Source organism: Papaver somniferum, chromosome 2 (assembly GCF_003573695.1).
Source record: "Papaver somniferum cultivar HN1 chromosome 2, ASM357369v1, whole genome shotgun sequence".
In the NCBI taxonomy this organism is placed as follows: domain Eukaryota; kingdom Viridiplantae; phylum Streptophyta; class Magnoliopsida; order Ranunculales; family Papaveraceae; genus Papaver; species Papaver somniferum.
The window spans coordinates 176693840-176765928 of NC_039359.1; the positions used below are offsets into that span (position 1 = coordinate 176693840).

Consider the following 72089-nt stretch of genomic DNA (forward strand, 5'->3'; position numbering starts at 1 on the left):
TCAAAAATAAAAGAAGGATTTCTTTGGACATAACAAATTGCATACAAGTATGAATTTCAATCCAAAAAACTCAATTAAATTAATCATAAGAGAACCCATGATTTATTTAATTGGAAATGCTCAACACAAGTAAACTTATGGAGACTTAAAAACACTCAATTACATTAATCACAAGAAACCCACAATTAATCTAATTGAAAAACACAACTAAACTAATCATAAAAGTAATCAATTTAATTGGTCATACTCGACATAAGAGAATCTATGGAGCAATGACTAAGTTAATCATGAAAATAATCAACCCAGTCAAAAACGCTTAAACATAAGAAAACTTACGGAGTCATAACTAAATAACCAAACAAGATGATTAATTTAGTTCAAAATGCTCGATATAAAGTATCTCCCGGAACAACAACAAAGCTAATCATAAAAATAATCAACTTGGTTGTTTATTTATCAACATAAGACACATTACGGAGCCTCACAGTAATACATAAAATATGGATCGGGAATATCAATTACTGTGGAATACACAAGGATTCATTCTATTTTTCCATCACTATTTGCACAATGACATCCAATAGACATAATCCTTGAAAACAAAATATTTTAAACTATCTTCCATCAAAAATTGACATAATAGGCTTAACTTTTTTATTTGTCAAAAGTGAATTCATTCTTTAATCAATACATACATATCAACTCGCGAACGACTTTACTTTTGACAAAGTACGGGACAATCAAGTTCGCGGACGTAAACACACATATCCCATAACAATATTGCAATATATAAAACCATAAAGACTAATACTGCAAAAATCATCATCCAAACAAATTTAGAATTTAAACCAATAAATCTAAAAACATGAAGATGAAAACGTTGGACATAGCTATGTGTAATCACAATAATGGCTGTTCCAAACTCTAGTTATTCTTCTAAGAAAAACAATAAAAATAGAAGATTTACTAGGAAATAGTGAAATCACCAAACTAAGAAAAAACGGACTCCAGTTCCATAGCCGAACACGAACTACAATCACATAGACGGTTCAAAATCTTCACGAGTCTTGAGATATTTGAGCTTGTGACTGACAGCATCCCTTGCACCTTCAGAGAAGAAATTCTCTTTGTGAAGATCATTTATGTGAGATTTTATGAGACCAAGGTGATAGGTAACCTTTTCCAACTCAGTTTTCAACACATCAAGACTTTCCAAGGTATCAACGAGCTGCAGTTTAGATTCCTTAAAGTATTTAAGAAAATCATGAACCACTTCGGCAGAGATCATCTCCTCTTTCTCAACATCCTAATGTGTGTAGGCAAAGTAACATGATGCATTGGGATGATCATCTTCAACAAGAGTTCTTTTCTTCCTCCCGTTGGACTCAAAACCAATACCTTTATCAAGAAAACCTTTAGCAAAACCCCAAGCATGTGAAGAGGAAGACATTCTTGACAACCCAAAATAACCACGAATATGCAAACGTGACTCAAAGTTTTGGTATTTAAGGGTTTCTTAGGGAAGAAGGTTGTTAGGGTTTACAAACTGTTGACCCATGATGATAACCGTGTACACATACGAACACAACATGACCCTCAAAGAAAAAACAACAAAATTTTTTTGCTACATGAGAGACTCATACATGGATCAATAAATTTCATGACCTTGATGAAGAAGTTTAGAGCACAAGTGTAGCAGGCAATAAGAGTTGCAAAGAGAGAAACAATACTAGACACACAAATACTTTTTTAGGCAATATTGTCTGCAGACACTAGTTTAGCTATAGACGATAAGAAGATAGCTCAACTAATCAGAATACAAAATTTCCATAGTATACCTGATTTTTACACATCTTGCTCAACATGATTTTTATGAGCAAGTTCTTATCCCTTGTGATTAATTAGCACAAGTATGAGCTTTAGGCTCATTAAAAGAATTGTGTTTATGATCGAGTCTCTTTTTCTTTCTGAATTTAGGGAGAGATCCCTTTTGATGTGAGAAATTATCATAAAACTTAGTGTCATCAAAATACGAGACATAGTTTGAGTTCTTACCCGAAGAATTTTGATTTGAGGAGGATGACAACCTGTTTGACAATATCTTTATACCCTTCAATTATCTTTATCAGGTTATTTCTCATATCTTCAATTTTTCTTCTTTCTCCTGGAATTTCTTTCGCATAAAGGGTAACGTTGTTTCTAGAGGAAACAACTTGATCTTTCCTTAGATGATTCTTGTTAAGACTTCTATTCTGCTTTAGAACATTTGAGGAACTCCTTGAACTGACTTTCCTGGTAACATACACAGGGTAAGTATGAAAACCAACTGGTGTAGACATACGAATGTCAGTTACACCTTTTATAATTAAATCCAGGGTGGGTTGAAGTTGAACAAGAGAATTTTTATTCAACTTAGACATTCCTTTTTGTTTAGCAGAACCTTTTGTTTCACAAAAGAGACATACTTTCTGATCACAAGTGTGATTAGACAAGGTAGTCTTAACAACCTCGTTAGGAGATTTCTTCCTTCCATGTGATGTGGAACAACCTTGATTAATGGGGATTTCAAACACATTTTTCCTGGATGGAAGGGATTCCGGCTTTACTTCTGGAGCTGTAACAATTTCAGTCGTAGCAGAAGTACTTGGTATATTAGACTGCTTAGAGCATTCTTGAATAGAGAGTTTACTCAAGCGATGTTCAATTTACAAGGCATCCTTTTTAAGGATAGCCTCAAGAGTCATACATGAAGAATGATCTTCAGTATTTTCCTTGAATTTGCAGTCTCTTAATACACCAAGAAGAACATTGACATGGTGTTTAACCGATTAAGTATATCATCTTGGATTCTAACAAGATTTATAATCAATTCACTCTCTTCAGCTGTTTCCCGTTCATTAATAGAGATAGACTCTTTTGAAGGGTAATCGGAATGACACATGTCAGTGTTTGTCAGTCTTGTCAGAACACAAGGTTCGTCTATATTCAGGATTGACGAATCTTTCTCTTTAATAAAATTAGACAATAGGGAACTTTTATTTCCAGTGACGCGTTTATCAGAGATAGTACTCTTGTCCATAGAGTCAGATCGCTACAAACACAGACTTGTAAGGTCTTAAACGTGTTTCCCTGCTCTTATACATATTGAAAAAGCGGGGGTCTAACAACCACACCCAATATTTCGCTTAACAATATGTATGGATAAACTCCAATATACTTTCTAGAGAATCAACTAGACAGTTAGACTCAATCAATAGAAAAGTATATCAAAGAGTTTATATCTCAATCTCTCGATTTGATATATACTCAAGGAAATAGAAATCTACGAGACTTTATCAAAGAGAGATAACTTGGATGGTACCAAAGACCAATATCCAAGTGTCAATCAATTTAAATCAACAACCGAAAGGTCGGATATTCTAATTGATTGAAAAACTCATAAACTGTATTATTTCAATTATATAAACAAATATAATGCGGAAAAGAAATAACACAGACACCAGAATTTTGTTAACGAGGAAACCGCAAATGCAGAAAAACCCCGGGACCTAGTACAGATTGAACACACACTGTATTAAGCCGCTACAGACACTAGCCTACTCCAAACTAACTTCGGTCTGGACTGTAGTTGAACCCCAACCAATATCACACTGATCCAAGGTACAGTTATGCTCCTACGTCTCTGATCCTAGCAGGATGCTACATACTTGATTCCCTTAGATGATCTCACCCACAACTAAGAGTTTCTACGACCCAAATTCGAAGACTTTAATAAACAAATTTGTATCACACAGAAAAGTCTATGATAATAGATAAATCCGTATCCCACGAATATGCCTATGAGTTTTGTTCCGTCATTTGATAAAGCAAGGTGAATAGGAACTAATTGATAAACTGGTCTTGTATTCCCGAAGAACAGCCTAGTATTATCAATCACCTCACAATAGTCTTAATCGACGCAGCGAAAAAAGATATTGTGGAATCACAAACGATAAGACGAAGATGTTTGTGATTAATTTTTATCTTGCCTATCGTAGATAGAAATCTTAAGCCAATTATTACAATTGTACTCGTACGATAGAAACAGCAAGATCAGATCACACAACTACAAGAAAAGTAGTATCGGTCTGGCTTGACAATCCCAATGAAGTCTTTAAGTCGTTAACCTGGTTTAGAAGAAGAAACCAAAGGTTAAAGGAGAATCGACTCTAGCTTAGCACAACTAGTATCACACAGAATGTGTGGGGATTAGGTTTCCCAGTTGCTAGAGTTCTCCCTTACATAGACTTTCAAATCAGGATTTGCAATCAATGTTAGCTTAGTAACAAAGCATTCAATACCGTTAGATGAAAACCTGATTAGATTCAAGCTAATATTTATCAACTGTTAAATCGAAAACATAGCTTGTTATACACAAATGAAATGCACGTTCCTGGGATTGTGTAACCGCACCCAAACTTGTACATTAGTTGTTTCAAAAATAATTAACCAAATGGTTAGCCATATGATCACTTTCATATCAACCATATTCTTTTTCACCATAACTAGTTCAAATGACTCAAATGAACTAGTTAGAGAGTTGTTCAATTGCAAGGAAATCTTATGTACTACACAAGACACAATTGAATCAAAAACGATTTGATTCACATGAATCGGTTCATGAAATCTATTGCCACGGTTTGCAATTGCATTCCTTAGTTTATAAAGATAAGTTCACTAAACATCGTTTTTAGACATAACCTACTCAAGTTCACAAACTCCAGCAGAAATTTTCGGGTTTGAGAACTTCACCAGTTCGCGGATTGGGCTCGCAGACTTAGCTCATGCACTTCCCCGGTTCACTTGATCAATAAAGTTCGCAAACTTCGGTTCAAGCAATAAGAACTTATACATATATGTGTTTCCATAATAATGCTTATATCCTCCAAATGGTTATATAGTCTAAACTCTCATTTCAATCATTGAAACATTCTCAGAGGACGTTATATAGTTGTTCTTCACAAACCATTTTTCGTCAGAGCAATTCTCAAAGTGATTGAAACATATCATGACTTTTGTCACTAGGTAAAGATGAACTTGGCTAAAGCGAAAGCTTTACCAACACATATTTCAAGAAATAGATAGGCGAGGTTAACTCTGCTCGAAATACCAAATATGTATAATCTAAGTCTATATAGCAAGACGACTTTTGTCTCAAGATAGGAGATAAATAAACTTTTGAGTGATAGATAAGTTCAAGTATCCACATACCTTTTAGTCGATGAATATCCACCAGTTCCTTGAGTAGTCCTTCATCTTGTATGATGATTTCCATGGATTTCTTGAGCTCAACTACACTTTCTATCCTAGTCCGAGACCTTAGCTATAGTAGACTATAAATGAAGACTTATAGTTTTGATCACTAACATTTACAAACATGCTTGAGATAGCATCGCAAGCGAGTTAGACCGAGCAATGCTCTAACAGGTAGGCTCAGGTTACCTTAAGCAGAATATACCTACAGTCAAAGACTGGTCAACGGTACGAGGCTAAAGCTTGTGGTGTTTCGAATGATAACGCCCAGAGGGTTCACCGTACTAAACCACGAGTTTTACTAAAATCGATGTCGGAAGATGCAATTGGTGTATGCACGTGTATATATATTTTTTTAATGTATAAATAAAATAAAATAATACACTAAAAATATTTACAAAATTAAAAAGAATCCAAAACTAAATATGAACAAAGAGAATAAAATCAAAAGAATCAAAACATTTCCTAAAATAAATATTTACAAAAAGAAACAAAAACAAAAACTGGGATACTTACCTGTTTGGGGCGTAAATTTTATTTCCAATTTGAATCTCAAATATCCTACACACCAAAAATAAAATATACCCAAAGAGTAAAATCTAATAAAAAAATAAACTAACAAAATATTTATAAAACAAAATCTAAAACCTAACCAAAAGGCAAGTTCCCGTCGGTGGCGCCAAAAACTGATGCAGTTTTAACAGTGATAAGTAAAAGGTTCGTCGCTTGGACTTTGTTTTAAAGGTTTGGTTTAAAACAAATAAAATAAAAACTAATAAACTTTGATTTTTGTTACCAAGGAGAGACGAATCTAGGGTTTGGATTCCACTATTCTTACGATGTAAACTCAATAAATATACTTGGACATAATACTCCTAATTATCTCAAAGCATTTTCGAACCCAATCTCATGCTCTCTTTTATCACTTTCGTCGTTACTCTAAAGCCTAATTTTCCTTCGTTTATAAAAGATCGGCCGCTGAAGACAATCCAGAATAATTATTATGAAGCATACGATAAGAGAAAATTTTATGCAATTAAAAACATTAAATGCAGTAAATATGGTAAAGAAAATAATTATTAAAAATTACTCATAGAGAAATAGCTTCTTCCAGAACCCTAGAAAATGATTTAGCTACTCATGTAAAGAAAATTGGAAGAAATCTGATTAATCATTGTATTAAAAATAATAGAAATTGCTTACAACGGTTTTCAGTTGCTAATGACCTCCAGTGACCAAAGCAGTACAGTTACCAAAAGTCTATTGCAAGTGGAATTGTAAACGATAAATAATACTTATTATTGAATATAAGACTGCTTTATGCGACTGTTTCTGTGGGTATAATGTTCTTCGTTCTTCTTTTTCAATGGCAGCATCAGAGAGGTTTGGTTACTCTCGATTCACTGCTCCCGAGCCTCTCCTAACTCTCCGTTTTCCTTATACAACTCCTAACACCTCTTTATATACGCAAAAACATCTTCAAATCTCGGAAAATATTTTGTAATAAATTACTTTTCATTCCCGGGATAATATTCTATTATTATCTTCTTCACGTTCTCTGCAGCAGCTGAACTTTTCTTTTTTATCTCCTCCACACTCCTAACATGCTTCCAACTCATTTAGGATTAAATCAAACCCACGCCAAGCTCAGTTGAACTCGGGATAGAAAAAGAAAAGCCCGTGAACTATTCTCCTCTGTTTTTCATTGATTCGATGACTCAGCTTCATTTTCTCGAATTTAAGAGACTTACCATCTATGTTTTGATGTAACATGACAATATATATTTATTGCAGGGATTGAGTCTCACCGGGAACTCTTTAGAGGTCCAACAGAACTTCCGGAGATAAACCCGAGAAGAATATCTTCCCTGATTTGCTTCAAATTGATTATCCATCCCAACTGGATCGAAGTTATCCACTATGTCATTCCTGTTTAGCTCATACCTGTCAGGCCAAACGATCTCATCCGTTGAATCTCTCTCAAACAATTTCAAATCCCTAACCCCATCTCTAGCGGAACTGATTCACTTTATACCCACGATTCTAGACAGTTACAATCGAAGCAGAACCCATTTCCAATCCTGTCAGGAAGAAAGGAAGATACCCAAATGATTACACTCATTTTGTCTCACTATAAGACCTCCAAAGTCCAAACCCTAATTTCGCCTGCTGAAAACCAATTCATCCCGCCAAAACATAAATTCAAAAGGTTGAAGATGAGGTTGCCCCTTATCCATTCTGATGGGGTGCCGATAGTAATTAGGGTGCCCTTAGTAATTTTTGGGTTTCTTTTAGTAAATTCCTTGGGCGTTTTTTTGTCATGATTTCTGGGGCATTTTTAACACAATTCTGGGGGTTCCCTAAGCTAAAGTTGGGGTGCCTTTAACCCTTTTTGATCCAATTTCTCCGCAAAAGCTTATTTCTCCAAAAATATATGCAAAGTCATTAAATACCAAAATAAATACAAAAATGGGAACTAACAACATAGAAAATCGATAGCAGAATAGTCATATAAATGCGTCTATCAAGGAAGCCATGGATTGAAGTGGGTAATGAAGGAATTAAAGAGAAGATTAGAGGTCATAATAGGAGGGAATGTCAATTAGAGTAAATAAAGAGGCTTTGGAGAATGTGGCATGAGGTTATGAAAAGGAGAAGTTTTGGGAACATCAATAAATAAGGAAAAGAAATACAACAGAAGGGACTCTTTTCTCTCTCTCTCAACAGATATATATCATAAGATTTCAACATGACTATAAGATGCAGAGGGTCTTAAACTAGGCTACCAGAAGAGTATTTGGAGATTTATTTAGCATCAAAAAATGGGAAGCTACTGATAACTTGCAGGACTGGTACCCAATGATAGACACATTTTTGTGTCTGAATTGTCCTCAGTGTCTCTATTGCTAGTGCTTGATTTTGTACTTATTATGGTGTTTTTATGTTTGTGTATGTGTTTTTGGAGAAATACACTTGTGTGGAAAAAGTTGCTCAAAAAGTGCTATTTGGACCCCCTGAGGACATTTGCTATACGGACCCCAGATTTGGCTAAGGGGCACCCAAGGTTATGCGTAGCCGAAATTCATCCTCAACACCCAATTACTAAGGGGCACACTACCTGCTATTTGCACCCCCAGAGCGCCACCTGCTATTTGCACCCCTGGTTTGGTTAGGGGGACACCATCTTCATCATTTCAAAAAATCGTTTTGGCGGGAAAAGCTCACAGGCTGTAGCAGATTTTGGATTCGCATTTTGGACGGGAATCAAAGAGACTAAATGGCTGAAACTCTTTGGGATGATGTGATTGGGATTATCAGGCTTGGTAAAGGCCTTTGGTTCGATCCTGTTTGGCTGGATATTCCGCGAGAAGAAAACAGGGTAACATGTTCAGGCGAGAAGTTTTCACGAGATTTCTTGTTGTTTTGGTAGGATTATATGTGTCTGAGGCGTGTTGAATCAATCTTACAGCGTGTAAGATCATGTTTGGAGTGTTTATACATCATTTTAGCGCGTGAAATATGAATTCAGGAAAGAAAATATTTTCTTTACTGCCTGAAGTATGAAGATATTATTTGGAGTAATGAGGAGATATTGGAAGACCTATGTAGTATATATAGAGTGTTGGAGTATCAGAGAAGGGTTACTGAGAGTTTGGGGAGATTATAGAGCATCACAGAGTCGAAAAAATCAAGCACCAGGAATACTTTTCTGCTGCTGCTCATATGAAGAACGCGAAGAACATACCATCCAGGACAATAATTTTTCAACAGAGGAAACGACACACAGCCGAGGGTCGAGAACCAGCGACAGTACTCTTCTATCGTTCTTTTCAGTTTGTAACACTTATAACTGTTGCAAACCCTATTTTTAATAGTTTTTCTCCATTTTATCTTTGTAAACACCCTTTGAGTAATAAAAATGAATCTTGAGTGTGTATCCAACATGATGATGAGCTAATTCTCCCACAACCAAGGCAATGAGGAAGCTATTCACGCATGAATAATGGGTTACTATTTCATTCTCTCTAATTTCTAATTATAATTTACTCAATCACTGCTCTTGCAGAGTTTTTGAATGTTTACATAATTTTCTTAATTAATTGTGATTCAATTTGATAGATTATACTTTGTTTAATCAATTGATAGTCTATGCTTGGGGAATACAATTAATATTTGAGAATATGTTTGATTAATTGTGAATTAAGAAATAAGGGACTTAAAAGATAATTAGAGTTTTGGATTATTTGCCATAATTTATTCATGTGTGATAGTGGAATCAATGTCTTGGTTATTCCTAATAATCTTGAATTAAGTTTTGTTTGTTTTTAAATTTCATTAAATCTAAAATCTTTTGTTTTCACAAGTCTCAATGAACTTTTTACTACAACTCAATTTGAAATCACATCATTTTTTGGCGCCGCCGACGCGGACTTGTCTTTAGGCTAGAGTTTTTAGATTTTTTTTTAGGTTTTTATTTGTTTTTCATTTTTATTTTATTTGTTCTTCTTTACGTTTCTGGGTTTTTGTCTTTTCCTTACAGATTTTGGAATTTGGAGCGAAAGAAAAATTTGCCAAAGCTTTTGGTGAATACTTAAAGATTTGGAGTAAAAGCAAAGCGAAAGGAGCGAAAGAAAAGGAGAATAAAAATTAATTAAAAAAGAGAGAGAGAGAGAGAGACAATTTTTTTTTTTAGAATTTCTTTTAGATTATCTTTTCTTTTGCACTTTATTTTGGACTTTGGACTGTGGACTTTGGGACTTTATTTTTTTAAACCCTACGGAAGGGTAGTTTAAATATAAATGTTTGCAGAGAAGGACGGCGATTACGATATCGCCTCGGCCCCTCGGGTTCGTACATGACATAGGAGTCGTGGCCCGAGTCGACTTCAGCGGTTCATCCCCCGTCTGGTACGGGAGGTAAGTTTGTCGAAACACTCGCGAATCTCCTGTCAGCGAGTTACTGTATTCCTTCGTTTGCATATATGCTGAGGATTTGAAAACGGCTGCTTTAATTTCCTAGTAAAGGGCAAGGACTGGCCATACAAGATAAGGGTTATTTCATCACCGTTCCCTTTGCCCGCCTTAGGAAAACGAAACCAAACGCGAACCTAAGCCTAAAATTTGACTAGAACGAGATATAGGGTAACGAGCTTAATAGGAAAGTCATTCGAAAAATATTGGTTACTCTTTTAAGCATGCTTCAAAGTTCATGATGGTTTCTGTGAGTTGAATACGCCGCCTTGTAACGCCGGTGAGGCCTTGGGTATCAAAGCTCCATTGAGCTTCCCTCGTCTCGATTCAACTTACTTAAACTCGGATTGATTCCAGAGGGTTTGCTTAAATTGTAACGAATTCCCTTTCGAAGGATTAGAAGCTGGTCTAGAAACAATCTAAGTGGAGCCATCATGCTTTTTGTTTGCTAGAAATCAGTAGGTTTGTTTGGTGGAGTCAGCCTTGTTTGTGTTTGCATAGAACTTCCCTTTTTTAGGATTTCTTTTTTTTTTTGTTTTTCTAGTGTATGCCCAAGGTTATTAAAGAGCGGGCTTGGAAAAGAAACACTCTAGGTCGTTTGATTAGTGATAACCTAGTAGTTCTTCTTGTGAAGGGGGAGCTCGAAGACTCTTCTTTTGAGAGCCCTGTTTTTGGAAACTTCAGTTTTGAGAATCTGTCTCTTCGTGAGGAAAATACCCCTAGTACTTCAGCTGTGCCAGCGATGGCAACTTTGAAAGATTACATGTTCCCAACTAGGTCCACCCGAGCTTCGTGCATTAAATTGCCAGCCACTACGGCTAATTTCGAGATAAAACCTAGTATTCTTCAGATGATCCCTATATTCTTAGGGAAAGATGATGAGAACCCTTATTTTCATATTAGGGACTTTGAGGAAATTTGTGGGACAATTAGAATAAAAGACCTTACTGATGAAGTCTTGAAACTTAAGATGTTTCCCTTTTCCTTGAGAGATAAAGCCAAGACCTGGCTGAACAACCTACCTCTGAATCCATTGAAACATGGCAGGAACTTATTGCTGCTTTCTATATGAAATTCTACCCTAAGCATAAAACTGCGTCTGTTAGGCAGAAAATTAGTGCTAGTGTGCAACAAGAGGGAGAGTCTCTTTATAGGTTCTTAGAGAGATTCAATGATCTCCTATCCCAGTGTCCTCACCATGGATTTGATAAGATGAAACTCGTAGAGATTATTTATGATGGTTTAGACTATTCAACCAAAGCCATGGTTGAGTCTATGTGCGCTGGTGAGTTCACTAGTAAAAGTGTGATGATGCTTTTACCTTCTTAGGAGCTGTCGCTGAAAAATCCCAACAGTGGGAGTCTTGTGTTGAACCCCCAAAAGACTCTTGGTCAATAGAAGTAGCACCAATGTGGTAGATACAAGCTTCGGGTCTGATGCTAAGTTTGCTGCTTTGTCTAGAAGGTTAGAAGCTTTGGAATTGAATCATCCTAAACATAGGTCTCTTGTTGAACCTGATGATAGGTTTAGAGCCTCTCAAGTGTCTAGTTGTGGAGTAGAACCCAATAACTCGTTTTGGGAAGGTCAGGTTAGTGAAGAGCAAGCCCATGCTGTCTATAACAATGCTAGGTTTGAGAACCGTCAGAAGTTTGACCCATACTCAGAGACTTACAACCCTGGTTGGAGAAACCATCCTAATTTTTCTTGGTCTAAGGGTCAGAATCAAGGACAGTCTAGTAATTCTCAGCCTCCCCCAGGTTTTGGTTATGCTAAGAACTCTTCAGGTCAACCCCAGTTTCAGAATGAGAAAAAGATCTCCACCTTAGAAGAAACCCTTACTATGTTAGCAAAGAACCATGAGATGTTATCAAAGAACCACTATGGTTTTCAAGAAGAAACCAGGCAGAATTTTAAGAATAATTCCCAGTCTCTTGCTAACTTAGAACTTCAAGTCGGCCAAATAGCTAAGTTTCTTAGTGAAAGAGAAGATGGAAGATTCCCTAGTCAAACTGATCCTAACCCTAAAGGAGAGAAATCGTACAATCATGTGAATTCTATAACAACCCTTAGGAGTGGAAAGAAAGTTGACAATAAGGTTGCCATGCCTGATAGTGAACATGTTGTAGTTCACCCTTCTGAGCCAGAAAATGAGGAGACTGATAGAGTCTCCAAAGAGACCAATGAGGGTCATGCTGAGCCCGGCTTTGTTCCCAGAGCCCCGTTCCCCCAGCTGCTAGTTCCAACTAAGAGGGAGTCCAACTTTAATGATATATTGGAGGTTTTTAAGCAGGTTACTATCAACCTCCCATTGTTAGATGCGATTAAGCAGATTCCCGCTTATGCCAAGTTTCTTAAGGATATGTGTACGCGAAAGCGAAAACTTAGTGTCCAGAAGAAAGCCTTCCTAGCTAGTCATGTGAGTTCTATTATTCAGAATACCACTACTCCTAAGTATAAAGACCCAGGGTCCCCTACTATTTCTTGCACAATAGGTAAATACCGTGTCGAGAAAGCTTTGCTTGACTTAGGAGCCAGTGTGAACTTACTGCCATACCATGTGTACCTTAAGCTAGGACTTGGTGAGATGAAACCTACCCAGATGACACTTCAGTTAGCTGATAGGTCCGTTAAAATTCCTCGTGGTGTGATCGAGGACGTTCTTATTGAGGTCGACAAGTTTATTTATCCAGTGGATTTTGTTATCCTAGATACCCAACCTGTCCCTGACCCAGAGAACCAAATACCAGTGATTTTAGGTCGCCCGTTTTTAGCTACATCCAATGCGATCATTAACTGTCGAAATGGTATTATGAATTTGTCTTTTGGTAATATGACTATTGAGCTGAACATTTTTAATATTAGTAAGCTACCCTCTGAACTAGATGACTCGACATAGAAGAGGTGAACATGATAGGAACATTAGTCGAGGAGTCATTACCAAACACTTTGTTAGAAGATCCATTAGAGAAATGCCTAGCCCACTTTGGGATTGATTTTGATGATGACGATGTGATTAATGAGGTGAATGCTTTGTTAGATTCAACCCCTTTGATAGACACTAGTAATGGCTGGAAACCTAAGTTCGAACCTCTACCCGTTTCTGAGTCTACCCTAGTTCCTTCGTTAGAAAAGCCTCCTAAGTTGGACCTTAAACCATTACCAGATTCCCTGAAGTATGTGTTTTTAGGCCCATCTGAAACTTTACCTGTGATTATAGCATCCGACTTGGATAGTGATCAGGAAAGTAGGCTAGTGACGTCCTTCAGAATAACAAGGAAGCTTTAGGGTGGACCATAGCAGACATTAAGGGTATAAGTCTACTGATTGTATGCATCATATCTATTTAGAGAGTGACACCAAACCTTCTAGGGAGATGCAACGTCGACTGAACCCTAATATGAAAGAAGTAGTTCGAACCGAGGTTCTTAAGCTGTTAGATGCAGGCATTATCTACCCCATTTCAGACAGTAAGTGGGTCAGCCCCGTTCAGGTTGTTCCCAAGAAATCCGGTATTACTGTAGTCCAGAATGATAACAATGAGTTAATCCCAACCCGGGTGACCACGGGTTGGCGTGTCTGTATTGACTATAGGAAATTGAACAAGGTCACTAGGAAGGACCACTTTCCCCTTCCCTTCATCGACCAAATGCTAGAGAGATTAGCTGGACGTAGCCATTATTTTTTTAGATGGATACTGCGGTTATAATCAGGTTGTTATTCCCCAGAAGACCAAGAGAAAACCACTTTTACCTGTCCCTTTGGTACCTTTGCGTATAGACGCATGCCTTTCGGGCTATGTAATGCCCCTGCGACCTTTCAGCGTTGTATGTGAGCATATTTTCTGACATGGTAGAACGGTTCTTAGAGGTCTTTATGGATGATTTTTCAGTGTTTGGTTCGTCTTTCGATGAGTGCTTGCATCATTTGTCATTAGTTTTGACTAGGTGTAAGGAAAAGAATTTAGTGCTTAATTGGGAGAAATGTCACTTCATGGTTCGTTCAGGAATTGTTCTAGGGCATATCATATCTTCGAAGGGTATATAGGTAGATAGAGCCAAAGTTGACCTCATTAAAACTTTACAGGTCCCAAAAACCGTAAGTGATATTAGGTCATTCTTATGGCATGCAGGTTTTTATCGTCGATTCATTAAGGATTTTAGCTTAATTTCTAGATCTCTTTGCAATTTGCTTGCAAAAGACGTTAAGTTTGTCTTTGATGATGCTTGTTTAAAGGCTTTTGAGAAGATTAAGAATTTTCTCACTACCGCCCCCATAGTCCAGGCACCCAACTGGAACTTACCCTTTGAGATCATGTGTGATGCTTCAGATTATGCCATTAGTGTTGTTCTAGGTCAGCGAGAAAATAAGTTACTTCATGTGATTTACTATGCTAGAAAAACTCTAAATGATGCCCAGTTAAACTATACCACTACGGAGAAGGAACTATTAGCTATTGTGTTTACCTTAGACAAGTTTAGATCCTACCTCTTAGGTTCTAAGGTCATAATGTTTACTGATCATGCTGCTTTGAAGTATCTTCTTTCCAAGAAGGATACTAAACCTAGATTGATTAGATGGATCATATTGTTGCAGGAATTTTCCTTAGACATTAGAGATAAAAAAAGGTGCAGAAAATGTAGTAGCAGACCACTTGTCTAGGATTGTTGTGGATACCCTTAATGATTCTCCACATGTTAGGGATAGTTTTCCTGATGAACAACTGTTCTTTGTTACCCAAGCACCTTGGTATGCGAATATAGTAAATTATCTTGTTACTGGTCGAATGCCCCAACATTGGGGTAAACAAGATCGTTCTAGGTTTTTAGCCGAGGTGAAGCACTTCTTTTGGGATGATCCTTATCTGTTTAAGTATTGTCCAGACCAGATTATTAGGAGATGTATACTTGAGAGTGACCAGTCTAGTATTATTTCCTTTTGTCATGATCATGCTTGTGGGGATTAATTTAGTGCTAAGAAGACTGATGCTAAGATATTACAGTGTGGATTTTATTGGCCTTCATTGTTTAAAGACTCCCATAGTCACTTTGTTACTTGTGAGCGTTGCCAGAAGTTAGGAATCATTTCCCGTAGGAACATGATGCCCTTGAACCCTATTTTAGTTGTTGAGGTCTTTGATGTGTGGGGTATTGACTTTATGGGTACGCTTCCTAATTCTTTTAGTAACTTATACATCCTTGTCGTTGTAGACTATGTCTTCTAAGTGGATTGATGCGGTTTCGTGTAAGACTAATGACCATAGGGTTGTGACTGAGTTCTTGAAAAATAATATACTTACACGTTTTGGTACACCGCGAGCTATAATTAGTGATGGAGGGTCGCACTTTTGTAATGGACCTTTTAGGCTTTTGATGACGAAATATGGTATTACATATAAGATAGCTACCCCATATCATCCACAGACTAGTGGTCAGGTAGAGGTTTCCAATAGGGAGATAAAGCGTATATTAGAGAAAACAGTTAATCCTAATCGGAAAGACTGGTTGTCTAGGCTTACTGATGCCTTATGGGCTTACCGTACTGCGTTTAAGACCCCCATTGTAATGTCGCCTTATCGGCTTGTGTATGGAAAGGCATGTCATTTACCTGTTGAGTTAGAACATAGAGCTTATTGGGATGTTAAGTAGCTAAAGTTTTCACTTGACAAGGCAGGAGCCCATAGGAAACTCTAGCTCAATGAGTTGGAAGAGATTTGTATAGATGCTTACGATAGTGCGAAGGAGTATAAGAACAAAATGAAACTTGTGCATGATAAGAATATTCTAAGAAAGTCATTTTCTCCAGGTCAAAAAGTTCTTCTATATGATACCGGCTTGCATCTTTTCCGTGGGAAGTTACGTTCTCGGTGGACGGGTCCTTTTATTGTTCTCACTGTCTTTCCTCATGGAGCTGTTGAGATCGAGACACCAGATGGTAGTATTTCTTTGAAGGTTAATGGTCAGAGATTGAAACCCTTTTTAGAGCCCTTTCCTACAGGTGATGTTGAGGAGGTCCCTCTAGAGGATCCTGTTTACCCTTGATTGACCATCGAGGCGATTGTATGTTGTATATTAGTTTTTTATTTCTCTCTTCACCCATGTATTATCTTTCTGACTTCTCTTTACTGATTCCTCATGTTACTTTGCTTTTTGGTATTGCTCTTTCATTAGAAACATTGAGGACAATGTTAGATTTAAGTTTGGGGGTGGGGAAGAAACTTTTTGTTAGCTTTTAGTTGCAATAAATAACTCCAGAGCCTAGAAATTTATGCTTATTAAGGTTTGCACTAACCAATCTAAGTGGATGAGAACATCTTGGTTGTAGGAGTTGAGGAACCAATCTGATTAGATGGAAAATATAAAGAGTCTATTCATAAAAGCACAGAGCTCAGGTGTTAGAATTTAAAAAAAAAAACATGGTAGTTTCGCTATAACTCGTTGAATCCTAATCCCTTCTGTTTTTATTTTTTTAAGTGACTTGGTGGGGCACACGATTCAAGTTGTTACCTTTGCTATGGTGAAATAGGGTGATTGAGATACCAAGAAAAAAAAGACCAGACCATCAGACCAACCGGAATAAATTCAATAAAGTCGACCACTGGTGCCCTTATATATGCCAGTTGTGTTGACCTAGAGTTAGGTTTATCGACCACTGGTTCCCTTGTACACGCCAGTTGTGTTGATATTAGTCAGACCGGTATCTCAGTCCATTAGGATAGGTTCATCTTGGCAGAGGCCTTCAGACAGATATGGGAAACACCGTTCACTTTGAACCATCTATTTTTCTCTTTATCCATCTTCTTAATCTTTCCATGTGATTGGTTGACTCCAGTTATGATGTCTAGAAACTATCTGAGTAGAGCTCCGTCACTTATATATGAATTTTAGTATGATGAGTGCAAACTCGTGTACAACAATTGGAATTTCGCATCAGGGTACTTCCTCCTATAGTCAATGATTGTATGCCAACCAAGGAGATTCTTTAGTGCCTTCCAAAGTTCTGCGTAGATAGCTAGGATCTGGAGTAAAGGATTTGTGGGTACACCTCTGGTAAACCCTCCGAAGACAACACTCCACCGCTAGGGCCACCTAGCGGTTTAACGGCTTGCTGCACGTGCTAACTGTAGTCATTTTATATTATATTTGCTCGAGGACTAGCAAATAATAAGTTTGGGGGTATTTGACAGACACATTTTTGTGTCTGAATTGTCCTCAGTGTCTCTATTGCTAGTGCTTGATTTTGTACTTATTATGGTGTTTTTATGTTTGTGTAGGTGTTTTTGGAGAAATACACTTGTGTGGAAAAAGTTGCTCAAAAAGTGCTATTTGGATCCCTTGAGGACATTTGCTATACGGAACCCAGATTTGGCTAAGGGGCACCCAAGGTTATGTGTAACCCAATTTCATCCTCAGCACTCAATTACTAAGGGGAACACTACCTGCTATTTTCACCCTTAGAGTGCCACCTGCTATTTGCACCCTTGGTTTGGTTAGGGGGACACCATCTTTATCATTTCAAAAAATCGTTTTGGCGGGAATAGCTCACAGGCTGTAGCAGATTTTGGATTCGCATTTTGGACGGGAATCAAAGAGACCAAATGGCTGAAACTCTTTGGGATGAAGTGATTGGGCTTATCATGCTTGGTAAAGGCCTTTGGTTCGATCCAGTTTGGCTGGATATTCCGCGAGAAGAAAACAGGGTAACACGTTCAGGCGAGAAGTTTTCACGAGATTTCTTGTTGTTTTGGAAAGATTATATGTGTCTGAGGCGTGTTGAATCAATCTTACAGCGTGTAAGATCATGTTTGGAGTGTTTATACATCATTTTAGCGCGTGAAATGTTAATTCAGGAAAGAAAATATTTTCTTTACTGCCTGAAGTATGAAGAGATTATTCGGGGTAATGAGGAGATATTCGAAGGCCTGTGTAGTATATATAGAGTGTTGGAGTATCAAAAAAGGGTTACTGAGAGTTTGGGGAGATTATAGAGCATCACAGAGTCGAAAAAATCAAGCACTAGGAATACTTTTCTACTGCTTCTCATATGAAGAACGCGAAGAACAAACCATCCAGGACAGTCGTTTTTCAACAATGGAAACGACACACAGCCGAGGGTCGAGAACCAGCGACATTACTCTTCTATCGTTCTTTTCAGTTTGTAACACTTATAACTGTTGCAAACCCTATTTTTAATAGTTTTTCTCCATTTCAGCTTTGTAAACACCCTTTGAGCAATAAAAATGAATCTTGAGTGTGTTTCCAACATGATGATGAGCTAATTCTCCCACAACCAAGGCAATGAGGAAGCTATTCACGCATGAATAATGGGTAACTATTTCATTCTCTCTAATTTTTTATTATAATTTACTCAATCACTACTCTTGCAGAGTTTTTAAATGTTTACATAATTTTCTTAATTAATTGTGATTCAATTTGATAGATTATACTTTGTTTAATCAATTGATGGTCTATGCTTGGGGAATACAACTAATATTTGAGAATATGTTTGATTAATTGTGAATTAAGAAATAAGGGACTTAAAAGATAATTAGAGTTTTGGATTATTTGCCATAATTTATTCATGTGTGATAGTGGAATCATTTTCTTGGTTATTCCTAATAACCTTGAATTAAGTTTTGTTTGTTTTTAAATTTCATTAAATCTAAAATCTTTTGTTTTCACAAGTCTCAACGAACTTTTTACTACAACTCAATTTGAAATCACATCACCCAACAGTAGAGATGTTCTTCATAACTATAAGTAATTTAACACCAGCACAGGTTATAAGTGATAATCTCAGGAGGTACTTAGCTTGCATGGGGGAGATTTTGTCTTTTTCATATCCAGCGAGGAAAAGAAGTGTGAAATTTTCAATCACAGTTAGGTCAAGCATTCGGTTCAGACATAGGCTCAAGTTTAGTGTTAATGCATAAAATGAGTTGGGCTTTGTTAACACAGTGTTTTTTGAATTCTATAACTTCCCATGCAACTTCTGTGAATACTGTGATATCATTGCGCCATGTGCAACTCTCAGGAAGTGGAAACGAAAAATCATCTATTCAGGACATGTATGTTTGCTAGGTCCATCTGTTTGGCTGATCGTTGGATGTAGTTAATACTCAGATTTGTACCGACTCTATTCACACATGGGTGGAAAAATGGATCTCAGAACCAAATATCGTAAGAATCAAGGAAGAGATTGCAATAATAAATTGGCTTATTTGGAAATATTGATGTGAGGTTGTCTTCGATAAGGTCAACCCTAACCAATTTTCCTAATTGAAAAAATAAAGAGATTAATACAAGAATCGGTTACAATACAGATAATCCCTTCAAAGTGCATTTAGAGAGCAAAAAATACAAAAGCGTCGTAGTCTAACATTAAGACGGATTATATAATATTTATAGATACTCATGATATGTTGTGATAGTGGTGAGAAAGTTTTCGTTCACTCAGAATTGTTGAGATTGGTTTTAAGGCTTAAAAAGAGAAAACACTAAAAACCAAGATAATATTTACACAAGATTGTCACCATATCAATAGTTTACTGAGAGTCTGAGACTTAGGATTTCACCATTAATCACAATGTATTTTTTCAAATAAATGATTTATAACAGTTCTATCTCTTTGGTAGACTCTTATTCTTCGCCAAGGTAGATTTCTAAAATATTAGATGTAAATCACAAGCATGGTGTATCAAAAGCTCTTATGTCTAAGCATACACCATCAGACGAAATCACAACCAATTAGTGAAAATCATAAATCAATTAAAATAAGTGCAACAAGTCATAAGGAATCAATTATAGTTACCAAACAATTATAAAATAAGGCTTCCTCCGTCGTCCCAATGATGGGGTTTAGCTCATCATGCTCAAAACACACTCATAAGATAGAAACATGGCTCAAAGGGTGTTTTTATTGAAGAGAAATAATCATAAAGCGAATCCGCAACACTTAATGGTCGTTATAGAAATCACCGTTACAATTTGTATTGCATAATGAAGATAAACGTGGCTAACGGACTATTACGAAACAGTTTGAATAATACTACACTATCTGCGACTGTTCTCTGCAGTTATATGTTCTTCAACTTAGGGTTCTTGAGAAAGACACTTCTGATATGTCGTCTGCAACTTCTTCTTCCTCTTCTCTGCTACTACTGCAGAATCGCTCTGCAATGATTTTTATTGCTCTAAAACTACCCCTAGCTCTCGACCACCCTTTCTGGCTTCACTCCTCTCCTATTTATACACACAGAAACCTTCTGGGACAAGAAATATCGATGAAATATTCTCTTTTCTTTCTCCGGAAGCCACGGGATTTCTTCCCTCTTTTACTTCTTTTACCCGTCAGTGGGTGGCTTCAAAATCTCTCTATCATAGAAAAAAATCTTGCATAGGATATTCTAGCCTCATCTTCACACCCTATTTCCAAAAATAAAATCAAATATACCCGAGAAAACTTTACCTTCCTGTTTTATCGAAATCACACAAAAATCTTCTATTTTCTCGAAACCAAACTCTTTACAATTTCTGTTTAGATAAACAATGCCCAAACCAACCAATATTTGTGAGAAAGTCCGAGTAAATCTCACCCAAGTCCAATCCCGCAATTCCGCAGGTGGTGAAGAATTCTGCCCTGTTTCTCGTAAATAAAACCATTTTTTCCTTTTTAATCGAGTCTGAAGCAAGCACCGATCCTGTTTAGTCCTAACAGGATCATCCTAATCCAAAATAGAGACCAAATCCGATTAAAATTATTCACAACTTCTTCAGGAAACGTGAAACTCCCACACCCCTGTTTTGATTAAACTCGGTGATCCATCCCAATCTAATTGATCTAAACTACCATACCATCTCTGTTATGCTCTAAAAGGTCCAACCAAGCCAAAATCCGCGATTGAATCTCTCTCAAAAACCTTCAAAAATCCAACCCTAATTTTTCCATGAAATAATAAAATTTCCCGCCAAAAATAAATTTAAAAGGTAGGGGATGAAGTGTCCTTATCTAAAATCCAAGTGCCTTTATCACCGTGGACGCCCTGCGGTGCCCTTCTCCAAATGAAGGGTGCTTTTAGTAATTCCTCCGGGTGCCTTTAACACTTTCCCGAGCCGATTTTTCCAAAAAAATTATTGGCCAAAAATACCTACAAAGACATAAAAACCATAATAACTACAAAATCAAGGACCAATAATACATGTAATTGAGATTAAATCAGACACAAAAATGTGTCTATTAAATACCCCAAAACTTATTATTTTCTAGTTCTCGAGCACATCTAATCCAGAAAATAAAATCCTAACTCACTGTCGCGGGCATCGCGATTGCACTTAGCGTCTGCAACAAACCTTTAAACCCCTAGGTGGCCCTAGTGGCCGAGTTATAGTCTCGAGAGGGTTTACTAGAGATATACCCACAAAATCTTTACTCCAAACCCTGCTACCCATGCAGAACCTTGGAAAGCACTAAAGAATCTCCTTGGTTGGCATACTCTCATTGACTACAGGAGGAGATACCTTTATGTGAGTGACAGATCTCTACTTAGATAGTTGCACTATGGACATCAATATCTAGAGGCAACAAACCATAATCACATATGAATAGATTAAGAAGATGGATATGTAGATAATATATGGTTTGCAATGATGTTGACTAAGGTTAACGGTGTTTTCCATATCTGTCTGAAGGCCACTGCCAAGATGAACCTATCCTAATGGACTGAGATACTAGTCTGTACTAATATCAACCCAACTGGCATATACAAGGGAACCAGTGATCGATAATCCTAATTCTAGATCAACTCAGTTGGCATATACAAGGAAACCAGTGATCAATTTATTAATTGAACATCAACAAACATTTTTTTTAAAGAACTAACAACATGATTATATCTTGCGGATCCAAGCACATGCTTCTTGTCAGCAGATTACATGGTAATTCCCATGGATCCTGCATTCCACGCTTGGTTAGGCGACGGAGACAGGGTAAACACATACATATTGTTATCCGAGTGTTAATCTATTATCTTTTTATATATATATATTTTTAATTATTCTGTTTGGTCTGGTCTTTGTTTTCTTCTTTTTCTTAATGTAACTCAATCACTCTACTTCATACCAGCGGTGGTAACAACTCAATGCGCGTGCCCCACCAAATCACTTAGAGAAACATATAGGTTTTCAAAAAAATAAAATAAAAACAGAAAGTGATAGGTGACGACTATGAGACACGGCGAAACTACCATGTTATTTATAACTCCTAAACTCTGTGCTTTTATGAATAAACTCTATTGTTAGGTTCTTCAACTCTTACAACCAAGATGTTTCCATCCACTTAGATTGGTTAGTCATATCCTTAATTGGCAAAAATTTCTAGGCTCTGGAGTTTAATAATGCAACTAAGAAGTTTCTCCCATAACCTCAAACTCAAATCTAATATTGTCTTCAATGTTCTAAAAATGAAATTAAAAGCATGAACAAGGAGAAACTGTTACCACTTGAATCAAAAGAGTTAAGGAAGGATCTTACCTTGTTGCATGTGCATGGTTACTTCGCAAGAAGTGCTAAGCTTAACGTCTTCATCCGTACATAAGTAAGAATTAATCACCTTGAATCATTGGTAGGCTTGGAAACCTATTATAAAATATCGTAAGCGCACGGTGTCTAGAAGATAGATAATGGCAGATGCGGGTCGATCCTACGGGGATTTGGATTGGTGAAACTAAATTTCTAAGTTCTACTAATACTAATTATGTAATGAAATGGGTAGTCGAAAGACTAGAGATTTATGGTTATCCTAAAGAAACAATATTGAAAGAAAATACAAAGATAACTATGGTATCAAATCCATTGCCTAAATTCTTAGAACTCCCTAATTTAATATACTAGTTCTCTTTTCAATCAAAGAGCTATAGAGGTTCTATCCTCAAACTACCTTGAAGATGTGATAAATCACTTGCACAAATGGATAATTTAATCTCAATAAAATATGTCAATCCCTAGCATTATCTATCCGTTTAAGGCATAGATAATCACAAATTGAACTAATCAGTTTACATAAAGCTTGAATACATAACAAAGGATTGCTCAAACTACCATAGATGCATGACATAAAAGGTGAAAGTAATTTGCTATGAATTCAGAGATTAAATCATGCTTTTTAATATATATTCATGGAGAACAAGTAAATCAAACCAAAGGATTCCAATTAATTAGGGGTTTCATCTCAACCACAGTGAGAGACTAAAACATGGAGAAACTGAAAATATAAAACCTAAATTATAGCTAAAGCTTAGTACACCGTCTACTCCGGGCTTTCCTTTCCATTCACAATTTCCTACTTTATTTATACAAGTTTCCCCTAATTCTAATCCAACCCATTTACCAATAAAATACAAATAATAAATTACAACTTACAAGAAATTCTGACAACCGTTTTCTTCAATTTCTTGCTTCCATGCTCAGAGATGTGATTTGTCTCAAGATTTCGAAAATTGATTTTCAAACCATACTTCTATCAGTAGGCACATTAGACCCATACTCTAGAAACTAGGTCTAGCAATTTAGATGATGGTTAGGGTGATTACATGACAGAAAGATGAAGAGATAGAAATAAAGTGGTGAGGTCGTACGAATTTGGAGAACAGATATGGCGTAACAGTAGAATGGTGGTGTTTTTGGTTGAGATAGGGAGATGGTGTCAGTGTGAAGTAAGGAGAATGGGAGAGCTTCTGATCTTGGAAATGAAAATGGAAAAAGTGATAAAGGGTTTGTTTGGTTGTTGAGCAATAATACCTAGCTTAGGTATATGAGGATAAATTGTTTGGTTTCTTTTCTTCAATCGTGAACAACACTTGGATTTTCACTTTGTTCCATTGATTTTCCTTCCACTTCGTCTTAGCCATCCACTTCTTGGCCACCATTTGGCACGAACGTTTCCACTTTCCATAATACTCTGCCGCACTAGTCTTCAGAGTTCATTCACCTGCTTCCTCTATAAACCTCCCCATAATTATTAATCCTACAAATATAAAACACACACAAAATATCAATATTTACAACAAAATTATTATTGGTTCCCCGAGACGCTAAATGCATAATTTGGCATAAAATAAGATATTAAAGCACTTGAGATGTGACAAAAGAAAACTGTTGAGGGGTGATTTTAGTTTAGGTTCTACCCGTCCTAGATCCACCAAGTGACCTCACTTTACTAGGAATGGTAAGAGAGAGAGTTGTTTTTCCTTTGTACCTTGTCCTTCCTTATATGGACTTTCCTAAAAGTCCCTCCTTTTATGACATCATGACACATGTCTTAAACCTCCTTAATTATTTCTAGCGTCGTTTCCTTAATATAAACTCCTCTTTATTTGTTAATCCCTTCCTTATCCTTCTTATCTCATGGGTATTTTTTCATTGGACTTGGTCTTAGTCCCCAAGTCCCCATGTCTTATACTAGCTTACCTCCCTCTTAGGGGGCACCCCGAACCTATTAAGTGGTATTATTTTTCATGTATCAACATTAGTCCCCTGACTATTGGGTCAATTATCAATTGACCCAGTAGTCAAATCACTTCACATCCTTGATTACCACGTGTCATTGGAAACGGGGCGGTCACTACATCATTTATGGCGATGTTTTCCTTATATAAGAGCATCGTGATTTGAATCCGGTCATCGGTTTCGAACTTTTATTTCTGTTTTCCTATTTCCTGTCGGATACCTTGCTCAGATGGCTCACTCCCTTCACGGATACGTATTAACTTTAGTGCCAGTCCCTGTGCTGGTTTCGATGTTCAAGGAGCTGGAATTGACGCGTTTATCATTGGTAAAGGCTCAGATTGAGGCGCTCCGTGAGCACAGACTGGAAAATAGGGACTCTATGCGCGCTCGGTTCACGGAGCGTTATGAAGCACATCAAGCTGATCAAAAGGCTGAACCTTCTGGACACGTAACATCCGGGATCCAGCATGCCTTAGACGATGCTGTCACTACTCGGTATGCCGCTAATTCGCTACTCATGAAGTCTTCGGTAATGAGGGAAACTATAGAGCGCCATCGCTGATTGTCGTTAACATACCTCCGGTCAAATGACCCTGCGACTTTTTGGCTGCACTCTGTCTCTGCGGCCGTTTCCACGTTTGTAAGTATTTCCTACCCTAATGATGAACTCGCACGCTTATTGGTGTTGAGAGAAGAAATAAATGTACTATGGACACTCAGGCGAATTCGTCAAGACAAGGCGCGTAGAGATCGTAGCGAACATGAATGTACTCTTACACTCGCTCGTAGGGCAAGAGATAAAGGAAAAGTCATGCAAGACATCCATAGGTTGATAAGTGATGCCGATTGGGAATTGTCTCAAGCCAGCATTCAGTGTGACGAAGGGCATCTCATGGCGGAAACCGTGGACATGGACATTGCCCGCTGTCGCGCATCGATAATCGATTAGTTTGCATGTTGTTTTGGGATAGCTTACTTTGTTTTTTGCTTCTGTTGTTTCCTTTTGTGCATCTTCTCTGGGGTTTTTCCCCTTTCGTGTTTGTGTTTTTCGCTATTTTTTGCTAGACTTTCTTTTTCTTGTCGATTCTTTCCTTATCCCTCTTCTCTCGTGGATGTTGCCACACTGATTTTGGGTCTTGGTTCCCAAGTCCCCAGGGCTCATGTCAAGTTTTCCTTTTCTCTTGGGGTACCCTATACCCGTTTAGGGAGCATCGTCTTTCGCGTGTCAACATTAATGTGGGTTGACACGTATCCTAACATGCAAGGGGAGACATAAATGATTATTGCATCGTAAAATGTGTCATCCCCCTTTATATATGGTTCTCATTTCTTAGTTTGGTCACTAGTTTTTCTTTTAATTCCCTCCTCATTCTGTTTTGGTCAACATATCGCCTGCATGGCTAATTCCCTTCACGGATACGTGTTGCCCCTGACGCCTTTTTCCTGTGTTGGTCTCGGTGATGTTCAAACATTATGAGTTGAAGCGACTGTCGCTCGTGAAGGCTGAAATCGAAGTGCTTCGGGAGCAAAGAATGTATAATAGAAATACCATTCGTGCCAATTTTAGGGAGCGACACGAGGTGTACCAAGCTGCTCAGCGGGCTGAATCATCAGGTCGCATGTCATTACAGATCCAGCATGCGTTGGATGAGGCTGTCACTGCCCGTGACGCGGCTGATCAATTATTCACGGATTCCTTGATAGTGATGACTACTATAGATCGCACCATTTCGGATTGCCGTCTCTGGATTTCCGACCAGGCGGCTCCACCACTTCTTGGGGACATTCTGACCTTAGCGGCCGTAGCTTCACTTGTATCTCATCTCTACCTTGAGGATGAGTTGGCGCATTTGTTGGTTCCAAGAGAGGAGGTGGGCCTACCATGGAAACTTAGTTTGATTCATCAGGATAAGGCACGTAAAGAGTACGATGAGCATGAGGACACTCTATCGCTTTCTCGTGGGGCCGAGGCTAAGGATAAGATTATTCAAGATATCCACAAATTGGTGAATGAGGCTGATCAGGACCTTCGTTTAGCTACTGCGCAATGTGATGACGAGCGTTTAATGGTGGAGGATTTTGACGCGGATATTGCTCGTTGTAGGGCATTGATAGCTAATTAGGTTGCGTGTACCTATACTAGGATTGTATTTTTATTTGTTTTGATGTCTCATTCGTGGATCCGTTGTTGTTCTTCTTATGCATCTGTTCTGAACAAAGTGTGAATAAAGTTTTGCTTTAAGTTAGGATATTATTGTTTTTCTCTCTTTGGATGCGGATGTATACATATATATATATATATACATTTCAGGGGAATATAGTGGGTCTGGTGAGCATTGATAGGATGCGGCGGATGGGGTGGGCGTTGATAGAACGCGCCTACTCCCCCTTTTTTATCAGGAGGATGTAACGGTGGGATGGGCGTTAGTAAAACACGCCTTCTCCACCTTTTTATTTATCAAAATGAGGTGGTGGGTGGGAGGACGTTGATAGAACGCGCCTATTCCCCTTTTTATTTATCAGAAGGATGCGGCGGGTGGGATGACATTGATAAAATGCGCCTACTCCCTCCTTTGTTTTTATCAGAAGGATGCGGCGGGTGGAAGGATGTTGATAGAACACGACTACTCCCCTTTTCTTTTTATCAGAAGGATGCGGCGGGTGGAGGACGTTGATAGAACGCGCCTACTCCCCCTTTTTTATCAGAAGGATGTAACAGTGGAGTGGGCGTTAGTAAAACGTGCCTACTCCCACTTTATTTTTTATCAAAAGGAGACGGTGGGTGGGAGGACGTTGATAGAATGCGCCTAATCACCCTTTCTTTTTATCAGAAGGATGCGGCGGGTGGCAGGACGTTGATAAAACACGCCTACTCCTCCTTTCTTTTTATCAGAAGGATATGACGGGTGGGAGGACGTTGATAGAACGCGCCTACTCCCATTTTTTTATCAGAAGGATGTAACGGTGGGGTAGGAGTTAGTAAAATGCGCCTACTCCCCCTTTCTTTTTTATCAAAAGGAGACGGCAGGTGGGAGGATGTTGATAGAACGCGCTTACTCCCCCTTTCTTTTTATCAGAAGGATACGGAGGGTGGGAGGACGTTGATAGAAAGCGCCTACTCCTTCTTTTTTATCAGAAGGATGTAACGGTGGGGTGGGCGTTAGTAAGACGCGCCTACTCCCCCTTTCGTTTTATCAAAGGAGGAGGTCGGGTGTGTGTGTAGGGGGGGGGGGGGGGGGAGTTGATAGAGCGCGCCTAATTCCCTTTTCTTTTTTATCAGAAGGATGTAACTGTTAGGTGGGCGTTAGTAAAACGCGCCTACTCCCCCTTTTGGCATTCCCATGGTCTTTTGTAGATTTGTCAGCCGACCGGGCGCCTTTGGCACTCTTGTATCCTTTTGAAAATTTATCAGCCGATTGGGCGCCTTTGGCATTCCCGTAGCCTTTTGTAAATTTTTCAGCCGACCGGGTGATGTGATTTGTATATAGTGGTAAAAGTGGTTCGATTCTCAGACTTGTGAAGGATATTAATTAGACTTAAATTCTAATATTAAAATAGAAAAGTCACTAAAAATTATAGCAAACTCAATCAAAGATGATATCAATATTAAAAGAAACACTGAGGCTAAGATTCCACTATTTTACAAGTTCAAAGTGATTAAACCAATACTTATATTTATGCAATTTTCTCGTTTAATTTGATTCTAAAATATTGCAACAAGTAGATTTTCAAAACTAGTAATTGTAAATACCAAGTATGTAGCATCAAAAGTCTTAAAACTAAGCATACTCCATAAAAATAGATCACAACCACTCAAATAAAAATCATATTCAATAATAGTTCAAGGAAAATAATCATATAATTATTGCAAATAAAAAGATAAAATAGAATATAACACTTTTTGCTGGAAAAATAGCTTCCTCTATCGCCTCAGCAATGGGGTTTAGCTCCTCATATTAATCATGGTCTCAAAATATGTGTTTGTTGCTCAAAATATGTACAAGGAGGTGAAAAAATGATAACACAGCCGATTCTCAACAGTGTGAAGGTCTTGCAGAATCTCTGTTACAAAGAGGAAACAATAGCTAAAGACCTAATGCAATTACTTTGATAAACGATAGATGGGTTCTGTTGTTGAATAACGATAGTGTTCTGCGACAGATACTTTTGCGTCAATGTTCTTCGTGTTCTTCCTCTTCAGCAGCAGCAACAGAATATTGCATTTTTCTGCAACTCGATCTCTAGAGATCTGTGGTGTTCTAAACTTCTATGAAAGGCTTCGTCCCCCTTCTATGAATTATCCCAACTCCTTTTATAGCTCAAAGGTCGATTTAATCTCCAAGAAATCTCCTTTTTCTTTTTGCCAAAGTTACGGGTTTTATCTATTCTTTCCATATCCTCATACGCGGCTTCAAACACTCCCTATTTTGCTTCTCACGTGTCTTCCAAGTATAATCCAACGTCCCAGACTCTCTCAAAGATAGTCTTAACTTCAACAGAGAATCCTATTTCCTTATCAACCTGATAGTTTCCATATATCAACCAAAATCCCGTGAAAAAAATCACCTCCCTGTTTTAGACAACTCGATGATTTTCCTCCTCTATTTTCGAATCTAGAGGGATTACCATCCCTGTTTTGATGAATCTAGTGAATCCCAACAAATATCCACGTCAAACTCTGACTAAATCTGCTCCTAGTCATCAACAGAACTTCGATAAACTTCCACCTCCTTTGTTTCGCTCCAACACGGTTGTCCAGCCCAAAATACTCGATCCAAACATACACACCAACCCTGTCAGGCTCTAACAAGTTCATTCCAACGAATATAAGCCATTGACTCTCCGTAGAAATCGCTCAAAACTCCAACCCTAAATCTGCCTGCGTCTGCACTATTTTCCCGCCAATTTGAAATTTGAGTTTGGGAAGAAAGGTGGTCGCCCCCTATCCAGAGTGGGGTTGCGAATAACAGCTGCCTTGGGGGTGTCTTGGGGGTGCCCCTTATCCAAACCGTGGGTCCGAATAACAAGTGTCCTTCGGGTGCTTTCCGACAACTTTTCGAGCCAATTTTTTCCAAAAATGTTTATTGGCCAAAAAATACCTACAAATAAATAAAACACCATAATAAGTACAAAAATGAGCCCTAACAATATATAGAATCGAGACAAATCGGACACAAAAATGTGTCTATCAAATACCCCCAAACCTATTATTTGCTAGTCCTCGAGCAAAAATAAAATAGAAATAAAATCCTAACTCACTGTCGCAGTCATCGTCGATTGCACTTAGCGTATGCAATAAGCCTTTAAACCCCTAGGTGTCTCTAGTGGCGGAGTGTTGTCTCCGGAGGGCTTACCAGAGGTATACCCACAAAACTTTTATATTCCAGACCCTAGCTATCTACACAGAACCTTGGAAGGCACCAAAGAATCTCCTTGGTTGGCATACTTATTGACTATAGGAGGAAGTACCCTGATGTGAAATTCCAATTGTTGTACACGAGTTTGCACTCAAGCATACTAAAATTCATATATAAGTGACAGAGCTCTACTCAGATAGTCGCACTATGGACATCAATATCCGGAGTCAAAACTAATCACATGGATAGATCAAGAAGATGGATATAGAGAAAAACATAGATGGTTTTGATGTTTACTAGGTGAACGGTGTTTCTCATATCTGTCTGAAGGCCTCCGCCAAAATGAACCTATCCTAATGGACTGAGATACTAGTCTGACTAATATCAACACACTGCATATACAAGGGAACCCGTGATTGATAATCCTAACTCTAGGTCAACACAACTGGCATATACAAGGATTCCAGTGGTCGACTTTATTGAATTTATTCCAGTTGGTCTGATGGTCTGGTCTCAGTTTCTCTTTTTTTTCTCTTTTTTTTTCGATCTTAATCACTCTAATTCACCCTAGCATTGGTAACAACTTGAATCGTGATCCCCACCTAATCACTTAGAGAAACATAGTTTAAAAACAAAACAAAATAAAAACAAAACTGAAAAGGACTCAACGAGATATGGTAAAACTATCATGTTATTTCTAACACCTGAGCTCTATGATTTTATGAATAGACTCTTTAGATGTTTCCATCTAGTCAGATTGGTTCCTCAACTCCTACAACCAAAATGCTTTCATCCACTTAGATTGGGTAGTGCCATCCTTAATAGGCATAAATTTCTAGGCTTTGGAGTTTAATTATGCAACTAAAAAGGACCGGTCCAACCGCTGACCGTTAACCTTCGAAGAACTACTACCATCTGGTGTCTCAATCTCAACAGCGCCATGAGGAAAAACAGTACGAACCACAAAAGGACCGGTCCACCGAGAGCGCAACTTCCCGGGGAATAGATGCAAACGAGTGTCATACAGAAGAACTTTTTGACCTGGAGAAAATGACTTTCGTAAAATATTCCTATCATGCACAAGTTTCATTTTGTTCTTATTCTCCTTATCACTGTCGTATGCATCTCTACGAATCTCGTCCAACTCATTGAGCTGGAGCTTTCTTTGAGCTCATGCCTTGTCAAGTGAAAAGTTTAAGTTCTTAATAGCCCAATAGGATCGATGCTCTAACTGAATAGGCAGGTGACATGCCTTGCCAAACAATAAACGATAAGGTGACATTCCAATGGGTGTCTTAAATGCAGTACGGTAAGCCCATAAGGCATCAGTAAGCCTCGACGACCAGTCTTTCCTGTTTGGATTAACTGTTTTCTCTAGAATACGTTTAATTTCCCTATTGGAAACCTCTACCTGATCACTAGTCTGAGGGTGATATGGTGTTGCTACTTTATGGGTAATACCGTATTGTTTCATTAAAAGAGCAAACGGTCTATTACAAAAGTGTGAACCTCCATCACTAATTATAGCTCGCGGCGTACCAAAACGTGTAAGTATATTCTCTTTCAAAAACTGGACTACGACCCTGTGGTCATTCGTTTTACACGGAACCGCCTCAAACCACTTAGACACATAGTCTATAGCGACAAGTATGTAAAGATAACCAAATAAAATAGGAAATGGACCCATAAAATCAATGCCCCACACATAAAAGACCTCAATCACTAAAATAGGGTTCAAAGGCATCATATTTCTACGGGAAATGGTTCCTAACTTCTGTCAACGCTCACAAGAAACAAAATGACTATGGGAATCTTTAAAAAACGAAAGCCAGTAAAATCCACACTGCAAAATCTTAGCAGCAGTCTTCTTAGCACTAAAATGACCCCCACATGCATGTTCATGACAAAAGGAGATAATACTAGACTGGTCACTCTCAGATACACATCTCCTAATAATCTGGTCCGGACAATACTTAAACAGATAAGGATCGTCCCAAAAGAAATGCTTAACCTCGGCTAAAAACCTAGAACGATCTTGCTTACCCCAATGTTGGGTTCGACCAGTAACAAGATAATTCACTATATTTGCATACCAAGGTGATTGGGAAACAGAGAACAATTGTTCATCAGGAAACTATCCCTTATAGGAAGGGAATCACTAGGGGAACTAACAACTAGCCTAGACAAGTGGTCTGCTACTACATTTTCTGCACCCTTTTTGTCTCTAATGTCTGGAAAATTCTTGTAACAATAGGATCCATCTAATCAATCTAGGTTTGGTATCCTTCTTAGAAAAAGGTATTTCAAAGCAGCATGATCTGTATAGATTATGATCTTAGAACCTAAATAGGACCTAAACTTATCCAAGGCAAACACGATGGCTAAAATTCCTTCTCGGTAGTTGTGTAGTTCATTTGGGCATCATTCAGAGTTTTGCTAGCATAATAAATCACATGAAGTAATTTTTTCTCTTGTCCTAAAAACGCCTATAGCATAATCTGAAGAATCACACATAATCTCAAAGGGTAGGTTCCAGTTAGGTGCCTGGACTATCGGGGCAGTAGTGAGTAAAGTTTTAAGCTTCTCAAAAGCCTCTAAACAAGCATCATCAAAGACAAACTTAACATCTTTGCAAGCAAATTGCAAAGAGGTCTAGAAATCAAGCTAAAATCCTTAATGAATCGACGGTAAAAACCTGCATGCCCTAGGAATGACCTAATATCTTTTACGGTTTTTGGGACCTGTAAAGTCTTAATAAGGTCAACTTTGGCTTTGTCTACCTATATACCCTTTGAAGAGACGATGTGCCCTAACACAATTCCTGATTTAACCATGAAATGGCATTTTTCCCAATTAAGCACTAAATTTTTTTCCTTACACCTAGTCAACACTAATGTCAAATGATGCAAGCACTCATCGAAAGATGAACCAAACACTGAAAAATCATCCATAAAGACCTCTAAGAACCGTTCTACCATATCAGAAAATATGCTCATCATACAACGCTGAAAAGTTGCAGGGGCATTACATAGCCCGAAAGGCATGCGTCTATACGCAAAGGTACCAAAGGGACAGGTAAAAGTGGTTTTCTCTTGGTCTTCTGGGGCAATAACGATCTGATTATAACCGGAGTAGCCATCTAAGAAGCAATAGTGACTATGTCCAGCTAATCGCTCTAGCATTTGGTCGATAAAAGGAAGGGGAAAGTGATCCTTCCTTGTGACCTTGTTCAATTTCCTATAGTCAATACACACACGCCATCCCGTGGTCACTCGGGTTGGGATTAATTCATTATTATCATTCTGGACTACAGTGATACCTGATTTCTTGGGGACAACCTGAACAGGGCTGACCCACTTACTGTCTGAAATTGGGTAAATAATACCCGCATCTAACAACTTAAGCACCTCTTTTCGAACTACCTCTTTCATGTTAGGGTTCAGTCGACGTTGCATCTCCCTAGAAGGTTTGGAGTCTTCCTCTAAATGAATCTGATGCATACACACAGTAGGACTTATACCCTTAATGTCTGCTATAGTCCACCCTAAAGCTTCCTTATTGTCTTGAAGTACATTTACTAGCCTACTTTCCTGATCACTATCCAAATGGAAGCTACAATCACAGGTAAAGTCTCAGATGGGCCTAAAAACACATACTTTAGAGTATCGGGTAGTGGTTTAAGGTCCAACTTTGGGGGCTCTTCTAAAGAAGGAATTAGGGTAGTCTCAGAAACTGGTAACGGTTCGAACCTAGCTTTCCATCTATCAGTGTCTAACACAGGGGTAGAATCTAATAGAGCATTCACCTGTTCAATAGTGCTATCGTCGTCAAAATCTAAACCAAAATGGGATAGACAACTTTCTAATGGGTCTTCAGACAAATGTTTGGTAATGACTCCTGAACTAAGGCTTCTATCATGTTCACCTCTCAACACATGTGTCATCTAGCTCATGAGGTTGCTTACTGACATTAAAAATGTTCATCTCCATAGTCATATTACCAAAAGATAAACTCATCACCATTTCGACAGTTAATGATCGCATTAGACGTAGCTAAAAATGGGCGACCTAAAATCACAGGTATCTGGTTCTCTGGGTCAGGGACAGGTTGGGTATCTAGGACCACGAAATCCACTGGATAAATAAACTTGTCGACCTCAATAAGAACATCCTCGATAACACCTCGAGGGATTTTAACAGACCTATCAGCTAACTGCAGTGTCATCTGAGTAGGTTTCATTTCACCAAGTCCTAGCTGTAAGTATACATGGAATGGCAGTAAGTTCACACTGGCTCCTAAGTCAAGTAAAGCTTTTTCTACCCGGAAGTTACCTATTGTGCAAGCAATGGTAGGAGAACCTGGGTCTTTGTACTTTGGAGTTGTGGTGTTCTGAATGATTGAACTTACGTGACTAGAAAAAGGCTTTCTTATGGACGCTAAGTTTTCGCTTTCGCGTACACATATCCTTAAGGAACTTGGCATAAGCAGGAATTTGCCTAATTGCATCTAATAAGGAAGGTTTATGGTAACTTGCTTAAAAACCTCCACTATGTCATTAAAGTTCGATTCCTTCTTTGTTGGTACTAATAGCTGAGGAAATGGGGCTCTAGGCTAAAATCAGACCTTTCAGGAACCGAATTCACATCATCAGAAACTTTATCAGTCTCTTCAGCTACTGGTCCTGAGAGGTGAGATCCTGAGGGGTGAACTACAGTATGTTCACTATCGGGCATGGTTACCTTATTGTCTACAACTCTACCACTTCTAAGGGTTCTAAAACATTCAATTGATTCGATGGTTTTGCACCTAATTCATGAACTCCTCTAGGGTTGGGTTGTGTTTGACTAGGAAACTTACCTTTTTCTCTCAAAGAATCACTTATCAGACCAACCTGGGTTTTTAACTCGGAAATAGCCTGACTATTTTCTTGTCATATCATGTTACTAGCTTGTAGACTCTTTCTACGGATAACTGAAATTTTGCAGTTTGCTGAGTTAACATGGCGAGAGATTCCTCTAAACTTAGGATTTTCTTATCTGACTGATTCTGAAACTGAGCTAGTCCTGAAGGATTCTTAGTATAGCCAAAACCTGGAGAGCATTAGAATTACTAAACTGACCATGACTTTGTCCCTTAGACCACGAACGGTTCGGATGGTTTCTCCACCCAGGATTATAGGTTTCTGAATATGGGTCAATCTTTTGACGATTATCAAATCTAGTGTTATTATAAAGAGCATTAGCTTGCTCTTCAATATTCTGGCCTTCCCAAAAAGACTCTACTCTACCACTAGTCTGGCCCACTTCTAAAGCTTCTAACCTTTTTGCTATAGCAACAATTTTGGCATCTGATTCATAGCCTCCTTCTACCCTATTAACATTTCCTCTACTTAAAAGAATTGTTTCTGGGGTGCCCTACTATTTTCCCATTGCTTGGTTTTTTCGGCGATTTCATTAAAAAATTCCATCGCCGCATCAACAGTTTGGTTTTCAAATCCACCAGTGCATAGAGACTCAACCATGGTCGTTGTGAAATAATCTAAACCCTCATAAAGGATCTGAACTAGCCTAACCTTTTCTAAACCATGATGAGGACACTGGGATAATAAATCATTGAAACTTTCTAAATACCTATATAAAGATTCTCCCTCTTGTTGTGAAAATGTGCATATTTGCGTCCTAATAGACGATGTTTTGTGCCTAGCGAAAAACTTATTGAAAAAGGCAGATGTAAGTTGTTCATATTTATCAATTGAATCGGAGTCCAAACTATATAGCCACGACTTGGCCTTATCTTTCAGGGAAAATGGGAATAACCTAAGTTTCAAAGCATCATCATCTAAGCCTCTAATTCTTAGAGTACTACAAATTTCCTCAAAATACCTAACATGGTAATAAGGGTTTTCATTTTCTTTCCCTAAAAAGATTTGGAGCATCTGTAAGGTCCCAGGTTTCAGTTCATAGGGTGCCTCCGTTTCAGCTAACTTAATACACGAAGTACGGGTAGTCCTAGTTGGATTCAACAAAGCTTTCAAAGTTGCCATTTCTGGCGCTATCGGAGCAACATGGATTCTCTCCTCAGTCAAAGGACGTTCAAAAACAGACTCTTCAAAAGTTGGACTCTCTAGATTAAGGTAATCGAGACGCTTCGAACTACTAGGTTTCTCTTTAACAAATCTACCTAGTGCGTCTCTTTTACGTTCAGGCATACAATAGAATTTTCTAAATTGGAAGGGTAAGCAAACAAAGATCAAGGCCGACTCAACCAAATCAAACCTATTGATTTCTAGCAAACAAAAAGCATGATGGCTCCACTTAGATTGTTTTTAGACCAGCTACTAATCCTTCGAACGGGAATTCGTTACAATTTAAGCAAACCCCTATGGAATCAATCCGAGTTAACGTAAGTTGAATAGAGGCGAGAGAACCTCGGTGGAGATTTGATACCCAAGGCCTCACCGGTATTACAAGGCGGCGCAGTCACGCATTCAACTTACAGAAACCGTCAAGAACTTCGAAGTATGCTTAAAAGAGTAACCAATATTTTTCGAATGACTTTCCTGTTAAGCTCGTTACCCTATCGGTCTCGTTCTAGTCAAAATTTTAGGCTTAGGTTCGCATAGGTTACGTGTTCCTAAAGCGGGCAAGAAGAGAACGGTGATGAAATCCGAACCCTTATCTTGTATGGCCAGGCCTTGCCCTTTACTAGAAAAATAAATGTCCGTATTCAGTCTTCAACATATATGCATACGAAGGAGTCCAGTAACTCGCTGACAGGGGATTCACGAGTGTTTAGAATCTTACCTTCCGTTCCAGACGGGGGATGAATCGGTTGTAGTCGACTCGGGCCAATGACTCCGATGTCTAGTGTACGAACCCAAGGTGCAGAGACAATATCGTAATTGTCCTCCTTCTCTGCAAACAGTTTATATTTAAAGTACCCTTCCGTAGGGTAATAGAAAAAAATAATGTCCCAAAGTCCAAAAGTCCAAAAAGTAAAGAAAAAAATTACAAAAATAATAAACCCTAATAAGTTCTTTTTTTTTTTTAAAAAAGAAAATAAACAAACCCTAAACTAAAATTTTCTAAAATAAAATTGTCTTCTTTTATGTTCTCTTTGCTTTAATCTTTAGCTCCAAGTCTTTATGAAATCACCAAACTCTTTGGCTCAATTTTCTTTATGATCCAGAACCTGTAGACACAAGATAAATACCCAAAAACATAAAAAAGAACAAAAATAATAAATAAATAAATAAAATAAAATAAATCTAAAACCCTAAAACAAGTCCGCATCGGCGGCGCCAAAAATTGATGTGATTTGTAGATAGTGGTAAAAGTGGTTCGATTCTTAGACTTGTGAAGGATATTAATTAGACTTAAATTCTGATATTAAAATAGAAAACTCACTAAAAATTATAGCAAACTCAATGAAAGATGATATCAATATTAAAAGAAACACTGAGGCTAAGATTCCACTATTTTCCAAGTTCAAAGTGATTAAACCAATAATTATATTTATGCAATTTTCTCGTTTAATTTGATTCTAAAATATTGCAACAAGTAGATTTTCAAAAGTAGTAATTGTAAATACCAAGTATGAAGCATCAAAAGTCTTAAAACAAAGCATACTCCATAAAAATAGATCACAATCACTCAAATAAAAATCATATTCAATAATAGTTCAAGGAAAATAATCATACAATTATTGCAAATAAAAAGATAAAATAGAATATACCACTTTTTGTTGGAAAAATAGCTTCCTCTATCGCCTCAGCAATGGGGTTTAGCTCCTCATATTAATCATGGTCTCAAAATATGTGTTTGTTGCTCAAAAGATGTACAAGGAGGTGAAAAAATGATAACACAGGCGATTCGCAACAGTGTGAAGGTGTTGCAGAATCTCTGTTACAAAGAGGAAACAGTAGCTAAATACCTAATGCAATTACTGTTGATAAACGATAGATGGGTTCTGCTGTTGAATAACGATAGTGTTCTGCGACAGATACCTATGCGTCAATGTTCTTCTTGTTCTTCCTCTTCAGCAGCAACAATAGAATATTGTATTTTTCTGCAACTCGATCTCTAGAGCTTTGTGGTGTTCTAAACTTCTATGAAAGTCTTCATCCCCCTTCTATGAATTATCCCAACTCCTTTTATAGCCCACAGGTCGATTTAATCTCCAAGAAATCTCCTTTTTCTTTTTGCCAAAGTTACGGGTTTTATCTATTATTTCCATATCCTCATACGCGGCTTCAAACCCTCCCTGTTTTTCTTCTCACGCGTCTTCCAAGTATAATCCAACGTCTCAGACTCTCTCAAAGATAGTCTTAACTTCAACAGAGAATCCTATTTCCTTATCTACCTGATAGTTTCCATATATCAACCAAAATCCCGTGAAAAACTTCACCTCCCTGTTTTAGACAACTCGATGATTTTCCTCCTCTATTTTCGAATCTAGAGGGATTACCATCCCTGTTTTGATGAATCTAGTGAATCCCAACAAATATCCACGTCAAACTCCGACTAAATCTGCTCCTAGTCATCAACATAACTTCGATAAACTTCCACATCCTTTGTTTCACTCCAACACGGTTGTCCAGCCCAAAATAATCGATCCAAACATACACACCAACCCTGTCAGGCTCTAACAGGTCCATTCCAACGAAAATAAGCCATTGAATCTCCGTAGAAATCGCTCAAAACTCCAACCCTAAATCTGCCTGCGTCTGCACTATTTTCCCGCCAATTTGAAATTTGAGTTCGGGAAGAAAGGTGGCCCCCCCTATCCAGAGTGGGGGTGTGAATAACAGCTGCCTTGGGGGTGTCCTGGGGGTGCCCCTTATCCAAACCGGGGGTCCGAATAGCAAGTGTCCTCCGGGTGCTTTCCGACAATTTTTCGAGCCAATTTTTTACAAAAATGTTCAAAAATACCTACAAATAAATAAAACACCATAATAAGTACAAAAATGAGCCCTAACAATATATAGAATCGAGACAAATCGGACAGAAAAATGTGTCTATCACCGGGCGCCTTTTGCATTCCGGTGGCCTTTTATAGATTTGTCAGCCGACCGGGTGCCTTTGGCATTACCATAGCCTTATGTAGATTTGTCATCCGATTGGGCGCCTTTGGCATTCCCGTATCCTTTTGTAGATTTGTCAGCCGATTGGGCGCCTTTGGCATTCTCGTGGCCTTTTGTAGATTTGTCAGCCGATTGGGAGCCTTTGACATTCCCATGGCCTTTTGTAGATTTGTCATCCGACCGGGCGCCTTTGGCATTCCCGTATCCTTTTGTAAATTTGTCAGTCGATTGGGCGCCTTTGGCATTCCCATAGCCTTTTGTAAATTTGTCAGCCGATTGGGCGCCTTTGGCATTCCCATGGCCTTTTGCAGATTTGTTAGCCGACCGGGCGCCTTTGGCATTCCCGTAGACTTTTGTAAATTTGTCAGCCGATCGGGCGCCTTTGGCATTCTCATGGCCTTTTGTTGATTTTCACACCGTTGTTGATAACTTACGCTTAATTATTCAGAGTAGGTGCTTATACATTGATAGATTTATGCATAGAACTTATTCAACCATTTTCCATTGATGAGCGATTTGACTTTTGTTTCGTTCATTCGTCTTAGCTTATAGTATCCGTTGTCTACTTTTCTTATCTTGAATGGCCCTTCCCAGTTTGCAACAAACTTACCAGCGCTGGCATTCCTTTGTACATGGGAGGCTATTTTTAGAAATAATTCGTCTACTTTGAAGTCTCTCTCTCTTTCACGCTCTGATTGTAATAATTAGCCATGCACTTCCTGTAAGCTTCAGCGAATCGTTCTGCTCATGCTCTTCTTTCTTCTATCGTGTCTAAATGAGGGAAATGACTTACTTCATCTGGTGTGGTATGGCTTTCCATTGCCACTCTCGCGTACGGCACTGCTATTTCTGCTAGTAGTATCGCATCCTCTCCATAAACTAGTGAATAGGATGACGCTCCTGTGGAGCTGCGCTTCGAGATCCTGTATGCCCATAACGCGAGTGGCATTTGTTCATGAAATTCCCAGTGATGATCATGCACCGTTCTGCTCAGAACTCGGATGAGTGTTTTATTCGTCGCTTTTGCTTGTCCATTCCCCTGGGGGTAGTATGGGGTTGACGTGTGCAGTCTTGTGTTGTATTGGCTGAGCAGATCTATTACGTCCTTGTTTATGAACGACTTAGCATTGTCTTCTCTAACTATCGTAGGCGCTCTGAACCTGTATACAATGTGCTCTTTGATGAACACAGCCACAGTAGCTCCTGCGTAGTCTTTGGGGGGTATTGCTTCGACCCATTTTGATGCATACTCAGTAACCGTTATTATGTACTTATGGCGCTTTGAAGACATTGGGTTAATTGGTCCTATAAGGTCCAGTCTTCAGCTGTGTAATTGAGTGTGCGGCGCCCGGATCAGGTTTCCATATGTCTGACAGCTTAGGCATTTCCGGACGTACTATGCAGTATCACTTTCCATGGTTTGCCAATATAATACACCTTCATAAAGTTGTAGAAACAGTTTCCGCATTCCTTGGTGCTCAGCGTCATGAGACCAAGTTATCACTTCCATTGCCTTTTGGTCAGACAGGCATCGTAGCACGGCATTACTATAACTTCTACGATAAAGGACACCATCGTGCATGAAGAAGCGCGCTCCCTTCTTTTAGATCTTTAGGGCCGCCTGTATTTCGTTTGGTAGCTTACCGTGTTGGATGAAATGTAAGGTTGCCTCCAATCTGATCCCTCGGCTGTACAGACTCCTGCGGGCTGTGGTGGAGCCTGGCAGTCGGCAAAACTATCTTGTTGAGCCGCTGCTTGCGCTGACATGCTTGGCCAGTATATTACCATCCTCTGAAGTTTTCTGTAAAGATGAACGACGCCAGTTTTACCGCATGTGTCTGCGTGCAATTTTTGGAGTATTATTTCTGCCTCCCTTTTATTTACACACCTGGTGAGGGATCCTCCGGCATCCCGATAGTACAAGGCACCTTGGATCATCACAAATTGATTTAAGGTTTGGGTGGCTATTACTTGGTCCTCATCCATCCGAGTTAGGTCTTCTATATATACCCGCCTCCAATCATGGATATTAGGTCAGCTATTAGGTCTTCGATATATCTGTGTACCTCGTCTTATCCTTATCCTGGGAACATGTCTATTAGGTCAGTCTTTTCCCCTCACCCCGTTTGGTCGTTTATATTTGAGTTCGAACTCTGACAACTGTAACAACCATCGAACAATACTTCCTGTTAGGACGGGTTTAGATGCCAGGTAGGCTATGGGATTCGCCGCGGCTACTACAATGGTCTAGTATTCCAATAGATAAGGGTGTAGCTTCTGTGTCGCGTATATGAAGGATAAAAATTCTTTCTCTACGCGTGGATACCTCAATTCAGCGTCTTGCAGGACTCGTCTAACATAATAGATATGTGACAACTCATTTCCCCCCATGTCATGTGCGAGAACCGCACCTATCACCGAGATGGTAAACGTTGTATAAAGATAGAGAGGAACTCTTCTCATCGGAGGCCTGGGAACCTTAGGTCTGATGAGGCATTTCTTTGGTTTCTCGAACGCGGCGCACTGCACCTCTCCCCACGCAAAGGCCACGTTTTTCTTTAGTAAAGGAAGGAACGCGGCCATTAATTGCGCTAAACCAGGTACGAAACGCCGTATATATGATATCCGTCCTATGAAAACTTGTAGTTCCTTTGTGTTTGCCGGAGGCGCCATGGTTGTGATCACTTCAACTTTTCTTGGATCCACTTGGATCCCCTCATTAATCACCACAAAGCCTAGAACTTTCCTGAAGTTACTCCGAAGGCACATTTGAGGGGATTCATTTTGAGATTGAACTTCCTACATCTCTCAAAGGTTTTCTTCAAGTGAGAGGCGTGATCTTCGGCCTGTTGTGTCTTGACCATGATGTCGTCAACGTATACTTCTACCATTTGGTGTAACAAGTCATGGACTATAGAAGTCATGGCGTATTTATATGTGGCGCCAGCGTTTTTTAGACCGAAAGGAATCATTAAATAGTAGAAGTTTATGTACGGAGTTTGAAAGGAGGTTTACTTTGCGTCCGACGAATCCATCCTTATTTGGTTGTACCCGTTGAAGCCGTCCATGAAGGAGAATCATTTCTTTCCTCCCTTCGCGTCTAGAGTCATGTCGATATTGGGGAGCGTAAAGTCATCCTTTGGGAATATGCCCGATTTAGGTCTCTATAATCCACACAACACCTGATCTTCCCATTCTTTTTTACCACGGGCACGATGTTAGCTAACCAAGTCGGGTGTTAGATAGGTTTGATGAACTTGGCCTTAAGCAATCGCTCTACTTTTTCTTTTATCGCGAGAGTTGTAGCCCTAGGGAACTCCCTGCTTGTTTTCTTTATCGTCTTGAACTCGGGTGACACTCCAAGATTGTGGGCCACGAGATCGTTGTCTAACCCCGATATCTCATCATAGTCGAAGCCGAAGACATCCTTATAGTCTCTGAGTAGCGCGATCAACGCTTCCCTCTCTTCTTCATCTAAGCTCTTACTTATCATGATGGGGCGCTTGTCCTCCTCTGTCCCAATGTTGATTTCCTCAATCCCATCCATAGTGAGATCCTTAGGCATTCGTTATTCTGCGGATCTGGGAGCTGCATCCATGAGTTGGTCTCGCATCTCCTCGTCATCAATTGTGTTGTTGTAGATGGTGAATTTTCGACAAAGGATAAAATCATAAAACAATAATTATACATGCTCCTGATCCAACAATCAGATGAGTATTGAAGCTCATGTCTCTCATTGAAGCGTGAAAGCTCGTGCCACAAGAATCTCTGACTGAGAATACTGTCTCTCAGAGCATACGTATATTGTCATAAATCGAGCTTCATGACAATTAGACCAGTAGGTTATTTCGTAGTTTTCTTATTAGTTAAGGGGTAGCTTAGGTACTTCTGTTTGTGAGTTGACTTACAACAATATAAGTTGTGTTTGTTGTAATGAATCGTTATCAATGAATTAATGAAATGAAATGTTCTTCTCTCCCAAATATCTTATGCTTCCTCTTCCCCTCCTCAATTTCGTCAAATTCTCCTTCTGACCCTCTAATTCTTCTTCCCCTTCTTCAATTATCTCTATCCTTAGAGATCAATCCTGTGTCTGAGCACCAATTGTAGCGTAGATCACTACAAGTGGTATCAGAGCAGTCGATTTTGCGGCTGCAATCATGGTAACCCTAACAGAAATTGAAAAACTATCCCTTAAAATTGATAAGTTAGTAAACCTACCATAAATTGAAGAACTATCAGTTCGCGAAGATAAGTTAGTGTTAGCTCTGGATGTGATATCGAAAGAGTTGGGTGATTGCCAAAGTAAACCCTCTCCGGAGTTGTTAGCCAGATGGAAGCGATTTCTAACAACAAAAGCAAAAATACTTCTTCTATTAGAGCATAACATATATGTGAGTGAATCTATTGATGAAGACTGGAAATATAACTCGTTTGACAGCTTCGAATTAGTTGGGTCGGTGATGAAGAAAGTTCCGCTGATTGTGAAAGTAATCGATGAGAAACTTGAAGCCGCTACTGCTGATTCAAGTTCAGCTATTATTTTCACTCAACAATCTTCAAATCCACCAGTACCAGATGCATCGGATGGAGTTTTAGGTTCTTTTCCAGCTACAAATTGTTATTACAAATATGGTGAATCACAGATGACCGAGGATGAAATTGTTTTCAAATCGAAATCAATTTCACTTGATTCAGGTGATTTGAGTTCAGTTGAAGGTAATTTTCAATCTACACCTATAATTGAATTCTTTAGCATCGATGGATCTAGTGTTGTTAATGAGATTAAAAAATACAATCCAACTACAATGTTTCTAGACTACCAAGAAGGTAAACCATTCAATTCTTATAATGAATATTGTAATGATAATATGGTTTTTGAAGTTAGAAGGGTTGTAAATGATGAGATCAAGGATTTCAGTTCGTTTAAAAAGTTCAGTGGGATTGATTTTACTTCTCTAGCAAGAGAGGAAGGTAATCAAAAATATAAACTCAAATCTGATTTCTCTAATGCTGATAGAGCTGGTACGGTATATGGAGTTCAAGAATACAAGTTACTAGTGGTGAAGTTACTTTCTCCTTATCAAATTCAGAAGGGTAAACCATTACTTTTCTTATTTGGATTGGCTAGGGATATTTCTCTTCATTTCGAGAATTCTAATTATCTGAGAAAGTTTAGTAAAATGTTTTCACTCCCATTTATGGAGATGTGTTACGAAAAGTTCAATGTTCATAAGGTATTATTTGACAACAAGTTGTGTAGTAGAAAATATTATTGCTGTATCTTTGAATTGGCTCGAATCTTATTTGATCTAGGAAAGTGATTTGAATTGATCAAGATGTATTTTCATTATAACAACAGCAGTTTTCATTTCAGTTTTAAATTGGGTTTGATTGTTCTGAATGGGTTCATTATAAAGCATAGTTTCAGTGCAAATTTTATTTCTGAGATGAATTCTGAACCTGGGTACCATCTGGATTTGTTAATTGAATATTCAAGTGTCTTTGAGTTTGTAAAAAGGGGATACCAGCGTGTTATCAGCAATCTATTTGAGGAGAAACCACAACAACATAATGTTCTCTGCACTATTTTGAGATCTTATGTAACAATGAAATATAAGTCTAGCAATGCATGTGTACTAATTCTTCAGATTCCTGTCAACAGAAGACGTAGTTTCAAGGGAAATTTGGGCTTTCTAAAGTTACAGCTGAGATATTGTTTACTCACAATCCCTGGTTGTGTACGAAGAATTATGAACGGTGCAAGAGGTTTCCATTGTAGCATGTATGCTACTGGAAAGGTATTTGATCGATGATGGTGGCTAGGATCAATTATAAGTAGTACTAAATTATGCCTACATACTCTTACTTATTAATTGTTAGGGGAGAATGCAATTGTGCTTGTTTTTGGTAATAATAGTGACAGTCAGGTTATTTGCAAGTTCCTTGAAGAAATGTTGCAGCAAGGTAATATTCTATGGCTGTTTGAGAACACTCATGAGCTTATTGGTCAAATGTTTGGTAATTGTAAAAAGAATTTGAACTGTAATAAAGGGAATTTTAACTTGCAGCTGAGATGTGGGTTACTTATTAGGGGTATGCTCATTATGGTCACTGTTGGCCAACTCTTTCTTTGTGACAGACGAGCAATAATTTTGTGGTTACGAGACAAGGTTGATGATGGTGGAAAATGGAGTTAGCTAGATTAGTATATTAATGACTCGCTTGGAGTATATGATACTCATTTCAGGTTCAGGTAGTGATGGCCATGGCAGTGAGAAAATGTCAGCTCCTGCTTCATGTAGTGTTGGTGATGAAAGAGGAGAAATGTCATCTCGAGTTTCAGGGTTGGTGACAGATTCTTCTTATCCCTTGTACTGCGTGGGTTTATGTGTGTTTCATTTCTTAAAATTAAGTTTGAGACGATTATTGTTGTTAGCATTCGACCACTATTCTGGTTTGTGGGAGGTAGTGTTGACAAGCATATGGAAATGGGTATTTGGATATTCAACAATCTACAATCGTATTTACAAGAACTTTTAGCTCGCCAGCAGCACTACCAGGTACTGGAGATATCCACATCTCATGACACAGCAGAACGAGGAAAAGAAGAGACCGTCAACTCCAGGGCATTACAGAAATTCGTAATTCACCTTGCGCTTTCCACAACTACTTTAGATAAATGTGACATGAACAGATTTAATATGCACAATTTAAGCTGAATACTTATTATTCTGTTGAGGAAGGTGAAAAGTTGGAACTGCAGGTTAACAATGAAGAAGTTATCCTCTTAGGAAAAGATTCGCAGGTGAAGAATACTGTGTTGGGAGTGGGAAATTGTTTACAAATACAATTCTATATGCAGGTTATTTACAAACAAGTAAACATGTAGATGCATGTTCAGGCCTCAACTGGTGGTAGGGTAAGGTCTCTTATATTGATAGGTACTCATACAGTCATTTCTTATACTGTTTTCAAGTTGATATTCTTGGATGTTGGAGGTGTTTTTACTAGTATTTACCAAGCAGTAGGTTATGAAGTTACTCGGTCTGTTCCCCATAAGGAAATAAGCGCAGAACACTAAAGAGTGCATCGACCAGCTTTGAATTCAGACTAGGCTTCATACCTACAATTCATATGAAGGCTTTAAGTTTCTTATGGGATTTGGTATTGAAGTTATTAAGTTCACATCTTCTGCTGAATTCGAGATGCATCCGCTAGTATGTAGCAGCTGTGTGTTCCACCGGTCATGCTCATTTTATATTCTTGAGGACAAGGATGATTTTAAGAGGTGGAATTTGTCATAAACCGAGCTTCATGACAATTAGACCAGTATTTTATTTCGTAGTTTTCTTATTAGTTAAGGGGTGGCTTAGGTACTTCTGTTTGTGAGTTGACTTACAACAATATAAGTTGTGTTTGTTGTAATGAATCGTTATCAATGAATTAATGAAATGAAATGTTCTTCTCTCCCAAATATTGTATGCTTCCTATTCCCCTCCTCAATTTCGTCTAATTTTCCTTCAAACCCTCTAATTCTTCTTCCCCTTCTTCAATTATCTTTATCCTTAGAAATCAATCACGTGTCTGAGCACCAATTGTAGTGCAGATCACTACCTAGATGTGTAGTCTCTCAGCTGAGGCAACGTCATGTCTCATTAATGCTGAGCAATTTCAGTAATTACTTCTGTAAAGAATTGAAATGATTGGACGGATCCTAGATGTATTACTCACTAGTATAGAGCACCACGTCTTCAGGACGTTGCAATGTTCCCTGACTTTACAGAATAAACATTCAAATTGAGCGTTCTGCTTCAGCTAGCTCATACCTCGATTTCCGAATAATTATAATGCTCCTAGACAGCATGCCTTCTAGTGTAGAGCCACCAATTAACTATTTCTAGTATCAAGATTCATCAATTGAATTCCTAGAAAAATACTCTGCATTCCGCATAATATTTCATTACTTCAATTTATGGTTATACCCAGCAGAATTCCATGGGTTAGTAATAAATATTCAACGTACGGGCATCTGAGCCACCATCGAGTAAGACCCGAGAAAATGGTGCAAATGTATTCATCAATAAATGCACTAACGAGCACCTGAATGCACAAACGAACATTCAATAACACGAAGGAATGATCAAACCGTGGAGAAAATAATGATAATAAAATACTTAAATGAGGCGTCTGAGGGGACCCAGCCCACCGCCGGCCGGTCACGCTGTCGTGGTCGGTCCCACGCTTCTCCCTTTATTTTATCATATTTTATGATTTTTCCCTGATCCCATGAAAATCCCTTCAATTTATGAAACTCCTTCGTTTCATGGTATTTCCTTCACATTAAAGAAATTATACAAAAATTACATAAAATTAGGAAAGGTGTCACGGGACCGTGGTCAGTTGCCCGCCGGCCATGCCCTAGCCGTGACCGGTCCCACACCTTGTAATTCTTTATTTTATTAATTATTTCCATCATTTCATGGAAAATCCTTAATCCTATGAAACTCCTTAGTTTCATGGTATTTCCTTCACATTAAGGAAATTATACAAAAATTACATAAAATTAGGAAAGGTGTCAAAGGACCATGGTCACTAGCCGTCCGGCCATGCCCTAGCCGTGACCGGTCCCACACCTTGTAATTCCTTATTTTATTAATTATTTCCATCATCTCACGAAATTCCTTGATTTCATGGTATTTCCTTCACATCAAGAAAAAGACATAAAATTAGGGAAAACTCGCGGGACCGGGCCCTAGCCTTCCGACCATGCCCAAGCCGGTCGCACACGCCCTTATTTTATTATTATTAATATTATTTGTTTCCCTCATCTCATGGAAACTCCTTCACTTCAAGGAAACTCCTTGATTTCTTCAAATTCCTTGATTTCATGATATTTCCCTAAAATCATGAAAATAATAATAAATTAGGAAAAGTGCCATGGGACCGTGCTCATTGGCCGGCCGTCCTTTCCTTGGCCATAGACGGTCCCACACTTCATGATTTCTTCATTTTATTATTATTATTTCCTTCATTTTATGAAGTTTCCTCAGTTTCAGCAAAATCCTTGATTTCTTCATATTTTCTCAAAATGTTGCTCAAACGCACATCAGAAAATATCAAAATTCTCAGTAATGACACATGAACACTTTGGCGACGTGAGAATATTAACTTGAACGATCAAGGTTGGCTCTTTGGCTTGCAAGGATCCGGTCCCACGCATTTTCACAATTTGACCTAATTTGCGTGATTGCACGTATTAGGTCCAGAACTCTTCCAAACCAGCATTTAATCATCTTTTAACCAACTGGCCTCCAAGAGACTTTGGTATTTTGCTCACTCGAGCATATAGGCGTTACATGGTCGACTCATCATCCCAGGTATCCGGTCCCTCCATCACTCCGTGGTTGATTTTAAACGAATCATCAATTGATCAAAATTAGGGTTTTGGATCCAAAGCTCTGCAAAACACAATTCTGAGCAGATTCAAACACTAATAATTATACGTTGGTCCCATGATCAACATTCTAATTAATTATACAAGGTTCAATTACCAGTATTTTAAGTTAATATTTTATTTGGTCCTGCTACCAATAATTCATCAAACGAGCAACATTTGCTTAAATGAATAATATTTGCTCAGACTAAGGAATATTGGTTCAACTATTAATATTCAACAATTCATCGAATGAGCAATATTTTCTCACCTTAACTATCAACATTTACCCAGAATTATACCTCTGTCTCAACAGACATGTTCAATTCATGAGTCTTAGAACATTTGTAAATCACGTTCGACTCAGCAATACGAGGACTCATCGTCCCATAAAGTCAGCAACTGGCTAACTAAATACACGTCTGCCTTGCAGACTCCACAATCACGATATATCAATTGTGTCACATGAGGGGATATTAACTAGGATTTTGGTCTGACGGCCTTCGGTACGTGTGTTCACCCACGATGAGAATGTGAGAAAGTCGTGCAATCAGTTGAAGAAGTTAGCAAAGTAGTGGGTAGAAAATCAACCAAGTCTCCGCACGATGAGAGACTGGTTTTAACACGATTTCCACTTCCACACTCTTTGACTCCAGAAACTGTCACACTTCATGGGATCAAGGTGTTTACAATTCTAGCGATATAAATAAGTTCTCTGAACCCATGATTGAGACAACAAACAATTCTCGATAGATAGTCTTTCGTCTACACGAACTCACCGTCTTAGCAATTACTCTCAACTGAGTAAACTCAATCATTCAGAAACTATTTTCACGCAAAATACACAACATACCAACAATCCTTGATCATCATTGATCTCATATATTTCTCAGCTTCCCTCCTACAGATCGACCCATGCTCTCTTGTAACCGAATTGACTATGGAACGACCATTGTCTTGGTTTAGGCCGGAGTCCTACAGATTGATCTCTCGAACTTAAAGCACTCCCTTCTTGTAGTGCATATGTGTGAGGTTAAACATTTTTCTTGTTTCAAGGAGACTCCTCCGCACGGTCGTCTCCTCAATTCCGTAAACACCAGCAAATCGTTTTTCCCCATCTACAGATTGGCGACCACAGTGGGAGATCATTCTCTCGGTTGCAATCTCAATTCTAACAAAGATGGTCGGTCTTAGGTCTACTTCAGAAACTCCAGTTTCTCCCCAAAGTCTTTCAAATGGCAACGCTCCTCATGCTCGTTCGAACGACTCCGGTAACGTTCATCATTCTTACTTCACTAGTCTTTTTCTCTCTATTGATGCATCCAATGGAGAGATCCCATCATTGTCATAATTGGCACGAAGGAAAGGAATTTTGGCCGAAAACATCAATCGGTTGAAATAAGAAATCGATAACCTCTTCACCTGCATGATGGAATTGACGAGGCTCTTGGGAGCAGAAATGGTGGAACGTCCAAACTCTACTGACGCTCCTCAAACCAACAGTTTCACTACTTACGAGAAGCAGGTGGATTAGGAAGTCACACACTTGATTGAAAATCCATGTGAACTCCTACACTTCTCAAGGGATCAACGTACGAACACGTTCGCTGCACTCAACCAAATATCATCAGACGTGCAACTAACTCCGTCATGCCTAGTAGTTGAAGAAACATCCATGATGTCTGAACATTTGATCAAAAACATCACATTCGGAGAAGAAGACCGCATGGCGGATGAAGGGCATAATCGATCCTTGTACGTGACTGGTTTTATCAAAGACTTTGAATTCAAAAGAGCTCTTGTCGATACGGGCGCTTCTACAAATATTATTACTATGAAGACTCTTAAAGCGGCCAAGTTCCCACAGAGTAAAATTTTTCGCCATCCCATCTTGATGACAGGTTTTGAAGGAAGCCAGATCCATATATATGGATATTCATACATAGACTTGAAGGTAGGTCCTATTCAATCAAAGGCCAAATTTCACGTGATCGAACAAGAGACTGATTATCACATGATACTCGGACGACCGTGGATCCAAGACAACAAGGTGGTTATGTCGACATACCATCAATGCATGAAGGCTCTGCTCAACAACAAAATTGTTTGTATTGCGGCTTCATCATCTCCTTATGCTCCGGTTTATGAAGCTGAATTCCTTGAGTCTCAAAAGGATATCCCTGAACCTCCAAGAGAGATTTAGAGTACTCCACTCCCAAGATGGAAGTCCATTGAGGAAGTTGCCGACAAACCATCATCCTCAGGCGCTAGTCGATCAAGTCATCTGCTACACCGATTAAATGCCGTAAGGATCAGGTCTCAACTCCGGGATCTAATTTTATAGCCAGTCATGATGAGGAGGGGAGGATCATTTACCGCGGACGCAAAGATTAGAAACTAACATGGGAGAACGATGAAAAGTCTCCCCGCCCCAAAGAATCATGTGAGAGCGAACCAACACTCGATGACGAAGAGGTTCAAGATGCTCCACGATAATTTCAAGATGGCATTGATTCCACCACTGATAATCTCGAAATAATCAACATCGGGATGGAGGATGATCCAAGGCCAATTTTAATTAGTTCCATGTTGTCACCAGAGGAACGGACGGAACTGATAAATCTGCTGAAAGAGTATCAAGATGTCTTCGCTTGGACGTACAAAGAAATGCCTGGTCTAGAAGACAAATTAGTTACTCATCATCTGCATATCACTTCTAGATTCAAAGCTGTCAAACAACCGCCGTGGCAGTTCAGACACGAAGTCGAGGAACAAATCAAAGTCGAGATTCAGAAGCTACTAGCAGCAGGATTCATCAAACCTATTCAACACCCAACATGTCTAGTAAACGTTGTTCCTGTCAAGAAGAAAAATGGACAAATCAGATATTGTGTTGATTTCAGGAATCTGAATAAATGTTTTCCGAAGGACGATTTTACCTTAACCAACATTGATATGATCGTTGATGCAACCAGTGGTCAAGGTATGTTCTCATTCATGGATGGTTATAGTGGATACAACCAGATCAAGATGTACGAACATGATGCCAACAAGACTACATTCCGTATTCCTATTGGAAATTTTCACTACACTGTGATGCCCTTTGGATCAAAGAATGCCGGTGCTACCTACCAACGAGACATGACTGCCATATTCCACGACATGATGCACAAGAAAGTGGAAGACTACGTTGATGATGTGGTGGTAAAGTCGAAGACTCGAGCATCCCACCTTGAAGTTCTGAGACAAGTTTTTGAAAGATGCAGAGAATGCAAATTAAAGATGAATCCTTTGAAGTGTGCTTTTGGTGTTTCTTCCGAAAAGTTTCTAGGGTTCCTAGTCACAGCAGAAGGAATCAAAGTCGATCCAGACAAGACGAAATCTATTACTATCATGCTTCCCCCACGCACTGTGAAGGAACTCCAGAGTTTTATGGTAAAGGTAAATTATATTCAACGCTTCATTCCTGGATTCGCTCAACTCATTGCTTCGTTCACCCCTCTGCTGAAAAAGGGAGCAAGTTTTACATGGACAACAGTCCAACAAGAAGCATTTCAGAAAATACAGCAGATACTGTTATCACCTGTTGTCATGAAATCTCCAGTGCAAGGACGGCCACTAATAATTTACACAACTTCCAGTGATATTGCTATCGGAGCAATTCTTGCTCAAGAAGACGAAGAAGGTATCGAAACATACGATCTACTACTTCAGCGTACGATGAGAGACGCTCAACTTCGATACCCAAAAGCCTAAAGAGCATGTCTAGCATTGGTGCATGCAATCCAGAAATTCAGGCACTACTTGCTATCCAACAGAGTCGTGCTCGTTTTCAAAGTGACCCTATAAAGTTTTTATTATCAAAGCCAGCCTTGATAGGGAGACCAGCAAAGTGGCTACTTCAGATGTTAGAGTTTGACATAGCTTGTCTACTACCTAAAAAAATAAAAGGTCAAGCAGTTACAGACTTGCTCGCTGCTTTTCCAGGGGAAGATGCAACAATATTACATGAAGATGTGCCCGGCGAGTTTCCAGAAATCTTAGTTATCAAATAAGATACGTGGCGGGAGTAGTGCTAGTATCTCCATCTGGCGAAGTCTTCTTACAATCGTTCAAGTTGGATTTCCATTGCACCAAAAATTCAGTAGAATATGAAGCTTTCTTACTAGGCTTTTCTTTGGCCAAGCAAGCAGGAGAAACACACCTTGAGATAAGGGGAGATTTAAAACTACTGGTCATCAAATGAATGGAGCATACTCTCTCAAATAAATCGCGCTCGCTCCCATTCAGAACTGAAGCGCAGCGGATATTAACTCATTTTGTTGATGCAACGATTGTCCATACTAGACGAACTAACAACAGGCATGCTGACTGCCTGGCGACTCTTGCTTCCAACTGCAATTCGAAGGAGCAGAGAAAAAAATCACAGTACAAAGGCGTGCTATGTCATCTACCTGGCTTTCTCAAGTTGAAGATGTTCAAGCAAACGATTGGCGAGCACCTATTATTCACGAACTGAGCAGTTCTCTTTCAGAAGGGAAAGTCAGTCTCAAGGAATTAAAGAATTATTTCTTGCTTCATGGAGCGTTATACTATCGAAATCCTGATGGGTCTTTATCACGATGCCTTGGAAACGACGAAGCGGACGAACAACTCAAATGCATACATGAAGAAATCTGCGGACAGACGTTGGTAGTAACACTTTAAAGAAAACTTCAAAGGATGGGATACTATTGGCCTTCCATGGAGGCTCAATCAAGAATTCTGCAAAGATCTTGTCCCAATTTCCAGACGCCTCCTCATCACTTAGAAGCTTTGATAGTCCATCACACTGGGGACTGGAGGGAACCTTACATCAAGTACCTCTGGGACAATTAATTTCCGCTGGAAAATAAAGAAACAATCAAACTCATTCAGAGAGCTAAAAGATTTGTCTTTCTTGATGGAATCTTATACCGCAAAAGCTTTGGTGGGAACTTACTGAGATGCTTAGCTGAGCATGAAATCCTAAAAATTTTGAAAGAAATGCACGATGGAGAACATCAAGGAAAAAGGAAATTGTTTCTCCAAATTCATGAGAAATATTATTGGCCGACCATGGAAGACGATGCAGCTGCGCACGTTCAGAGGTGTCATCAATGCCAAGTCCATAGTAATCTCATCCACACTCCTTGTCTTCCATTGAATTCTATGAATAGTCCATGGCCTTTCTATAGCTGGGGACTGGATATCATCGGAAAAATCAATCCAGTATCTTCAAAGCAGCATGAATACATCATCACTACAACTGAGTATTTCACCAAATGGGTTGAAGCTATTCCTCTTCGAAGTACCACCAGAGTCACGATTGCATCCTTCATCAAAGAATGCATAATATGTAGATTTGGTGTCCCTAAACACATTGCCACCGATAATGGAACTCCTTTTGCCAACAAGCATACGACAGAATTGCTCGAGGAATACGGCATCAAACAAGTTTTCTCTACACCGTACTATCCCCAAGGAAAAGGACAATCAGAGAGCACCAACAAAACTTTGATCCGAATTCTCATCCGAAAAATTCATGATAATCCTCGAACGTGGCATGAACAATTGCCTATGGCTTTATGGGCCTATCGGATTGCACCAAGGAGATTGATCGGATTTCAGATAGTGGTAAATAGAGTTGTCGTTCACTCGGACTTATTTGAGATTGATTCTAGGATTAAATATAAAAATAAGAAATTATATACAAAATATGTCACGGGATGAAGAATTCACTGGGACTCGGGATTTCATTGTTTTTCATATTCAAGTGGTTCAGAAATTAATCCTAGGCAATTATAGCTCCAAACACAAGAAATATTAACTCTATTCTTTGCCAAAATAGATTTCGTAAAACATCAATTGTAAATTACAAGCATAGTGTATCAAAAGCACCTAAGACTAAGCATACACTATCAAACAAGATAACAATTGATTAATAGAAATCATAAATCATTTATAATCGGTGCAAAAAGTAAATAAGGAATTAATTAAATTTACTACATAATGAAATTCAGATTCGTCCGTCGTCCAGCGATGGGGTCTAGCTCATCATGTTGAAAACCCCCTCAAAGAATTTATTTATGCTCAAAAATGGTTTACAAATGATGAAAAAGTGAGAAAATTATTAAAACAATGATTTTCTTTTCTCTCCCAAACTCCTCCCAAATGTGATCTCTAGCTCTCTATTTATACACACAAATACACATCACTCAAATATATTCTTCCATAACTCCAAAATCTTCTTCTTTTTAATTAAAAATATCTTCAGGAATTTTTCCTTCTCTTTATTCTATATATGTCTTTACTAAACCCATATCTTCTTTAATTCGCAGAATAAAATCCAAGATAAAATCTTCTAAGGATATCTTTCTTGTTTAATACAAGATAACTTCCTTTTTCTTCAAAACTTCATGTTTGTAAGGCAAGAAGATATTCTTATCTTAAAGATAATAAATCCTTTACCGTTGAAACCAAATTTCCGGCCAATTTTTCTTTTCAAATCAAGGAAGAAGATGAATCCCCCTTAACCAGTAATGGGGTGCGATTAGCAGTTGGCTCCATGGGGTGCCCCTTATCCAAAACTGAGTGTCCGAGTAACATGTGTCCTCCGGGTGCCTATACCAACTTTTCGAGCCGAATTTTCCAAAAATACCTACAAACACATAAAACACCATAATAAGTAGAAAATCGAGTACCAACAATACTGAAAATTGAGGACAATTCGGTCACAAAAATGTGTCTAACAGAGATCGATCGGAACTTCACCATACTCTCTCGTCTGTGGAGCCGACGCCATACTCCCAGCAGAAATCAAAATTCCTTCAGCAAGGATTGCAACAGCTAGTGGAGTACAATGGGATGAAGCTGAAGTGTCCAACTCAAGAATTTCTGGACTGGACATGCTTGAGTCGAGGAGGGCTAAGGCAGAAAAATACGTGGAAGCATACAAACAAAGGATTTCCAGAGCTTACAACAAAATGGTAAGACCCCGAACATTCCAAGTAGGAGATTTGGTATTAAAAACGACAAAACACATTCAACAAGATATGTCTACTCCCAAGTTCTCTCCAAAATGGGAAGGGACGTATGTGATCATCAAAGCGGTGTCCAGAAGATATTACAAAATCTTAGCAGTTAGTGGAGGAGTAGAAGGAAATATAATCAACGACAAATGGCTCAAGGCATATTACACATGATCAACAACAAGTAAATTAATCCTTTATCATCATTTAAGAACATTTCAAAATGTAATTTATTTTCCTTCAAAGAGCGTGCAAAGTGCTCATTTGTTCATCAAACATTCATTAATTGCACAAAATCCCTTCATACTGTCAGTTATTCTACCTTACTAAAAGAAACCTACAACCCTCTCAAATACTAACTCAGAGCAAACCATCCAACAATGGATAATTCTTATAGAAAGCCATGTCAAGCCTCTTCTGAAAGTTTTTAGTCTTCACTTTCAAGTCTTGAACAACTTTCTCAACCCTTGCCGACTCCAAGGCAAGTGCCTTCGCCTCCTCCAAAATAGCAGTTGTAGCGGAAATCACGTCAGCAGCAGTCGCTTCCCTGTCAAGAATGATCATCTCAAGACGATGGAGAAGCCAGCCTATGTTGAATTGCAAGGTATCACAATTCAAAATCATGACATCCCATCTATGCAGCTCATGATTCTTGACGTCCCGCAGATTCATCTTGATCATCTCTTCAATGATTGGAAATAATCCAACGACGGTAGTCAAAAGGGTCGGCAGAAAGTCTCTCCACACTTCGTTTGTAGCAATGTGCCCGTACCTTCTCCAAATCTTTGTGCACAGAGAGGCATGACATTTGGGAATGACGAATCCGCCAATTACCTCGTTGTTCGGGAAAGTATTGGTCATGGGAGTTTCAAACGGAGGTCCAGCTGTGGGGTACTCAGGAGAGCGAACTCTAGTTCCAGTCCCCACGTAATTAGTAGAGTTCTCATCAACATGATTGTTGTCATCACGATCAGCCACAGTCACAAACTTCATATTCTTCCTCTTCCTAGCATCGACAACAACATGAACATCAACCTGCGATGAAGAAGTTCTCAATTTCAATAATGATTGGATAGCGTGATAAAGCTTCAGTCAAGAGGTCATGGAATTACTTACGGATGTTCCGGCTTCATGAGATGACCTGTACCGGGCAGGAGCCTTAACAATCCTCTTGGGTCTCAAATCAAAAGAAGAAGGATGATTTCTCTGATTATCCAGCAACAAGTTATTTTCTTTGATCAGTCATCCTGATCAAATGAAGATGGAATAAAACGTTCAACTCACCGAGACGGACACTTCTGCATCATGCTTTGCCCAATGTTCATTTTGAGAAGAAGCACTACTGCTATACATGGTGATGAGAGGTATGATCGTGATTAAAATTTCTTCCGATAACACACAGGGGCAAAAGACGATGTGCCGTTTAAATAGAAAAACCTAAACATTGAAGGTATGGATACTATCCTATAATGGATAGTCAACTCTGTGAGGTTTTTATTGAAACCCTAATTCTTGAATCAGAGTGTATCTGGTAACACAGAAGAAGTGCGACAATACTGGGGACTGACAGTTTAGGCGTGTTCAACATGGAAATACTGGGGACAGACACTTCGGATGTAACCAACGTCACAACTTTAAACTGATGATTCGGCAGGCCGTGTGTCTCCTAAACAGCTCGTATAATTGTACATCGTGGATAATTATTGTCTAAATGTACATTGGTCCATCCTACTCAGCAGGGGTGTGAAGAAGATTTGGCAAAAATACGATAAGGGATTATTGTTCAAAAATAATTTCTAACGCAACATCTCTACAGCCAAACTGCTCAAACAACCATAAAATATCTACTGTAATGGAATATAAATAATCTCAGAAAGACTCGTGAGCAAGATTAATCATTAGATGCATTAGATTCATCGGAATTGCCAGATCTGTCAGAATTATCAGATTCCTCATCATTATTGTCTTTCGAAGAATCCTCATCAGTTTCTTCCTCAGAGTCACTGTTAGTGCCATTGACAAAGTACGGTCTCTCATCAGGATCGTTGTACATCATATCTCAGTACTCTTGTTCTTTACGCTCAGCTTCGAGGTCAACTTCAACCAATCGCTCAATCTCCCTGGTACGCCGATGTGGCTTAATTTTGCGCTCCCGTGGCACCCACACGGGTTCGTCTTTCGAAGCATCCGAATCCGAAACCACACCATCAGCATGAGATTGAAGTTTCTCCTCAGCTTCTAACCTTCTGCGCTGGAATCGGTCCCTCCTTTGTCGATAATCAGCTAACGTCTCATCCTGGGATTTTGTCTTCAAGAGTTCATCACAAGTAACTTTACAATTGTTAAGAGGCATGTTGTGTTTCATTTCCTTAACATGATCCGTCTTGGCTCGATTTTGGCTATAGAAGTCTTGGAATCCTCTTCGGAAGAGCTAGAATAATTGTAATAATCATAATCGCTGCTGCTGGAAGTCACCATTGTCTGGAACCAGGAGCACAAAATTATGGATATGATGATATCGAATTCACTACAAAATGGTAATTCTCAACTCTTATCTCTTTACATTTCCACTAGCGCAATGATTGTGATATAAGAGTTAGCACCCCAAAATTTGCTCGTTCCTTGAAACCTGCGAAAACGAATGAAGCCATATTATTTGAAAATTGAAATCTGATTTTCCATAAAATCATGAACATAATTTTTATAGTGTGAACAACCACTACTAAGTTATAAAACTTCCACCAAGGTAATATTTCATCATAAATAAATTGTCTAACTTCAAAGGTTGCTCAAAACCTATATCTTGATTTTAACAAGATAATAAAAACGTGAATTATTCACGTAAATTTTTTTCTCTTTAACGTGAGAAAACTCACGTAAATAAAATATGTCATATATTTTTCATGGAGCATGTCACGGTTTCATTAAAAAAAAATTTTCCTTCGTACGATCGTCTGTCTTCGAAACGAAGGTTTATGCTAATTTTGTGAAAACTCACACCTTTTAAGATATATTTTTGGTTTCCATGAAAGCTCATAAACAAAATTTTATCACTAGACACGGGTCTATATAAAAAAATCTCTTCTAAATCAGGGATTATTACTAGTTTCTTAAGCTAACGATCGAACGAACATACGTTCCTAAAACAAGGGTTTTTTCATAAAACTCACATCCAAAAAATATGTACACACATATGATTTTTTATGATGAAAAACTCATGAACAAACATCAAGCTTTTGAAAAAAAAATCGCGCACCTGTCGGCGTCGGACGGACGGTGAAGCTCCGACGGAATTTTCTGCTACTCCTCCTGCTGCTGACGTGAAGGTGGTGGAGGGGTGAAGATGGTGGTCGTTTGAAGGAGAAAAAAAAGGGTGTTTATTCCTTTTATATCATAATTTCTTTCCAAAACCTAAATCCATAAGGATTCCCCTTTTGGGCCCGGGCCCATGAATCCTAAACCGACCAAGGTTCCATCACCAAACCAGCGGTTCTACACCAATTTATGCTCATTAGACGATGATCTATCATGCCAGTGGGATCTTCGTTTAAGCCGTGGTTCATTCGTGCAATCGAATCTGGTAACATCTTATCTTACGACTAAGTTCAATTACTTATTTCGTTCATAACTGGAAAATCACCATCCAGTGCTGACTGAGGAACATGACTGTCCATCACTAAGAAGGGGACTTAATGTAGATGGTGGATTTTCGACAAGGGATAAAATCGTAAAACCATAATTATACATGCTCCTGATCCAACAATCAGATGAGTATTGAGGCTCATGTCTCTCATCGAAGCGTGAAAGATCATGCTACAAGAATCTCTGACTGAGAATACTGTCTCTCAGAGCATATGTAGATGAGTAGTTCTCCTTCTTGTATGATGAATCGCCATGAAGTCCTTGAGCTCAACTACACTTTCTATCCTAGTCTGAGACTTAGCTATAGTAGACTAGAAATCAAGACTTATAGTTTTAATCACTAACATTAACAAACATGATTGAGATAGCGACGCATGCGAGTTCGACCGAGCAATGCTCTAAAAATCTCGCCCTTTGTCAATTTTAGTGACAAAACTATCAATACATATAGAATACAAAAAAGATAAAGAAACTTTAGTATCTCCTATTCCACATGTCTAATCTTCAACATTCCTTGAAATCTTTGTCACTTCCAAGTACTCCAATGATCCCAAAGGTTGTAAGTCTAGAATCACCGTTGTTGAAGATCCGTAGCTATAACAATGAGAAAGCATCAGTCTCGATCATTGTTATACAGTGTCATAGTATTATTACACCATGTCAAAGTCCAATTGTATCACAACTTCAACAATAATACTATGGTGATATGTATCACTCCCCCTTAGTCAATACTCCATCTCACATGGAAACCACTCCCCCTTACACAATGATCCGAAAACCATATGTACTTGTAGTGTGAACTACATATTAATTCTCCCCCTTTTTGTCAATAAAATTGGCAAAGGTACAATAAAGGGATCATAATGAAATTTCTGTAAGAGACATTTCATGACTAAAAGAAAATACATACCATCTAATTTAGATGCAATCATATAGCCGAAGCTAACAACATTTATCAAGGAGTTTAAAGATACAAGATAACCCCTTTAAAATTCCACAGCCGCACACCCTTCAAGATATGACCATTAAGCATAAGTTCAAAATAACTTTCCCCCATTTGATATCATTCCCAAGGGAATAACAAGAGCGACCTTAATTTCAAAAGAAAAGAAGGATTTTTATTGGACACCAAAAACCATGAGAATGATTTTCTATATCCAAAAACTCAATCAAATTACTCACAAGTAAAACCATGATTAATTTAATCGGAATACACAATCAAATTAAACACAAAAGTGATCAACTTAATTGATTATGCTCGATATAAGAAAACTTACGGAGCATACGACTAACATAACCATTAGAAAATGAATAGGATATCGTTCATATACTCAATATAAGAGAAATCTTACGGAGTATGAAAATACTCAACTAGATTAATTAAAAGAGAACCCATAATTAATCTAATTGGAATACACAACCAAACTAATTACACAAGTAATCAATTTAATTTTCATTTGTTTTGCTCGACATAAAACGACTTATGGAGCAATAACTAAATAACCAAACAAGATGATTAATTTAGTTAAAGAATGCTCAACATAAAGTACCTTATGGAACAACCAACAAAGCTAATCAAAATAATCAACTTGGTTGTATCGTGCTCAACATAAGACACATTACAGAGCCTCACAGTATTACATAAAATATGGATCAGTGAAGATCAATACTGTGGAATACACAAGGATTCATTCTATCTTCCATCACTATTTTCATAACGATATTTAATAGACATAATCCTTGAACAAAAAAGATTTTAACCTATCTTCCATCAAAGAATTGACAATATAGGCTTAACTTTTGTATATGTCAAAAGTCTATTCATCCTTAAATCAATACATGAATACCGATCATGAACGACTTTACTTTTGACAACATATGGGACAACATAGTTCACGGACATAAACACCAATATCCCATAACAAATTGCAATACAACAAATCATAAATATTAAATACTGCAAACCATCATCCTCCAAATATTTTTAGAATTTAAACCAATAAACCTAAAGAAGAACAAGAAGATGAAATATAATAGCTATGTGTAGTCACAATCATTTCTATTCAAGCACTATTTATTCTTCCAACTAAACCAAAAAGAAGACATACTAGGAAACAATATCTTTGAGATATTCCTTATCATTTCCGAACTCCTTGTCATCAGCAGCCATCGGAATATAAGGTTCGTGGAGGAAGGAGTCAATACCAACAAACTGTCTTGGCTGATGATATCGAACCAGGGCCTTTTGAATTTCCAAAGATCTTAAAATACAAGCCTTTATTTCACTTCCTTTCTTACTTCCTTCAACTCATCAAGAACATCGGAAAACTTCTGAGAGTTAGAAGGGACAACCCTTGGCTTTCTTGTATTCCTTCTCTTTGTTTTCAAAGATGGAGTTATTAGAGATTTCTCTTTTTCCTTGATTGATGGCTTAACAATCATATTGACATCTTTTTCATCCAAAGACATGATGCTTAGAGAACATTTATAAACAACTGGTTTTTGTGAGTGGAATTCACAATCTCATCAAGCAGTCTTAAGACATAATAGATATCAGAGAGGAAAAAGGAATGTAGGGTTCGCGACCTTTAAACAGGTTCGTGGACGCCCAATTCTAAACCCTATAAAGAGTAGAATTGTCGATAATAACCCTTTACTTTATTTGATAGACAGGAAAAACAATCCTAAGAAAAAAAACTTTTCCTAAAGCCTGAGCGGTACACAATCTTATCTCTTTTTGACAGGCACATGAGACAAGATTTACCAAACAACACAATTAATTTGTGTTGTGGTGAACAACAATTTGTCCACCATTTTCCTCTTGAAAGTAATCCTCAGACTTTTGTCTATCAAAGCGATTTGACCATACATTATTCTCTAATGGTCTTATTTTGTCTTTGGAAACCAACTTCTTAGACGAAGATAAAATCCTACATACCTCAGCAGTCTTCTGAGCAAGTTTAAGCTTCCTTGCCAATCGATTTGATCTTCGTTGAAGTTTGTTGGGATGCCTCACTTGATGTTTGTACTTGTAACATATTGATAGTTCATGACCCTTCCGAGAACAAAACGAGCACGTCAAACTTGGATAGTATTCAGGCATCTGTAGTGTGAAAGCAGCCAGACACATAGTAGATCCTGAAACATTACAACCAGAGTTTCCAAAGGATGGGTCAATTGATTCTTCCAGCTTGATTGGATTCTCTTTTTCATCAAAACCATCAAGGTTGATATATGTATTACTACAATTATCAAAATCAATGTTTTCACATAGAATACCAACACTTGATTTCCTATCTTCATCAGAATCATAGATTTCAGACATCTCATCAAGTGTTACAACAAGACCTTTGTTCCCAGTTTATTTTCTACAATTTGGGCACTCGTTTGCAAAATGACCAAAACCTTTACACTTAAAGCACCGTGGCATATCCTCGTCGCCAGTCTCGTCAGCATCCCTGTTTTTAGGAGGAACGCGATTGTGAGGTTTATCTGACGACCTAGGTTTGTCTCTTGAAAGCCGTTTACTTCTCTTCAATAGAAGATCCCTAAACTGTCTTGTGATCAAGAAGACTGATTTTTCAAGATCTTCATCCGAAAAATCACCCTCATACTGATCATCCTCAGAGACATAAACACTTTTACTTTTATCAAGTAACTTAGTATTTTTATGTGCTTTAAAAGCAACATCCTTTCTTCTGTGTATGCTCAGGATCAAAGATCTTTAGCTTTCCAACCAATGTATTTCTGGAAATTTTATCAAGGTTATTTCCATCAACGATGGCATGCTTCTTAGACTCGTATCTAGATGGCAGCGATCTGAGAATTTTCATCACAATATCCTTTTCAGGAATAGTCTTACCCAATTCAAAAGATAGATTAACAATTTCAGACACTCTGTGATTAAACTCATCAAATGTATCTTCATCTGCCATACGAAGGTTCTCCCAATCGGAATTAAGGTTTTGAATCCTAGCTTCCTTTTCACTGGATTTTCCTTCAAATACAGTTTCTAAGATATCCCAAGCATCTTTAGACCTAGTGCAATTTGACACATGGTGCTGAATATTTGGGGTAATGGCATGTATGATAGCATTCAAACCGTCGGAATTTTGCTTTGCAGCAAGTATCTCGGCAGGATTATATTCACCAATATTCTTGGGAACATTTACATCTCCAACTGCCACAACGGGAGCATCATAGCCATTAACAACATATAGCCATGATTGAAAATCACGCGCTTGAAGAAAAGCTCGCATAGAAATTTTCCACCGTAAGTAATTAGAGCCATCGAAGACTGGTGGTACGTTAATGGAGAAAGCACCTCTGTCCATAGAGTCAGATCGCTACAAACACAGACTTGTAAGGTCTTGAACGTGTTTGCCTGCTCTGATACTAATTGAAAAAGCGGGGGTCTAACAACACCACCCAATATTTCGCTTAGCAATCTGTATGGACAAACTCGAACATAATTTTAAGAGAATCAACAAAACTCAATCAATTAAAAGTACATCAACGAGTTTATATCTCTCTCTCTTGATTTGAATTCCTCAAACAGAAACTGCGAGCACTAATCAAATACAAGGAATAACTTGGATGGTACCAAACACCAATATCCAAGGATTAATCAATGACAATCAACAACCAAAGTTTGGATTACTCTAATTGATCATCTGACTCACAACCTGTATTATTTCAATTATAAAGATAAAACAATATAATGCGGAAACTGAAATAACACAGACACCAGATATTTTGTTAACGAGGAAACCGAAATGCAGAAAAACCGCGGGACCTAGTCCAGATTGAACACACATTGTATTACGCCGTTACAGACGCTAGCCTACTCCAAGCTAACTTCGGACTGGACTGTAGTTGAACTCCAATTAGTCTCCCAATGATCCAAGGTACAGTTGTACTCCCTACACCTCTGATCCTAGCAGGATACTACGCACTTGATTCCCTTAGATGATCTCACCCAAACTAAGAGTTTCTACGACCCAAAATCGCAGGCTTTGACAATAAACAAACCTGTCTCACACAGACAAGTCTATCAAAGGATCAATCTGTCTCCCATAGAAAAACCCTAAATTTTTTGTTCCATCTTTTGATAATAATCAAGGTGAACAGGAACCAATTGATAATCCGGTCTTATATTCCCGAAGAACATCCTAGATAAATCAATCATCTCACAACAATCTTAATCGTATGGTAGCGAAACAAGATGTTGTGGAATCAAAAACAATGAGACGAAGATGTTTGTGACTACTTTTTATATCTTGCCTATCGGAGATATTAATCTCAAGCCAATCAATCTTATTGTACTCGTACGATAGAAGATGCAAGATCAGATCACACAACTACGATAAAAATAGTATCGATTTGGCTTCACAATCCCAATGAAGTCTTTAAGTCGTTAACCTAGTTTTAGAAGAAGAAAACCAAAGGTTAAAGGAGAAACGACTCTAGCACGCAAACTAGTATTACACGTGAATTGTAAGGATTAGTTTTGCAGAGTTGCTAGATGTCCCCTCATATAGTCTTTCAAATCAGGGTTTCGCCTTGGTCACAAAGCAAACAATATCCACCATTAGATGAAAACCTGATTTAGATTCAAGCTTATATTTCTCAACGGTTAGATCCAAAATTTATCTTGTTATACACAAATGAAATGTACGCTTCTAGGTTTGTTAACCGTACCCAAACGTGTACATTGTTGGTTCAACAATAGTTAACCAAAAGGTTAGCCATATGACCATTTCATACCAACCATATTATTCTTCACCATAACTAGTTCAAATGACTCAAACGAACTAGTTAGAGAGTTGTTCAATTGCAAGGAAATCTTATGTACTACATAAGACACAATTGAAGCAAAGATGATTTGATTCACTTGAATCGGTTCATGAACTTTATAGCCACGGTTTGCAAATTTCATTCCTTAGTCTTTATAAGTTTAAGTTCAGAAATCATCTTCAGATATATAACCTTCTTAAGTTCGCACACTAGGTTCGCGGACTTAAGCAACCGGGCAGAGTTTACAAACTCCAGTTTCTCTTGATCAACAAGCCATTCTTCCGGTTTCTCTTGATCAACAAATTTCGCAAACTTTGGTTCAAGGGCTAGGACTTATGCACATATGTGTTTCCACAACAATACTTATGTCCATCATTGGTTATGTAATCTAAACTCTCATTCCAACCATTTAAACATTCATAGAGGACGTTATACAGTTGTTACACCATTTCTCGTCAAAGAAATTTTCAAAGTGATTGAAAAATATCATGACTTTCGTCACTAGGTAAAGATAAACATTGTCGAAGGGAAACTCTTACCAACACATATTTCGAGATATAGATAGGCGAGGTATACTCGGCTCGAAATACCAAATGTGTATAATCTAAGTCTATATATAGCATACGACTTTTTGTCTAAAGAAGTAGGAGATAGAGTAGATAGACTTTTGAGTGACAGATAAGTTCAAGTCTTCACATACCTTTTTGTCGAGAAGTTCCACCGGTTCCTTGAGTAGTTCTCCTTATTGTATGATGAATCTCCATGAAGTCCTTGAGATCAACTACACTTTCTATCCTAGTCCGAGACATTGCTATAGTAGACTAGAAATCAAGACTTATAGTTTTGATCACTAACATTGACAAACATGCTTGAGATAGCAACGCATGCGAGTTCGACCGAGCAATTCTCTAACAAAACGGGCCTACTCCCCCCTCTCTCCTGGATTACCCTTAGCATCCTCTTCTTGGATTTGTTACTTGATAGAGCGCCTCTGGCAGACCTGAGACCTTTTGTAGATTTGACAGTCAATCAGGCCCCTTTGGCTAACCTGAGACTTTATGTGGATTTGTCGGTCGATGAGGCGCCTTTGGCTAACCTAAGACCTTTTGTAGATTTGTCAGTCAATCAGGCGCCTTTGGCTAACCTGAGACCTTTTGTAGATTTGTCAGTCGATCAGGCGCCTTTGGCTAACTTGATACCTTTTGCAGATTTGTCAGTCAATCAGGCGCCTTTGGCTGACCTGAGACCTTTTGTAGATTTGTCAGTCAATCAGGCGCCTTTGGCTGACCTGATACCTTTTGTAGATTTTTCAGTCAATCAGACGCCTTTGGCTGACCTGAGACTTTTTGTAGATTCACACCACTTTTGATAACTTACTTTTATTGCTTGAATCAAATGTTTATACATTGAGGGGTTCAGGCGTGAAACTTTTTCAACCATTTACTGTTGATGGGTGTTTTGACCTTGGTTCCATCCATGCGCCTAAGCTTATAGTATCCGCTTTATGCTACTTTTCTTATTTTGAACGGGCCTTCCCAGTTTGCGACAAACTTACCGGCACTGGCATTTATTTGTACCTGAGGGGCAATTTTTAATACCAAGTCGTCCACCTTGAAGGTTATCTCCTTCACGCTCTGGTTATAATAATTGGCTGCACGCTTCCTGTAAGCTTATGCGAATCGTTCCGCTCGTACTCTCCGTTCTTCTATTGTATCCATGTGGGGAAACAACTTATCTCATCTGGCATGTTGTGGCTGTCCATCGCTACTCTTTCCGATGGAATCGCTATCTCTGCCGGCAGTATCACATCTTCTCCGTAGACTAGTAAATAGGGTAATGCTCCTGTGGAGCTTCGCTTCGAGATTCTGTATTCCCAGAGTACCAACGACAACTGTTTGTGCCACTCTCTATGGTGATCATGCACTGTCATGTTGAGGATTCGGATGAGCGTTTTGTTTGTCGCCTCAGATTTCCCATTTCCCTTTGGGGTCGGTGTATGAAGTTTTATGTTGTATTGGTGGAGCAGATCGAGTACATCCTTGTTTACAAGATACTTGGTATTATCTGCTCTATTTATCATGGGCGCGCTGAACCTATAAATGATATGTTCTTTGATGAATGCGTCTATAGTTGCTCCAGAGTAGTCTTTGAGAGGTATTGCTTCTACCCATTTCGATGCGTACTCGGTGGCCGTTATTATGTATTTATGGTGCTTTGATGACTTCAGGTTGATTGGGCCTATAAGTTCAACCCCCCAGCTATGAAACGGCCAAGGTGTCACTATGTTGTGTAGCTGTGTGTGAGGCACTTGGATCAGATTTCCGTGCATTTGGAAACTTAAGCATTTTCGGACATGTTCTGCGGTATCGTGTTCCATGGTTGGCCAGTAAAATCCACCTTCATAAAGCTGGAGGAACAACTTCTGAATTCCCTGATGATCGGCGTCATGTGACAACGTCATTACCTCTGCTGCTTCTTGATATGACAGGCATCGTAATATATCCCCGCTTTAGCATCTGCGATAAATGATACCGTCATGTACGAAGAAACGTGCAGATTTCTTCTGGATTTTCAGAGCCTCTTGCCTTTCACCGGGTGACTTTCCATGTTGGATGAAATCTATGTAAGGATGTCTCCTATCTACTCCCACGGCTGTACAAACTTTCGGGGGTTGTGATGGAAACTGACAGTCGGCGCAACTGTCTTGGAGGGCTGCTTCTTGTGCGGACATGCTTGGCCAGTATACACCCAATCTCTGAAGCTTTCGGTAGAGGTGAACAACGGTGGTTTGTACACAAGTCTCCGTGTGCTGTTCATGGAGTAATTTCTATGCCTCCCTTTTATTCACACATCTCGCGAGTGATCCTCATGCATCCCTATAATACAACGCTCCTTGGATTGTCACAAACTGTTTCAAAGGCTTGGGTGGGTATTACCCGATCTTCGTCCATATGGGTAAGGTCTTCAATATATACTCGCCTCCAGTCGTCGGCTTCTTCGAATGAAAAATCTTCTTTCCATGTGCTGGGTAGCTCTTTTATCAATATTGTGACCGTACCCTCTTCTCCACCGTTTAATTGCACTTTGGTGTGTAATGGAAAAGACACACAAAAGACTTGCAAGTATACAAGGTCAAGTTTTAGTATAGAAAGTAAGAATGGGATCAGTCCACAGGGAGTGGGAGCATACAAGAAATTATCCTAAGCTATCAATGGGTGCAAAGCACTATGGCAGTGAGCAAGGCAAGGTAATATGGCAGATGCAAAGAACCAAAACAGTTAACAAACCAAAGCAGTTAACACAAGATGGCAAAACAGCAAAGATTAAATGGCAGAGGATATAAAATAAAAATAGCAGGGAACCAAGGCTGTAAGCCAAGGGCAGGGGGAGTTTGTGCACTGATTTCAGTGCACAACAGCTACAAATTGCAAGAAATTAAACAAGCAAAACAGGTAAGGAGATAAACTGAACAGGAAGCAAAACAGAACTGAATTTAAGTGACTGTAAAATGGATTGTGGCTAAGCTAAGGGCTTAGAATCCACCTTTGTGTCCTAGCCAAGCAATGTGATCCTAGGTTGAGTTGAAAATCCTATGCATACATCTAGAATGGGAGGAAAACTAATTTGCTCACTAGTTTGCCCCTAGCATTGACTGTCTTTTGACAGAACAATCAATCACAGGCACTATGAGCATCAATCTCTTCCCATTGCTCAATCAAAACAGACATCAGGATAACTATCCTAGCAATTCACCATTTGACAATGCACTAGGCTTCATCTGAGCCTCAGCCTAATGCAGTTTAGCTCATGCTAAACATGTAACTAGCAATAACATTCATTGAGTATGATAATTCAAGCAACATTCAACATTCGAGATAATTGAAAACAACATGCACACATTCACTGTTAACTGCATAAGAAGAACTGAAATTGGAATTGCATCAAAATAAATTTGTTTCAATTCTCTACTGGCTAGTCCAGAGATACCCTTCATCCTCTACACCATGAGCTATTTATACTTCAAAAGCCCCAATAATTTACAAACCCTAAAATTAAAATTAGGTATTTTCAATTCCGAAATTGCTCACCAAATCCGCTGAATTGGTGGTGACCCATGCCTCTTCTCTTCTCTCTTGATCCTTCTCTGCCCTCAATTTCAATCTATAGCCTCATCTATTTCATCAACTCTTCACGCCTAGGGTTCCAGCGAGAAAAAGGGGTGATGGGCTGATGTAATAGATGGCTAGAGAGTAGGGGTATGTATAGGTGATTGAGACAGAGGAGTTGGTGGTAGAGATGGTGGTGACAGGAGCGATGGATGATGGAGTTGTAGTCGGGAAAGGTGGTAGCAGGTCGGGAGAAAGAAGAAGAAAGAAGGAGGAGAAATGATTTGGGTTAGGGTTCTCTCTTTTGGGGTATAGGGTAATTAATGTTTGGGTGTGAGGCAGTTTCATCAAATTTCGATGTCTTGCGATACTTAGCCGTGGGGTGTGGAGATGAAGATTGATCTAACGGCTAAAAGTGAAGAGGCTGGCAGCGACCGTTGGATGCAGATATACAACGAAACTAACGGCGCCAGATGGAGTTAGGTGCTGTAGTGTTAGACAGGAGCTTCCGATTTCGATGAACGACGATGAAGCGACCATTGGATGATGAGATGGATCCAATCCGACGGCTGAAGATGGAGATGGGTTTGGATATAGGAAATGAGTTTGGGTGAGGGTTTTGGGCCTTGGGTATGCCAATCCCATATCTTCTTTAAGAACAATTCTTCATCTTCAAGCCCACTTCTAGCCTTTTGGTCTTGTGCACAACATTCTTCGCGGCTTCCTTGCGTGATTCCTATCGGCTTCCACCACTTTTCTGCTCTTTTCTGCTCCGCTATTCATCCAAACTTTATTTATTACCTAAAAATGCAAAATTAGTTAATAAAAATATTTATTCTTGAAAACAAAGAAAATACAGAATATGGGATAAAATGTAGAATTAATGCACAGAAGATGAGTTAAATGCCAAGAAAAATATGTAGAAATATGCACTTTTTAGGACTCATCAAATACCCCCAAACCTGAATTTTACTTGTCCTCAAGTAAAACAAAACTAAGGAAATCCTACCTATACCACTGTCGCTGGTCTCTCGAATGCATTTAGCGTATGCACTAAGACTTTTAAACCACTAAGTGTCCCTAGTGGACGAGTGAAGTCTCGTGAAGGTTTGCTTAGAACGTACCTACAAAGTTCTAGGTCAAAATATAAGCTCAGATTCCATCAAATGTGACATGTGCAAGACAGTTTAAGCTCACAGCAAAATGAAGATGTCAATCTAGCTATCTAAGGCACAATCCTAGCACTGATAACAAATAAAGACATGTGATAAGAGTGTAAAGTGTATCTACACATGTGTAAAGAAAGATCGGATGTTATGACTACTAATCACCAAGAGATAGTTTCTCAGGCTAAGAACCAAGGTCGAAATCTAGCTAGCTGTCCGGACTTTACGAGAATTGTGAATGAGTTGGAGGTATTTCACAATTACTCGCGTTGTACATCAATGGCATACACCCTCCTTGCTTATTACAATGAAACAACAAAAGATGACTCTTTACATGAGTCTTATTTACATTGACTACTCTCTTTTATTTTTGGACAAGAGAGAAATATTACAAAACATGGAAACTGATATTTACTTGATTTTTTTTTTTTTTTTTTTTTAATTTTTTTTTTTTTTAATAAGGAAACACTTTTGATACATATACAAAAGGAAACAAAAATTACATGACACTTGGAAAGAGGTAGCCCTTTTTGATGCACCCAGTTAAATTCGATGGTTGTTTTTCTTAATGTAACCTCCACCTTCTATCCCAACCAACCAAAGAACAAGCTAGTCAAGTTTCGTTCAGTATTCTAAAGTGATTGGCAATCGTGACTTCCTATCAAACACCTTGAAGATCGAGGCTATACATGTATTGGTAGATCGTGCGCGTGCAAATTTCTTATCACTATGTGAATTGTGCTAGAATCAGGGTGCCTAAATATCTAGACTAAGACTCCTAAAAATTACATATTTGCACAAGAGTCAACATTTCAAGGTAAATGAGCTCGATTTTTTTTTTTTTTTTTTTTTTTCAAAAAGATGGAGTTTTATTTTCAATTATGGAATATTATCGTGGTATCTACTCTATACCCCCAAACCTGAACTAAACATTGTCCTCAATGTTTAAAAATATGGAAAGAATTAAAATACAACATATGGAAAGGGACATGCTGAGTAGAGTAAAAGGAGAGAGAATACCCGATTTCGGCGAAAGCAGAATTAAAACTCCGTTATCCAAGGCAAAACTCCAACATATTCGGAGTCACAATGGATGAGCACAAAATATATACAAAAGGAAATTTAACTAACACATTATCTACAAGAAAATTTTGGTTTTTAATGGGATTGGACTTTTTGGGAAAAATTTGGTTTTGTCGGGAGTGAAAACTTTTTGGTTATTTAGGGAAAGAGTGGACCAGTTTAGTCCACATAGACCGGGTCCTCCAGGTTAGTTGTTTCAATGTCGGGTGGAAATGGCTCAAGGAATGGCTTTAATCTCTGCCCGTTGACTTTGAAAACGTTCTTGTTGGAAACATCCTCCAGCTCTACAGCTCCATGAGGAAAAACTGTGCGTACTAGGTACGGACCCTTCCATCTGGAACGCAGTTTTCCTGGAAAAAGATGTAATCGGGAGTCATACAGCAAGACTTTCTGACCAGGAGTGAAGGATTGCGTAGAATACGCTTGTCATGAAATATCTTCATCTTCTGCTTATATAACTTGGCACTGTCATAAGCCTCATTTCTCAATTCTTCCAACTCGTTGAGTTGAAGTTTCCGTTGAATTCCAGCTTCGTCCAGAGAAAAGTTCAGTTGCTTGATTGCCCATAAGCTCGATGTTCTAATTCCACAGGAAGATGACACGGCTTTCCAT

The 72089-nt window shown here is 38.6% G+C and overlaps 1 protein-coding gene and 1 pseudogene across 1 annotated transcript; one reads left to right on the forward strand and one right to left on the reverse strand.

Moving 5' to 3' along the window:
• Nucleotides 1-35696: 35696 nt before the first annotated feature.
• On the forward strand, nt 35697-35796 carry LOC113354729 (annotated as a pseudogene).
• A 4148-nt stretch (nt 35797-39944) lies between these two features.
• On the reverse strand, nt 39945-40490 carry LOC113352446. Its single transcript, XM_026596263.1, has one exon. The coding sequence runs from the start codon at nt 40488-40490 to the stop codon at nt 39945-39947; it is 546 nt and encodes a 181-aa protein (XP_026452048.1).
• Nucleotides 40491-72089: the final 31599 nt, after the last annotated feature.

Excerpts from the sequence above, each read along its gene's own strand:
- LOC113352446 (XM_026596263.1), bottom strand. The coding sequence starts at position 40,490 with ATGTCTTCAAAGCGCCATAAGTACATAATAACGGTTACTGAGTATGCA.